This window comes from Panthera tigris, chromosome D4 (assembly GCF_018350195.1).
Source record: "Panthera tigris isolate Pti1 chromosome D4, P.tigris_Pti1_mat1.1, whole genome shotgun sequence".
Classification (NCBI taxonomy): Eukaryota; Metazoa; Chordata; class Mammalia; order Carnivora; family Felidae; genus Panthera; species Panthera tigris.
The window spans coordinates 77,905,753-77,977,841 of NC_056672.1; the positions used below are offsets into that span (position 1 = coordinate 77,905,753).

General features: G+C 39.6%; 1 long non-coding RNA gene across 3 annotated transcripts; it reads right to left on the minus strand.

Moving 5' to 3' along the window:
• Nucleotides 1-4,965: 4,965 nt before the first annotated feature.
• LOC122233135 lies at nt 4,966-59,707 on the minus strand. 3 transcript variants are annotated; one of them, XR_006210611.1, is made up of 6 exons: nt 59,526-59,707; nt 59,056-59,168; nt 50,025-50,135; nt 31,072-31,105; nt 16,453-16,751; nt 4,966-5,048 (listed from the first exon to the last, which is right to left on the minus strand). It is a non-coding gene; the product is annotated as an uncharacterized LOC122233135 (long non-coding RNA). The 3 variants fall into 3 exon arrangements; XR_006210610.1 differs by lacking the exon at nt 4,966-5,048 and adding an exon at nt 10,522-10,820; XR_006210612.1 differs by lacking the exons at nt 4,966-5,048; nt 50,025-50,135 and adding an exon at nt 10,522-10,820.
• Nucleotides 59,708-72,089: the final 12,382 nt, after the last annotated feature.

The window sequence follows — 72,089 nt, forward strand, 5'->3', positions numbered from 1 at the left end:
ATGTTGGGCAGCGATTAATGGTGACAGTTTTACGAGCACAGTGGTGCATAGGGATACAGACAAGGAGCTCCCCAGCCGCTCAGGAGGGACTTTTAAAGGCCATTAAATCAATGCTGTGATATTTTATGTTTCACTCCAACGGTCCTGGCTTCAGACGGGCCAATTCAGAGAGGGATCTGTGTATGCATGCGTGAAGCTTCTCTAGAATTACAGTGGAAAGCTTTGATAACAGGCTGGTTCTGCTTTGCCTTAAACACGGGGCTTGGAGAACTTCTCAGGTAAGGAGCCTTGTCTTACGCAGTTTTCCCAGTGGAGAGAGGTTGCCTTTTGTTCAGGGTTCCTGATCTCTATTTTTTTCTTTGGACACTTGAAGTATGTGGACGTCCAGAAAGCCAGGGGTGGCTTTGGTTGATATGGCTCTGAGACTTTCTCGACTACTGCTTTTATTTTTTATTTATTTATTTTTTTACATTTATTTATTTTTGAGAGACAGAGACAGAGCACGAGTGGGGAAGGGGCAGAGAGAGAATGAGATACAGAATCCAAAGCAGGCTCCAGGCTCTGAGTTGTCAGCACAGAGCCCGACATGGGGCTCGAACTCACAGACCGTGAGATCATGAGCTGAAGTTGGATGCTTAACTGACTGAGGCACCCAGACTTCCCCTCGACCACTGCTTTTAAACTGCAGCGGGAATGAAATTCCCCCACAGGAGAAACGGCTGATAACGCTCATGTTCTGCTTCCGTCCCAGGTCTAGAGCTCAGGAATCTGTTTTTATTTTTTTTTTTTTTAATTTTTTTTTTTTAACGTTTATTTATTTTTGAGACAGAGAGAGACAGAGCATGAATGGGGGAGGGGCAGAGAGAGAGGGAGACACAGAATCGGAAGCAGGCTCCAGGCTCCGAGCCATCAGCCCAGAGCCTGATGCAGGGCTCGAACCCACGGACCGTGAGATCATGACCTGAGCTGAAGTCGGAGGCTTAACCGACTGAGCCACCCAGGAGCCCCTCAGGAATCTGTTTTTAAGCCCAAGTAATTCTGATGCTGATGGTCTATGTAATTCACAGTGATCTGAGATATTTGCCTTCTAGGACAATGAGGGACTTGAAGTCCCCATAAGGAAAGGAGCTTGTCCGAATCTCCACTGAACCCCAACTTCTGGGGATGATGTAGTCATGACGTTTTTAATGGCTCACTGAGACAAACCATGACCAGACTTTCGGCAGAACTGTTAAGCTAAATACTTGGGGGCGGAGGGCAGGTGGCACGTTATGATCTTCGGTGCCTTCCTTGACTTGGAGGCTGATCCCACTCCTACCCTATGCTCAATTGTCTTTCAAAATAGAAGCTCTTTGTATGACCTCCCACTCCTCAAAACATGTGAAAGGGGACATTAAATGGTGCTTCCAGGAGTCTGAGTTCAAGGGTAAAGTTAGATTTGGAAACTACTAGGTTTCAAAACCAAATAAAATTTTTGTTTCTTCATATATACTCTGTTTACTTATAGCAGGGCTTATCAGGGTCTTTAATACATTCATGTCATTCAATTAATTTAACCTCAGAAATCTCACAAAACCCTAGGTAGGGAAACAACAAGGACTCTAGCATATTCAATGTTATAGTATTTTAATATTTATTACTTCTTGCAGTTATGACCACTCTCATGTGAGGGAAGGGTTGCTACTAGGACCTTCCCCAGTTAATGGATGAGGGAAGCTAAGGTACAGGGGGTTAAGTCACTTACCCAGAAGCACAGAACTCACACTCAGGTCTTCAGCCATGAAATCTAGGATTTTTTCCCACTGTCCTATGCACTGGGTTAGTGGAAAATTAAGGGGTTTTATTCAGGAAAGGGCACTTTCTATTTTGTTCTTCTCTCCAAATTACTTTGCACTTTTTTCCCCCTCCCAGACCCAGCTAGAACCCTGCAAACAAAAACGTGCCAGTTTCAACACCCCAGATGTGGAATCTGTGGATGAATAGGCTCACCACCTGCCTGCTCTCCACCCTTCACCACTGACTATGGATCCCATGCTTTCTTGATTGTCAATTAATATTTAACTTAAAAACAACACCAACACACACACACACACACACACACACACACACACACACACAAACAAGAGCATGGAAAGTGCATGATGACTTCAGTGCTCACATTTCGGTGACCATTGTGACACCTCAGAACAGAGGAAAGTTGGGAATGAAGGGACCCTTCTCAGTGACCAACCCAAGCCTCAGACCCTCCATTCCTGTGAGGCTGGCAGTCTCCCCCACTCCAAGTCCAGTCCAGTGAGAGTCAGATATGACCAAGAAACACAGTCCTTTTGGAACGTACCAGTGAGCAGCACCCAGGATCAAGCATGAGTTTCTGAAAGTATGTTGACAAGACACCAGCCACTTTGCGATAATGTGTGATGACGGATTGTCCCCTCCCCAGGTCTCTAACCATGGTGGCCTCCATGTTTCTGGCAGCCACACCACAAAATGGAGTTCCCAATTTTTTTTATTATAAACTTGTTTAGCATTTATTTTTGAGAGATAGAGAGAAACAGAGCGTAAGAGGGGAGGGGCAGAGAGAGAAGGAGACACAGAATCCGAAGCAGGCTCCAGGCTCCGAGCTGTCAGCACAGAGCCTGATGTGGGACCCGAGCCCACAATCCTCGATTGAGATCGTGACCTGAGCCGAAATCAGGGGCTTAACCGACTGAGCCACCCAGGCGCCCCTGGGGTTCCCAATTTTTTGTCTCCCGTGTACACGTATACCTCTGGCTGGTAGGCCTGAGTCAGAAGCATCATAACGTGGCAGTCTCTCTGGACCTAGATTCCCCATTTCTTTTTTATAGATTTCCATTTCCTTTCATTCTTGTATTTGTGTGAGTGCGTGTGCATTGTGTATACATGAGTGTGCATATATGTGTGCAAGTGTGTGCGTGTGCCCCCACTGAGTGCACTGACGAGGAGAGACGTTTACTAGTTCCTTAGTGCCACGTCGTAGACTCGTGTTCTCTCTATATAAACACATTTCTGCAAATGACAAATGCAGTCATTAATTATTCAAGACCACAGCTATCCTGGCATTCACCACTGGGAAGCCCTTGTAGAAGAAAGTAACAGACTTGCACAGGGGAAGCAGGACCCAGGGATGTTCCCAAACACCCCCCACAATCTTATCTTCCGTTTCTACATCAAAGGAAACCACTGAGCGCCAACATTACAGACTAGTGCTCGATAGCATCATGGTTTAGATGCCCCTTGTGATGAAGAGCTGGCCACCTCGGGAGAGTTCCCCACTACTGTTTCAGGTTCTCTGTAACAGCTTCTGTTGGTCCTCAGTGGCTCCGTAGAGCTTTAAGGAGCTAACCTGTCCCTTCTACCTAATAGCATTTCCTATCTTTCCTCGGCCCCCGGCAGGAAGAAAAAAATTAAGTTTTAGAACATTAATAAACAATACCACTTTTCCTTTACAATGATCAGAGCTTATTAAGAAATAAGATTCAAGAAACACAGCAGTGAAACTAAAACCTCCCCGATTTGTTAATGACAAAGCTTATGTGGAAGGTAAACCAGGTCAGCCGTCATTAAGGGCTTTATTTTACCTCACCTCTGAATTAAATTTACCCACCTGTTGTATGCAGCACTGGGTCACTGAGTGCTCCCCATGTCCTGACCCCAATCTGGGCAGAGACTGCCTCTGTAAACTATCCACTGGGAAAAGGCAGACGTGTAGGTCCTGCGGACAGGGGCCGGCTCTACAAAGAGGTAGCTCAGAAGGGGACGAGATGAGCGAAGCCAGTGTTTTCCTCTCAAACAGCAACCATGTAAGTGAATACTTATCCTCTGGGGAAGAGGGAAAGTAAAACCAGAGAGAAACAGTAAGTCTCTTTCCCCCCCTTTTTTTTTTGCAATGGGATAAGATTTCCCTCCCTCGGCAGATACTTGAGTTGTAGAGAAGAGGAACATCACTCCCCCTCCCTAGCGATTGATATCTCTTGTTGGGCTGGCCTCATTAACTCATAATCCTGGTTGACCTTCTCTGGAAGTCATTTGTGCTTCAAATTTCCATTTTGCTTGTGAGCCTGAGAATAGATAAAACTATGATGTCTAGGCAGAGCAGGGTCCAGTTGAGGAAACTGAGGTCCAGAGTGATTAAGTAGCTCCTTCAGGATCACACATCCGCACATCAGACCCCTGCCTCCTCCCCATCAGGGTTCTTTTTTTGCCACAGCACCTCTCTCTGCCATGCTGGCTCCCCAGGTGAGGACCATTAGCAGGGCAGACTATCGTTACAGTATTATCTGTCAAATGAAATAATGATTCTGAGATTCTGGCAGCCTGAGCCAGATGAAAACTGGCAGCCCCAGGAGGAGAGAGTATTTGACTCAGCACAGTCCCTTAATCCATCCTGTCTTCTACTTCCTCCTCGCACGGCACAGGGGGAGAGTGGTAATCTGTCTCTATTGCCTTGGCAAACAAGCAGATGTTGAAAGCAAGCTGAGAACTGACGACCAGAAAAGCAAAATGGGGGAGGAACCTGGATTCTAAAGGAAGATTTTGATTTGATCAAAGGGAGGAAAATGAGAACAAAGGGATAAAAATGAGACAAAATGGTTTAAAGAGGGGGAAAGTTTCACTGTGCCAGAGCCCGGGAATAAGAAAATAGAGAAAGGTGATCATCCCTCATTAATGGAATCCCATGCCTTGCACACCCTTGGCAGGTGACATCCATGAGAATCTTGTTCAATTGGCCTGGTTTTGCAGCCAATCGGAAGTGAAGCGCTCAACGTGATCTATTTTAAATGTATTGCAGCTGAATTATTTAATTTGAAATTTAGCTGGTGCCACAGGCACTGGAGCGGGAGCAAGAAGAATGAACAAAATTATTTCATTGGAAAACGGTTTAATTTTTAATTATGAGAGGGAGCACTTTGGGGGAATGAGGTGATTGGTCCATGAAAGCTCTGTCTCCTGGATTCATGTGGAGTCATGACAAGCACTTCAGTGTATTTAATTATCCTGTCCTGGTGTCTGTCCACTGATTCTGGGAACTAACAGGGAGAAGAGGCATAAACAGAATTATAATAATAACAATGATAATTGCAGCTCATGTTTGTGTGGAGGAAACTTCCATTGATTTGCTTGTTATAGATACCATAAGGTAACCTTGAAGTCTTTTTGTCTTTTTGTATGAAAAGAGGAAAGGATACAAAGCCCTCTGCAATAGTAGAAAGCACACCTGGGCTGGGAATGAAGAATACAGTATCCTATCTTTATTATTGCCACGGTAACTATAATCATGCAACCTTGAACAGGTCACTTTACCTCCCTATGTGTCTGGGGACTTTTGTGATCCCTTTCAACGTTAAAATGTGCCTCTCCTATGTGACTCTAAACCAGAATCTGTTCTCTGTAGATGAGGCTCTTTGGGAATCCAATTCATTCTACTAAATATCATTCTTATAATGCATCATTTAATAACTCTTTACTAAGCAGTACGTGGTCCATATGACCTCTCAGAGTCAGGCAGACTTGGATTTGAATTCAAGTTATGATAGTTCCTAGCCTGGTACTCCTGAGCATGTTAGTTGATTTCTCTGAGCCAAAATCTTCCCAAAATAGGGAGAATGGTAGTGTAGCTGACTCTTGAACAATGCAGGGGTGTGGGGTGTCAACACTCCATGCAGTTGAAAATCCACATGTAACTTTCGAGTCCCCCAAATTCAACCACTAAGTCTTCTGTGACCAGAAGCCTTACTAATAACATAAACAGTCAATGAATACCAATTTTGTATGTTCTATGCATTATATACTGTATTCTAATAATAAAATAGAGAAAAAAGTTATTAAGAAAATCATAAGGAAGAGAAAATATGTTTTTAGTACTGTACCGTATTTATTTTAAAAATTCATACAATCAACAAACTAAAAGACAACCTACTGAATGGGAGATGACATTTGCAAGTGACATATCCAACAAAGGTTCAGTATCTGAAAGGTATAAGGAACTTATACAACTCAACACCAAATCATCATCATCATCATCATCATCTAGTTAAAAAGCAGGCAGAAGACATGAATGGACATTTCTCCAAAGAACACATACAGTTGGACAACAGACACGTGAAAAGATGGTTAACATTACCAGTCATTAGGGAAATGCAAGTCAAAACCATAATGAGATATCACCTCACCCCTGTCAGAATGACGAAAATCAAAAACACAAGAAATAGCAAGTGTTGGTGAGGATGTGGAGTAAAAGGAGCCCTTGTGCACTGTTGGTAGGAATGCAAACTGGTGCAGCCACCAGTAAAACAGTATAGAGGTTCCTTAAAAAGTTAAAGATAGATTACCATATGAACCAATATTTCCACTACTGGGTATTTATGTAAAGGCTATAACACATTGATATATGCACTGCTATGTTTATTGCAGCATTATCTACAATAGCCAAATTATGGAAACAGCTCAAGTGTCCATCAATAGATGAATGATAAATAAATGGTGTGCACACACAAACACACACACACACATATGCACACACAATGGAATATTACTCAGCCATTAAACAGAATGAAATCTTGCTATTTGCAACAACATGGATGGATCTAGAGGACATAATACTAAGTGAAATAAATAAGAGAAAGACAAATGCCTTATGATTTTACTTACATGTGGAATTTAAGAAATAAAACAAATCAGGGGCACCTGGGTGGCTCAGTCAGTTAAGGATCCGACTTTGGCTCAGGTCATGATCTCACAGTTCAATTTGTGAGTTCGGGCCCCGTGTTGGGCTCTGTGCTGACAGCACAGAGCCTGGAGCCTGCTTCATTTCTGTATCTCCCTCTCTCTGCCCCTCCCCAACTCGCACTCTGTCTCTCTCACTTAAAAATAAACATGAAAAAACAAGTTTAAAAAAAAAAAGAAAAAGAAATAACACAAAGAAACAAAGAAAAGAAAAGAGCCAAACAAACAAACAGACTCTTAACAATAGACAACAAATCGATGGCTACCAGAGGGGAGATGGGTGGAAGGATGGGCAAAATAGGTGAAGGGGATTAAGAGTACACTAGTATACTTACCATGGGGCACCTGGGTGGCTCAGTCAGATGAGCATCCAGCTCTTGATTCCAACTCAAATCATGATCCCAGGGCCATGGGATCAAGCCCTGCATTGGGCTCCATGCTGACCATAGAGTATGCTTAAGATTCTCTCTCTCTCTCTCTCTCTCTCTCTCTGCCCCTCCTGTTTGTGTGCACACACATGCATGCTTGCTGTCTCTAATATATATATATATATATATATATATATATATATATATATATATATATAATATATACAATATATATATGTATATTATAAAAATATATATTAATATAAAAATTTTATAAGAAATATATATATATTCTTATGAAGAGCACTGAGTAATGTATAGGACTGATGAGTCACTATATTATACACCTTAAACTAATATAACATTGTATTTTAATTATTCTGGAATTAAACATGTGTTTAAAATATTTATAAGTGGATGTGTGCAATTCAAACTCCTGTTGTTTAAGGGTCAATTGTATTGCTTCAAGGTTTGTGGTAAAAATTAAATGATGTTGTCCATGTAAAGTACTTAAAAGTGAAGTTCAGTAAATACTAGTTTCATTTGTCATTGGCATCATCATCCCCATCACCATTATCATCATCGTCACCATCATCATCAGTAATATCATCACCATCATCATCACCATCCCCATCACCGTCATCACCATCACCATCACCATCATCATCCCCATCACCATCATCACCATCACCATTATCATCATCATCATCAGTAATATCATCACCATCACCATCATCATCCCCATTACCATTATCATAATCGTCACCACCATCATCAGTAATATCATCACCATCATCACCATCACCATCCCCATCACCGTCATCACCATCACCATCACCATCACCATCATCATCCCCATCACCATCATCACCATCACCATTATCATCACCATCATCAGTAATATCATCACCATCACTATCATCACCATCCCCATCACCGTCATCACCATCACCATTATCATCATCATCCCCATCACCATCATCACCATCATCAGTAATATCATCACCATCACCATCATCATCCCCATCACCATCATCACCATCACCATTATCATCATCATCATCAGTAATATCATCACCATCACCATCATCATCCCCATCACCATTATCATCATCGTCACCACCATCATCAGTAATATCATCACCATCATCACCATCATCATCACCATCACCATCATCATCATTGCCATCACCATCATTGTCATTATCATCAGTAATATCACCATGATCATCATCACCATCCCCATCACCGTCATCACCATCACCATTATCATCATCATCGCCATGACCATCATCACCATCATCAATAATATCATCACCATCATCACCATCACCATCACCATTATCATCATCATCGCCATCACCATCATCACCATCATCAGTAATATCATCACCATCACCATCATCATCACCATCACCATCATCGCCATCACCATCATCACTATCCTCATCAGTGATATCATCACCACCATCATCATCACCATCACCATCACCACCATCATCACTATCACCATCATAACATGCTAGGTTCTCTCATAGACATTGGGAAAATGGAGGTGAGTAAGATGTAGTTCCTATTACCAAAGGGACATTAATATTCTAAGGAAAATAGACACAAACTGTAAATGTTGTCATTCAGGTTTGAACAAGGGACTCTAAGATTATAGAAGAAGAACGGGAAACTGTGGCCCATGGAGATCACATGGCTTGCCCAAGAACATCCAATGTGTTATGCATAGTGCTGGAACAAGAAGCCCAGCATTCTGTCCTCATTGAAAATAAATACAACCTCCCCCCCCCAAAAAAAACCTTTATAAGAAGATATTTCAAGAAACTAAATGAAATTAACGTCCTGAGTCTAACCTCTGCAAATTGTCCAATAGTCTCTTCTATTTTCCCACACCTCGGGGACTATCAAACAAAGATTTTTACTATTTTCTATTCACAACTCAGTTTTAAATCAGTAACAAATGGTGCAAAACATGGTACATGTATATACATATGTGTAATCTCGTGTGAATGTGTAAGTACAAATATTCAGAAATGTGTGTCTGTAGGCACATGTAGCTGTATATAGCGATGCATACTTGATCCCTATGCACAAACATTAGTCTGTTTGTGGATAGCCCATGTGCATATCCATATGTGACCATGCATATATTTATACACAGGCATGCATGTGTTCAAACATACATCCACACAGATACATATGCACAGAGGGTGTTTTGACAACACTGTGAACAGCTCCAGCAGCAAACACCGTGGAGATTCCTATAATTTAATTCAGCAATTGTCAGTAAACTTTGATTCTCGTTCGGGAGGAGCTGGGATCTCCAGCTGCACTGGAGCCTTAGCTCTCAATCATCTTAAGTCAATTAAAACAATGCTTTAAAGCATCAGGCTTCTGCCTTAACTGCACATCTAAAATATAGAGTTTGTACTTCGTTCCAAGTAAATCAGACAGTCCTAGATCAAGAATAGAACTTGACAATGGGTCTCAAGTGCTATAACAACTTCAGGAGCATGCTTGAGATGCCCATCATTCATTCTCAGTCCCAGAGACTCTAAGTCCAGACCCAGGGGTCTATGTTTTACAAGCCTCATCGGGGACTTAGATGTGGTGGTTTGTGGAATATCTTTTGAGGAGGACTGCATTTGAGATGATCTAAGCCTCCTCATTTTGCAAATGTAGATAGAGATCCCAGATGGTGATGTGACTTTCCAAAGTTCTGCTGTTGTTAATGGCAAGATGGGATTTGCAACACAGACCTTGTGCCCATTTCTCAGCAGGTTTGTGTATGGTGTTATTATTTTACCTGTGCAAGTCCCTCATCTTCCAACAGGGTTTTAAGCTTCCCAGGGTAACCTCTTTCTCCTCATTCTCTCTTTCTATTTCTCCCCTCTCATTTCTATCCTTATCTCTATCTCTATCTCATCTCTATCTCCAGTATTTGAATACACATGATAAACCAAATGAAGAGAGCAAAACGTGGAGAAATGCATAAGAAAAATAGCTTGGTGGAAAAGGGGGTGGCCTGCGTCTGGAAGAGAGTGAATAGTTACTGAGTTTCTATTTTGTGACAGGCAGTTTGTTAGAGCTTTCTATCAGCTAGAACTACGATTGCCTGCAAGTAACCGGAAGCCTAACCAGAGGGCTAAAACTAATAGAAATTTATTTTCGTTGGTCAAATATGGATCCAGAGTAAGGACTTGACAGTATGGAGACTGGTAGCTGTATGTTAACAGGTCTGTTTGCCATTTCCTTGTCACCTCCTAGTCACAAGATGGTTGCTGCAGCTCCACCCATTGCATTTGAAATCAAGGCAAGAAGAAGGCTGGCTAGACATACCAGTTTCATTTTTCCTTTTTATTGAGGAACAAAAGTTTTCCTAGAAAATTTCATGAGATTATGTATAACCGGAGAAATATTTAGCTGAAAGATTGTTCTGAGAAGTAAAATGGCTTATTTGTTGTTAGCAAAGACGAAGAAGGATCGGCTTTGGGATATTTTGCATCTTCACACTTATATCATGATGGAGAAGGGAAGGAATAATCCATGTGATATAAAGACAAAACAGTCGGCCCTTCTTTGCCAATGTTTTGTAGGTGATGATGGGAAAATTGTGTTTTCATGCAGCAGGCAGCATTCCAAATTTACTTTACATACCAAGAACTGAGCAAATTTCCTTTACATACCAAGAACTAGGTGCTGTAAATATAAGATAGAAATAGACAAGATTCAAGCAATGGTTACACTTAAGGACCAACCATGGGAGCAACATTGAAATTCAATATAACATGTGCTATAATGGAAACAAAGTGTTCTATTTTTGCATGTCATTTGCATGCCCCTCTAAGCCTTGATTTGCTCTCCCTATGTCTTAGGACAAAGAACTAAACCCCACAAAGTTCAATATGATCAAAACTGGGACCACCTTACCAGACTCATCCCTTCTCATTCTGGGCACACATCCATCACAAGCTTTCTGTAATTACTGTAATGGGCCAAGCTTCTTCGTACCTCAGGCCCCTTGCACATGCCATTCCCTCTGTTTAGAATTATGTTTTACCCACCTCAACACACTTCACCTATCAATCTCTATTCATTCAATCTCAGCCCTCATATGATATCTAGCCCCTTTGACTAGACCATATCCCACCCTTCTAACACTCATAGTGCCCGTCACATTTTGCTAGTATATGCTTGTGTGACAGTTTGATTGATATATATTTCTTGCCCTATATTTTAGACTCCGTGAGGGAAGGGGCTATGTGTACTTGGATAACCATTTCACCTCCAGCACCTAGCACATAGTAGGTACTCAGTAAACATCTCTTAAATTGATGGACACATGAATGAGTAGAATGAAGCAATTTGATTGATATATATTTCTTGCCCTATATTTTAGACTCTGTGAGGGAAGGGGCTATGTGTACTTGGATAACCATTTCACCTCCAGCACCTAGCACATAGTAGGTACTCAGTAAACATCTCTTAAATTGATGGACACATGAATGAGTAGAATGAAGCCTCAAGTTCTATTTAGGCTCCATGAGGTCTATAGCATTTGAACTTGTCCTCCTCGATCCTTTATTTTACCACCTCTTAAATAGATAGGACACAGTGATGATCGCTCAGGGGTTTCCCAGCTTTATTTTTTACTGAGACCTACTCCTGAGCTCTGACTCCAACGCTGCCTTTCTATGTGACCCTGGGCAACACGCTTAACCACTCTCAGTCTCAGTCCCCTTCTCTGTGAAACCAGTAGAGATGATCTCTAAGGCTCCTTCCACACCTGAAACATCAGTGAGTTTTTGAAACTCCAGAAGGAACATGAAAACCACAGGATGAGAGCCGGAGGGATTCTGCTGAGTTGTGGGTTTTGCAGGTGTATCTCAGCAGGTTCCCGGGAGCCATTCTTGAAGGGACTCAGCGTGTTACCTGGACTAATTTATAAAGGAAATGAAAAGGAAATGGACTCGTTATAATGAACACCATTAATTCACCACTCCAGACTTCACTGTTTGAACAGCAAGTATCAAGCCATTCAATTGTCATCTGTCGATTGAATTCTGCTATTTTGCCTGTTGGAAATGACCGGCCAACACAACAGCGTGCAGACAACGACATGACTACTAATTAGCATATATATTGTTTGTCCTGGTATAAATTTATGGCAAACAGAAATATTTTACACTCCAGTAAAGTTAATAAATGAAGCTTTGGGCTATAAAAATTTCATGTTCCTTTGTGCAAAGGTCAATTATAAATAGTTAAGCACATATTCATTCAAAAGTGTGAGGCCTCGCAGCCAGGAGAATGAAATATATTCTGGTCAATTTATACTCTGGCTGGACTTGCCTCTCATTTTATAGCTTTGATGACATCCCTCTTTGCTGGTCCACAGTGGCTGGTTCCTAAAGAACTCCTCTGGCTAGAGAGACTGAATGAAATGAGTATGTACATGTTCCCAGGTCTGGTTTGACACCCACAGTGTATTCAACAAATGTTGGTTTAAACTGAAGGGGACAGCCCATGTGAGAGAAGGAGGAAGGGATCCAGAGCAACTCCTAAAACCCTTTGCTCATGGCAGGAACACTGGATAGATAGGGGTTCTGGTCCCAGTTCTGCTATGAATCCACTAAGACACCTTGGCAAAGTGACTTTCTCCTCTCCATGCCTTTTTTTTTTTCCTCTCCCAATGAAAAGAATGGATTGTATCGGTATTCCAGTAATCTATGGCTCCATAAAAATTACCCAAATGTAGGTTGGTTTGTTGTTTTTAAAACATTAATCATTTTCGTACATCTCGTGCTTTTGTGGTGAGGAAATGAGGCTGGGCTCCATAGCAGATCCTTCTCTTCTGTCTCAGTGGAGACCGTAGTATTTCCCTGGCAGACGGGCTGGTGTGGAGAGTGCAGGATACCTACTTTCATTTGTCTGGTGCCTTGGGAGTATGGCTAGAAGGCTGTGCTCTGCTGAGACTGCTGACTGGAGCACCTATGGGTGCACACCCTTCCAGCACGGCATTGGCAGGATAATCAGACTTGGCATATGGCACCTCAGGCTCTAAGAGAGTTTTCCAAGGGGCAGGAGGTGGAAGCTGACAGTTTCTTACAATCTGCACCCAGAAAACTGGCATGGCACCCTTTCTGCCACCTGCTACTGCAGAAAGCGATCGTAGGGACTACCCACATTCAAGTAGAGACAACATAGACCCTGCTTCTTGATGAGGGCAAGATCAAAGATCTTTCAGCCACCTTTAAGCTGCCACTATATCTAAGCTTTTGATTTTGCTCCATATTGAGAAGTGTTACATGGAAAAGGATTTGGTGGATAAGTACATTGAGAAAGTTGAACCACTGTTTTTAAACAACCAGACACCTCAGAGTCTTTTACTTATCCTTCATTCTGTCAACACTTACTGTTCACTTGTGAGGCTACAAAAAATGTAGCAGTGAACAAAATGGAGCTTGCCTTCTAGTGAGGAGGGGGAGTTAGGCAATGATAAAAGAAACACATAATGACTGGTCCTGGTAGGTATGTATTAGGAAAGCAGGCTGCAGTGACAGAATTTACATTTTCAGACGGGGCAATTAGAAGGGTTGAGAAAAGCATATGTCAGGAGGTAGCTGAATAGTTAGAATGGAAGCCATACAGAGAGTCTGCACCGTACCAACAGCAGGGTCCGAGGCCCTCGGGGTGGGTGGGTTATTGGCCGAAGTGGCTGGGATGGAGTGAAAGAGAACCTAAGAGCATAGTGTTGAGTCAGAGAAGTAGGCAGGGCCTTGGGGAGCCAGGAAAGACTTAGGAATTTATGGAAAGGGTAATGGAAAACAACTGGAGGTTCCTGGGTAGGGGTAGGATACAGTTTGACTTTCAAAAGAGCTCTCTGCCTGCTCTACAGAGAATAAACAATGAGGAGTAAACACGTAGAGGACTGGTTAAGAAGTCATTGCAGTATTCAAAGTGAGAGATGATGACGTTGGCACGACCAGTGATGGAGATGAGACTAGGAAGTAGGGGCACTGTCTCCTCAGATGGGTATATTTTAAAGATGGCTCCCAGGCCCTTGAGAAAGACATTTCTGGGTTATAAAACTTGCAACAGTCTGGGAGAAGATTTACATCTCAAAGGGACAGAGAAAGAATTTAAGACTGGAAGTTTTCTGAAGCAAACGCTCTACGAAAAGGCAGGTCGTGTTCAGGAAGAAACCTGTCGAAGGCTTAGTTAGACTAGGGGCAGTGTTAAGACTGCCTGCTCACTCTGTCATCTGATGCTTCCAGGTTCGGAAACTTTGGCACTTGAGATGGAATCTCAGCAGCCTGGGGCTGTTCTGCCACAGACTGCAAGACCCTGCACAATTACACTAAATTATCTTTGTCTCCACTTGTTAATTCTTCTACCTCAAAGCCTTTGCATGCTTCTTTTTTTTTTTTTTTTCCGGAAAGGATCTTCTACCAGATCTTGGGGTGTCTGACCTCCTTATTTCCTGCCAGTCTTCAGTCTTAGTGAGGCCTACCCTGACCACTGTATTTAAAGCAGCAACTGTCCCTCTGCTGTCCTCTCTCCCCTTTATCCCTTATGTACTATTTCATTTATTTATTACATTTCTTGTTTATGATCTGTCTCCTTCTGCTGGAATGGCAGCTTTATGGGCCCTATAATGTAGCCCGTCATAGAATTACTTATGATAGGAAGAAATTTAAAATTAAAAACACTGTAAGGGACAACATTAGAGGAAGCGTCAAGGAAGCTGACGCCTCTACTCAGAGGAATAGTATGCAGTCACTTAAATTATGTTTATAAAGAGAATCTATCAGGAAAGCATACATATAGAGAGGATAGTTTAAAAGGTTCACGTAAGTGCTATCTTGTAAACACCAAAATTTAAAAAAATAACTATGAATAGAAAAAAAACATTGGGAGGAAATGTGTCATGGCATTCATAGAGATTTTCTTTAGATGATATTATATCTATACTTATATATGTATATTTATATCTAGATAAAAAGATGCCTATCTATATTTATATAGATATTTAATGTTTTATTCTTTTCTTAACTTTAATGTTTTTTTAATTTTTAATATTTTTTAAATTTATTTTTGGGATGGAGACAGAGCATGAGTGGGGGAGGGGCCGAGAGAGGGAGACACAGAATCGGAAGCAGGCTCCAGGCTCCGAGCTGTCAGCACGGAGCCCGACGTGGGGCTCAAACTGGTGAACCACGAGATTGTGACCTGAGCTGAAGTCAGACACTTAACTGACTGAGCCACCCAAGTGCCCCTAATGATTTGCAACTTTTAAATAATGAGCAGGTTTGTTTTTAGTATGGAAACGTAGAACATTTAAAAAATTAAAGACTCTATAAGACTCTTAAGATTATAAACTTCTGGTCCCAAATTTGGGACACATCCATGTCATCCAAACTGCCTTGGTGCTTATAATGGGCCATGTCTTAAAATTTTTTAACTGATTTATTTATTTTGAGAGACAGAGAGAGCCCAAGCAGGGGAGGAGCAGAGAGAGGGAGAGAGAGAGAAAAAACCAAGCAGGCTCCATGCTATCAGCATGGAGCCCGATACGGGGCTCGAACTCAAGGACGGTGAGATCGTGACCTGAGCAGAAACCAAGGTCGAATGGCTAACCTACCGAGCCACCAGGCACCCCTAATGGGCCACGTCTTGATGTGTATGAGGTATTGAGAACAGAGAAAGCTGAAGCCTATCTTTTGAAAAACTCCCATGGAGCAGTTTGGGGACAGAAGCATGCCCACAGGGTGCTTTGGGGACCCCGCATACCACAGAGAGGAGCTGGGTACGCAATGCAGCAGGTATTATCAATATTAGCCCAGTAACTAGGCAACTAAAAGATTTGTAAAGAAAGCACAGCATCACGCGATATGCAGGGATGTGTTTTAAGGAGACACGGTGGGGATTAACAGCCCTGTGATTCATGGAAACAGCAATTTGTCACTGGCGCTATCTGCAGCCGGTAGGGGACAAAGGTAAAGACAATGCAGAACTGTGCCAAGGAGCTGAGTGATAAGCACAGACGGGCAAAGCACCAGCATGACTTTGCTTTAATTATTCTGAGCCTTCCTCTAAGCAAAGTCTGGGGGCATTGTTGTCCCACTTTTCTTTGTTTTCCTGTTTGTTTTTAAACACTGAAGTCAGTTTTTCTAGGCTGTCTCCTTGGACCAAAGGGAAGACTCTTGTTTTATTGCATACCTACTAGGTCCAGCCATTAGCTACAGTGGTATCTTTTAAACCTCTCTGTTACCAGCAGCATGGGCATTATTATTATTCTTATTTCAGACGTGAGTAAATTAAGACTTACCAGAGGTGATGGTGCACTTTTGTTACAAGATTATACATTAGTAGCTGTAGGCTCTTTGTATACAATTCCTGGCTACCCAGCCTTCCTCAATGTCCGCATCTACATTGCCAATTAAGTTATACTTGTGTATTGAGTGTTTCCTCTGGAGCTGGGTTCAGAGAGACCTCTAAACCTGTTGCTCAGAGTTGGAGAATTACAGACGATTGCAAAAGGAACCACAGCATTTGGTGTTGGGTCTGTCAGTTGTCCAGGCTGCACACTGATGTGATAAGTTCACAGGCTTCTCAGCGTTCGATTTTCTAGCAAAATGGAAAATGCAATTACAGTATTCCATAAAATATCGTTGTTGGTTCAAATATAATTAAGCATCTTATTAAATCACTATTTTACCAAGTGGGATGCAGAGACTCTCCAGGGCTTCCTTAGAGAAAAACAGAGGCTGCTCTGAAAGGGGCGGGGGGCGGGGCAGTACATCTCCAGGGAGTTATAGTTAATAACCAGAGTTCTTAGGAGAAAGTGCTGCAAGGCGACTCCCTTATAGGGCAGACTCTCTTATTAAGAGTTTAATGGTAAAGTTGACTGAAGCTGACTCTTTCCATTACAATAGCTTTGGAATTTATTTCCTGGGGATCCACTTTCACTGCTTGACGTTAAGGGAGTTGGCTGCAGGGAGAAGATCCAGGAGGTGAAACACCACTTGGGGAGATACTTACCTTGTCAAGGAGAATAAAAGAAGCCTCCATTAGAAAGAACCTTAAGGACTGAGCATTTACTGTGCACCTACTATGCTCCAGGCACTGGGTAAGGATATTGTCCATTTTATTTAGAGAGAAAGAAGATGAGCTATTAAGGTCCACGAACAGACTCACATGTCACTGAGCTTCTTTTCTGTGCCAGGCACTGTGCAAAGGTACCGATCAGGCAGTTTCTCACTGATTGCCACGACAGCCTGAAGAGGCATTTAGCAGGTGAGGAACCAGATCACAAAGAGATTAACAAATTGCCTGTGCCACATGACTAGTAAATAGGAGATATGCTATTGATTTCCAGAATCTTCATCTTTGGCCACTGTTTTAATTGGCAGCTAAGAAAACTGAAGCTCAGACACTAAAGAACTTATTCTACACTAGAAAACACCTCATGCAACATTACAAGTTTAAGGGAAGACGAAGCTCATTTCAAAACCTAGTGCTGTTCTAGGATTGTAGGCAATTTACTTTGCCTTTCTGAGGCTCTCGCCAACGTTACTGACACAACAGTAGTCGTTAGAATCATGCAAAGGACTTGCTGAAAAGTCCAGATGGCTTGGTTCCACCCCCAGGGTTGTTGATTCAGTGTGTCTGGGTGGGCCAGAGCACTTGCATTTCTAGCAAGTTCCCGTATGACACCGATGCTGCAGACTGGGGACTCCACCTGGACAAACCCCACTCTGCCATACTCAGAATTCAAACTCTGGTTGTCCCTGGACTTAAAGACAGACTTGGCTGTAGTATCCGGGACATTGATGTTGGAGACTTGGTCTGATCCTTCCTTCTTCATTGCCTGGTTGTGTGGTCTTAGGCAAACTTACTGGTTCTTCTGAGCCTCATACTGCTTCCTTTGTCACCACGCTGCTGATGAGGATTATAGGGAGTGTTGTATTGGAAAGTATCTAGCCTATGATCTAGCCAAAATATTCAATAGATACCGATTGTCAACATTAGAAAATTATCAAGATTATTTCCATGGTGCATGGCTTCAGACTTTCTTTACTTTTTTATTCACTAAATATACCAAGCGCTGCAACATTTCTTGCAATATTTTCATTTCTTCAGTCTCTGTATTCCTAATTACCAAAATATGCTGTAGGTCCACTGTAAACCATACAGAGCAAACCCTGCACCTACACCTCCCATCATTATTGCTGGAGAAATATTACATATGTAGTTTTAGTTCAGAAGTCATGATTCACAGAATCCCCTAGAAGACAAGGTACTAAGTGTTTTTGAATCTTAGTTTCTGTAACCATCAAGGACCAGGAATCACCAGGGAGGAAGCCCAGAGATAAAAGTCAAGTTGGAAGATGGGTAAGTCCTTAATGCCAGAGGGACTGTGTCTCAAATTGAGAAGCTTCTCACCCTCTTCCATTAAAAAGGCATTGCTAGTGAATCTACATTAATAACTGTTGACCAAACCAGTTAGAAAGTCTATTGGATTAAAAAATATCCTTTAGTAGTTAAGATAAAACCTTACCTCTCCCAGCCCGCTCAACCCCAAGCAGAAGCCACTAAATTCTACATTCTACATTCTACAGAAGCCACTACTACATTCTTTCTGTCCCATCTTTTGTTCAAGTTGAAAATCAGTCCATCTGGTTCACCTTGAATCTTGAGCTGCATATTTTTAGCAGCATAAGAAACTATGTTGCCAGCATTGCTGGGGAAAAGGCAGAGCCCACGGTGTTCTCTAGCCAGGAGGAGGGCAGGAGGCTCAGAGGAGCTGAGTGCCTGAAGCTTGGATGGTTCACCAGCCTCGATTCTTAACTAAGGAGCATGCTGGCTGGTGCCATGACCGAAGGACCATGGGCCAGGAGTTAGAATTTCCAAACAGGAACTCTGATCTCAGGCCACCAATTCTTTAATGATCAAGATCAGTGTGGGAAGAAGTTTCAGAGTAATAAAGAGGGCTCTCATGTACTATTATTATAATTAATACCAAGCAGTATCTGTTAAGGAATGGACATGTCATGTAGTAGGAATTATAATAGTTAACACTCATATATGCTTGCTGTGTGCCGCTCATTGTTCTAAGTGTTCTACCTTTGTTGGCTCATTTTATTATCATAACATTTCATAGATGAGAAAAACAAAAAACAAGGAACTGAAAGGTTGATGAACTACCAGGTGCTGTGTCATTAATTATCCTACGATTTCGAGGGAAGGGTATTCTTGAAACCCTAATTTAGCAGATGAAAAAAAATGAAGGTGACTTCCCTGAGATCACACAGCTTGCTTGAGACAGAGCTGATAGATTCTGAGCCCACAGAGTAGAAATCTTTGCTAGATTAGTCTGAAGGTTTCCCAGAGGGGATGAGGCTTGATAGAGCTTTGAAAGACGGAACAAACCATATTGAAGAGTGTATCTTGTTAAGATTCAGGAAGCCCAAGTTTGGAGGAAGGTTTTCAGGATGGCCCACAGTCCCTGTGCTGGTTAGATGTCCAGGGTTATCAGAAAGGCCAGGTGTTAAAATGGATAGAAACTCTGTCTGGAATACCCTTCCTATGACAGATCCATATAACAAACTCCTGTCATCTCCCGAGCCCTCCCATCAAGGGTCATCACTCTCAGAGGCCATATCTTGCTCTCCTTCAGTCTTTGGGGAAGATTTTTTCTCTTTTTCATTTGCCCCCATGATTTCTTTACTTACTGCCCTGCAGATCCTTAATAGGAAGCCCTATCTTCTTCACTAAAGTGAGGAGAGCAGAGTCTTGCCTCATTGGTGTCCTCGACCCTGTAGCTAGCAGGGACAGTCACACAACCAACACTCGGTAAGTGTTTAATTAATTGTATGAGTGGACTTTTCTCACCCAGGCAACATTTGCCTCTCCTAATGTAAAAGATGGCTAGACCATTAATTGCACAAACATTTATTGGGGTGCTCTGAGCAGGACGCTGTGGCAAATGGGGGATACATGTGTGCACATGACAGAATAGATATAATTTAATAGAGGACACAGCCAACGAGCAACTTATGTTTTTTAACCATTTGCATCCCCCCAAAATTCATATGTTAAAATACGAACCCTCAAGGTGATGGTAGTAGGAGGTGGGGGCCTTCGGGAGGTGATTAAGACAGGAAGACAGAGCCCTCATGAGTGAGACCCATGCTCTTATAAAATAGGACTGACAGAGTTCCCTTGTCTTCCTGCCATGTGAAGTGACATTAGAAATAACAGCCATCTAGGGAGCGGGTTGTCACCAGACACCAAATCTGTGAAGGCCATAACCTTGGATTTTCCAGCCTCCAGCATTGTGATGAATAAATAAATTAATTAATTTATAAACCACCCAGTGTTTTAGTTACAGCAGTCCAAATAGACTAAGACATCCATATTTCCACTGAATCATTCATCAAAAATCATAAGCATTTATTCTATGGCATGGACCGTGCAAGGTACTGAAGATAATCTTCAACGAGATCTAATCCCTGCCCTTAAAATGCTTACACCCTAGCCAAATCCCCAATCATAATCAATGAACATAGCCCTGGGATTTTAGCTACAAATATAGAACTAGCAATTGAAGCAATCTTGCCTGTTATGGCTGCAGCCTGGCTTGCAGAATTTCCTCACAGCTCCCTCTTTCCTCCTGGGAAAAGAGGACCGTGGTTCCCAGGACACCACGCAGCAGTGACATTTCCTCTGGCTATTAATCGGCACCTTGCCGATGAATCTGCAGCAGCACCGTGGGGACAGGGGTGTGGAGGAGGCCTCAGATGCTATTTACTGTCTCTCCAGAGAAAGTCTCTGACCTCAATTTCATTTCTTGTTTTTATTGACCCATTTCATGCTAGTGGAGTGAATTTCAAAGCCCTTTAGGGACAAATCAGCTTCTCTTGTCCTTGTTAAGTGGACATACTCCATGCGGTCATGGCTGGACACAGCCTTATCATTGGAAAGATAAGTTCTGCAGTGCTTGATTTGGCTGCAGTTACCCAGAGTGTGTCTAAGTCCTCAGAAATCAGGCTCTAGTGGCTGCATTTCATGAGCAGAACCTAGGATGGGTTCCATATTCTGAGCCTAGTTTGAAACAGGAGGAGGGCAGACAGAATGATTCTGTCCCTAAATTCAAGTATACTCATGTTTCCCCAGGGAGACACCCCCACTGAAGGAAGACTGTAGAAAGGAATTGCACAGGACCGAAAGACAGAACGAAAAGTAGAAAGAAAGAGGCAGTAACAGAGGAGGAGATAGAAGACCTGGGGCGTTGTGATTAAGCAGAGAAGATTCCCAGGAGGAAGAGGCGGGACATTAAAATGAGCAAATTGGATGGATGCATCAGTTAAGGTGGACTGTTTCACTGTAGTAACAATCAACTCTGAAATCTCAGTGGCTTAAATCAACAAGAACTTATTTCCCATTTAAGCCGCATGTCTATTGTGTGTCAGAAGTATGTTGTGGCCATTGCTGTCTTTCAAGAATCCAGGTGACAGAACAGGCAGCCTCACAACCACGGCTGGTCATTGTGTCAAGGGGAAACTGAGTTCAGAAGGGTCTCACACTAGCAGTTAAATGCTCTAATAGCAACACACATAACTTTTGTCCATCCTACATTGGATGACCTAGTCACATGGCCCCACTCTCCCAAAAGGGGCCAGAACCACGTGCTCAGGAGTCAGAGAGCACTAACGTCTACCCCAGGGGAGCCGGGAATTGAAGGAAAGCCCTCAAAGGCGTTTATGCCAGTATATTGTTTCAGAAGTGGACAGGTCTCCAAACACTCTCTGATTAAGATTCCAGTCCTGGTAGGAGCGTGACCCGCGCTTCCTTCCAGTTGAAGAGGAAACCGGCAACAAAGCCTAGGAAGGAACAGTAAGTTCAAACAGATAATGTTTAATGAGCTACCATTCTACTCTTTCATTTCTGTTTTTCTGTGCAAGTTTGAATGCCAGCTACACCTTTTGCTAACTCTGTGACTTGAAGACTTTCTCACTCTATGCCATAGATTCTTTACTTTATAAAAATAGGGATAACCAAATTACCAAATCCCCAACCATTTGTGCATATTAAATAAGTTAATACAGGGCTTAAGACAGGTCCTGACACATAGTAATAAGTATCCCATGGTGTTAACCATTCTTCTTAACAACTCAATGCAGTGGGCTATGTGTTATGTTTAATGGGTTGGGAATCGAAACCTGGGGAGATTTAGAATAGTCAAGATCACGTACGTTGTCAGTGGTGAAGCCAAGGTTCACATTCAGGCACGTTGATTCCGGAGGATGAAGTTTATATTCCACATCAAAATTATCATCCCCTCAGTTGATCCCCTCAATAGCCCTGTGGGCTAGAGTCAACAATATTTTTCCTATCACCAACCCTCTTTCTACTATTATGGTCATCACTACAACTTCCAGACATCATTCACAGAGTGCCCATACCTGCCTTCCATAAATCATGTCTAAGCCTTGCAACACTTCCCTGAAGATCGGGATGGATATCCGTTTTTATACAGCAGTAAACTGAGCCTCAAAGAAGTTAAATAGTGTATCAGTCATCTAGGGCTGTCATAGCAAAGTTCCATACACTGGGTGCTTTAAATAATAGAAATCTGTTTTCTTAGTCTTTCTTCCTGGAAGCTGGAAGTTGGAGACGGGTTGGCAGGGTTAGTTTTTATCTATCTATCTATCTATCTATCTATCTATCTATCTATCTATCTATTTACCTATAGAAAGAGAGAGAGAGCCGGTGAGGGGCAGAGAGAGAGAGGAAGAGAAAGAACCCTAGGAAGGATCCATGGCATCATTGCTGAGCTTGACCTGGGGGCTCGATCCCATGAACCATGAGATTATGACCTGAGCCAAAATCAAGAGTCGGACACTCAACCATGTGAGCCACCCAGGCACCCCTGGGTTGGTTTCTTCTATGGCTCTGTTCTTGAGTTGCACATGGCGGTCCTCCCCCTGCGGCTTCACATCATCATCCCGCTATGTGCGTCTGTGTTCTAATCTCCTCCGTAATGACACCAGTCATGTTGAATTAAGGCCTACCCGTATGAATTCATTTTACCTTAATCACCTCTTTAAAGGCCACATCTCCAAATACAGTCACAGTCTGAGGTATGAGGGGCGGGAGTTCAACATATGAATTTTGAGGGAACACAGTTCAGCCTATAACAAGTGGCCTGCATCCAGATGGAACATGGATTTAAACGTAAGATGTTCTGATTCCAAAACTACATCATGGCTTCCACCTTCAAGCCATTAGTACAGCCCTACTACATGCTCAGCATGGTCCCTGGTGTTTTCCCTTCCTTTTAAACATACAGTCCTCAGAGGAAGTGTTGGTTCTTTTGGATAGATGAGAAAATCGGGGTTCAAGGTAGAGGGGAATTTCTCCCAGTCTGGTCACCCTCGATCACCTTGAGATGTGTTCAGATCTTCTCTGACTCCTGACTAAGAGAAACTTTCTCTTGTAGCTTACTCCTTTGGAGAGGAGGCAGTCTTTTTAAAATGATGCCACATCCATTCTATCACCAATAGTTAGCATTTTTTAAAAATTTTTTTTAACGTTTTTATTTATTTTTGAGACAGAGAGAGACAGAGCATGAATGGGGGAGGGTCAGAGAGAGGGAGACACAGAATCTGAAACAGGCTCCAGGCTCTGAGCTGTCATCACAGATCCCGACGCGGGGCTCCAACTCACGAACCGTGAGATCATGACCTGAGCCAAAGTCGGCCGCTTAACCGACTGAGCCACCCAGGCGCCCCAATAGTTAGCATTTTTAAAGTACTACTACGTGCGGTTACGAAGATAGGCACTTACCACACGGAAACCTTAGACACAACGCCAGTTTTCTAGGAAATTGCAACCGAGATGAAAGGACAAGTAATAGGCAGTAAAACATAAATACCACTCGATATTCAGTGAGAGGCTCTGTCAGTAAATCCTGTGAAAATCCAGGGGAAGACAGAAGTACTATAGCCTGCGTACTCAGGGAACACTTTTTGCCAGTGTTTAAGGAATGCATTTGGAGGTTGGAGGGGTTCAAATGCCGGCAGCAACAAAGATGGAGGTTTGTGAGTTGTGTTCGTGAGATGATTTCTGGTCATACTCTGGCTTACGTATGAATGGTTCACCATTGTCTTCAAGGTGAAATCTCAGTGTACATGTTGCATCCGCCCTAGCTTATGCTTCAGCTTTATTGTCCGCCATCTCTGCACTGCGCAACCTTGGAGTAAGAGCCTCGCGTGCCTTTCCTTTCCTGCCTCTGGTCCTTCACCTGTGGACGGACACTGGGGCGTCGAGGTAGGTGCCCGGTTCTCCGTCAGGCAGGTCTGAATTCTGGCCCTGCCCCTTACTAACCAGTGGGACATTCGACAGGTTATTTAACTTCTCACTTTCCTCCCCCATAAAGTAAGAAGAGTAATAACCTCCTGGCAGGGCAGGTGTGAAGATTTAATGGAATGAAGTCTATAAAGCACCCTGGTTACTGCCTACTCTATCATGCATACTCGGGAATGGTAGTTATCATCATAATAATGATGTTTTTCTTGGGCCAGCAACTCACGACTACTGCTTCTTAGCCTAAACAATTCCCACAGCACCTTTTCATATTTATACCTTAGCGTTGTGTTACCGCATCATCTTACTTACAGAGAGAGGCAGAGCAATGTTTAGGGGCTCGGTCCTGGCATCTGCCTGCTTACCATTTATTAACTGTGCAACTTTGGGCCAGTTACTTGGCCTCTCTGTGTCTCAGTTTTCTTACGTAAAGTGGAGATCAAGGCATTGTCTCTTCCACAGAGACAGTTTGAAGATTGGATGAGTTTGCATCACAGGGCCCAGAATTTAGTACATACTCAATAAATGGTAGGTATTGTGACCTCCACTGCAGAAAGGAGGAAAGAAACTAAGGAATTTGACCAAAGTTGGATGACAAACGGGACAAGAACTTTTAGCATCAGAATTTTGAGTCAGATGGCTCCACAGTCTGTGCTCTTAATCACCAGGCGTTTGGCTTCCCCCATGAATAAGAAACACGTCCACCTCCAAGTCCTTCCTCACTGTCATTATCAGATCCACATACTTGACAGCTCCTCAGGCCGTGCGACAATCAGACTGGAGATACAGGACAAGCTGCCTCCCACAGTCATTCACTTTAGAGAGAACTCTGCATCGATCCCACCCCACTCCCTTTATCTGCCCTCAGCTCGTCCAACTTTTGCACACGAAAACGGAAGGCTCCGAGATAAAGCAACATGTGCAGAGTCCCACAGAAGACAAATGATCGAGGCCGAAATACAGATCACATCTAGGTGATTGTGTATTTTGGGGCTCCTGCTAATTGTCCTGGCCAGTGTTAGGCGCTGGTGTTGGAGACTGGGACGTGTGTGTTTCATCGTGTTAGGAACTGGACCATGATTCCATGGCACATAGTGGGCACTCAGTGAACATTTATCGAATGAATGAATTCATACACCTATCTACTCATCTCTCTCTCCCTCCCTCTCTCCATTTCTCTATCTACCTACCTAACAAAGCCCCTGCCTCATCGAATGGGGGAGAAAGAAATAAAAGCCACTACTTCCTATATGTTGCATCAGGAGCTGTGATAAGAGTGGGTGCTAAAGGCACCAAGAAAAGCTGTCATGACTAGCAAAATGGTACATTCTGCTCCGCCCAAGGTACCTTCCTGCCCACACCAGCACACCAGAAAAAAGTCACGATTACAGTGAAAGCTTATATAATGCCATAGTTTTGCTTTTAGCAAGCAGCAACAATCGTGAAAAGAACTTTAAATACAAATGAAACAAAGAATGGAAGAAATCAAGTTGCCTTCTCCAATATGGAAAAGTAGTACTTTTAATTCTTTTTTTTTTTTTTTTTTGCTCTTTTAGGAAAACAGTGTGGTTCCGCATGAAGACCAGAATCTGTAGTACAAAATAAACACTGTTCTTTTTTTTTTTCAAGTTTATTTATTTTTGAGAGAGAGAGGGCAAGCAGGGGAGTGGGCAGAGAGGGAGGGAGAGAGAGAGAGAGAGAGAGAAAGAGAGAGAGAGAGAATCCTAAGCAGGCTCTGCACTGTCGGCACAGAGCCTGGTGTCAGGCTCCATCCCACAAATTGTGAGATCATGACCTGAGCCAAAATCAGAAGTCAGACACTTAACCACTGAGCCACCCAGGTGCCCCTAAACACTGCTGTTTCTTAATGAGCTGAATCTTAGAGTCCCTAATATTTTTCTCTTGGCCAAAAGGTCTTACTAGGTACCTAAACAAGCTTGACCTCTTTTCTATTTTCTTTGTTAATTTTGGGTTTCTCAGCTCTTCTTGTTGCTTTCTCTCTTATTTACCAATAGCTTTTCTATTGCTTGTTTTGATCTGGTTTGGTTAACTTTTAAGTTGTATCAATGTTTTTAATGAATCGTGCGAGTGTGTGTACTCCATAGATGTCTGGTAAGTAGAAAGCCTCTAGGTACAACAAGGAAAACATTACTTCATCTGTACGTCATGTGTTCAAAATAACATACTGGGGCTTCCTCGATGTTTTCCTCACTTTCATTTCTGCACCTTCAGAGTCACCAAGGCTTGTTACTTCTACACCCTAACCCTACACACCCTACACACTCAACCCTCTCTGGCCAACCTTAACAACTGCCTTTTTGCAAGCTGTCACCAGTGCATGGACCATCGCAAAGGCATCTGAAGTATCCGATCTCCATTTGCTCTTAAGCAATGCCCTTCATCCCCGAAAATGTTGCCAGAGGGATGCTTCTGAAACCCAGATCTGATCGTGCTCTCTGCTAATTCAGTGGTTTTCCATCTGTTGGAAGATTCAGTCTCCTTGCATGACACGATGGACTGACCTAGCTTGACCTGGCTTTTGCTTATGTCTCCAAGTTTGCCTCTAACCCAGACCAACGAAAAAGTAGAGATATAGTAACTCGACTTTCAATGTCTGTCCATTCTCTGCAAAAGGGCTTAAATCCCCTTGTCCTTTTTCCATACTGTCTCTCTTGCCTGCTTGAAGAGTCTTCACAGTTTTTGAATACCTATTGTCTGTTTTTTTTTTAACTGCAAAACTCAAACATCAACTTCATCCCTACAAAGAGCATTTGTAACCCCCTTCATTTTAATACTAGAATAAGTATTTTATGGGTGCTGTTATCTTTACACAGATTGCATTGAAATATTATTGCTCTCCTTTTTATTGTAAAGTAATATATGCACCTTCTAAAAATCTTAAGAAAATATAGATACAGAATGGAATAATTAAAATCATGCATAATTTGGTCACTCTGATGCAACTCTTGTTAACATTTTGGTGGACTCTACCTCTAGTCTTCTCTCCAAACATATGTAAGTGTTTATTTTGCAAAAATATGGTCATACTATCCATATTGTTTTATCACCGGCTTTTTGAAATCAAAGGGGATGTTGTAAAAATCACCTTCTGTCTTTAAAGTTATTTCCTGACATCACTGTCAATGCTGAAAAGTATTTCCTTGGATGAATAAAATAATTTTCTATTACTGGAACTACAGTTATGTCTAAAAGTTTTTATTACAAACAAGGCAATTTCTCTCTTTATAGCCAAATCTTTGAGTGTGATCATGATTATTTCTGTTTGATAAATTCAGCAGGAGTAATTTCTCGATCAACAAGGATATACAAGTTTAAGCCTTTTGATACACATTTTTAAATTGTCTTTCAAAAACATGCTATTAACTGGTACTCCCAAAAGCAATATATGTCCATTTCCTCACAAAGGTAATATAAATATATGATATTTAATAGCAATTGAATAAGCAAAAAGTATGACTTGTCTTAATATAATCCCTCTGTGAGGTATAATATACTTTCTTTGCATACTCAACTCATATATATATATGTTTCTTTTGTGATTTTCTTAATTGGGTCCTCTGATTCACTTTCAACTGCAATGTTTATCTCTTTTTTTCATTGGTTTTATATATCATCCTTTGTCTGTCATGTATGCCTCACAAAAATTTTTATCTCTTTTTGCTGTCTGCCTTTGAATTTGAAAATGATTTATGCTACAATTCATCCAATCCCCATTGATTTGAAATGCTACCACTGTTATATATTGATTCATATATATGCTCAGATCAGTCTATGAACATTTAAAAATAATACATCAACCTGTTCCTCTACCACTATTCTATTTTTAAGTTAACTTTGGTTCATATCAATATTATTTTTATGTTATTATTATTATTAACACCATTACTGTCATAGCTACTATTTCTTGATCATGACTCACATATTTCAGCATGCAATGCTTAATACTTTTACAAACTATATCTGATTTATTCTTTCAAACAGCTCTGTGAAATAGGTACAATTATTATATACATGTTTCAGCTAAGGAAACCGAAACATATTTATTATCTAGTAGAACTGAGATTAAAACTCGAGTTGTCCTGACACCAGGCCTACAAACTGAAATTCAGAGCAATACTTTCTCTTTACTCATTTTCAAAGCATTTTTCTGCCTATTCTCACATGACTTACTCTTGGAGATAAACTTTAAAATAACTTTATTAACCGTTTAAAGCCAGTCTTTGAATCTATTTAGACTTTTTATTGTGGTATAGCATACATATGTACATGAACCATAAGTGAACAGATATGTGCAACCCACACCCAGACCAAGAAATTTATCAGCGCATCAGAGGCCCCATGGTGTCCTTTTCCACTTGTTACTACCCCCCACAGGTAAGCCCTGTCCTGACTTCAACATCACACATTAGTTTTACTCAGTTTTGGGTTTTAAAGGAACACATGCATTATGTTCCTTTATGTTTATGTTATCAAGGGTCTTTTCATGTTCCTTTTGGCTATATGTAGATCTTCTATTATGAAACATCTTTAATTTTTTAATTTTTTATTTGTCTGAGTTGAAGCGTCCTTTATTGTTATACTAGCATTTATTGAAAATACTCTGTCTCTGTTGAATCACCTTGGAAACTTTCTCTAAAATCAATTAAGTATATAAAAACAGAGGTCTGTTTCTAAACCCTTTCTCCTGTTCCTTGGCCTATAAGTCTTTTATTTTGCTAATATCGCACTGCCTTGATTATTTCAAGCTATGTAGTAAGTCTGTTACATAAACGTTCACTTGTCTCTTTACTTTCAAAAATTGTTTTAATTATTCTAGGTCCCCTGTACTTCCACATACATTTTAGAGCTAGCTTGTCAATTTCTAAAACAAAATGACTGGGATTCTGATTGGGGTTGCAATGAACTCATGGGTCACTATGGGAAGAGTATTGAATCCTATTGTCCACGAAACTGGTATATGTCTCTATTTACTTAGGTTTTCTGTAAATTCTCTCAGTATACACAAGCCTGACATATCCATTTTACTATGCTTTTACATCTGTGTATACTCAGGGGACTTCCTCAAAAAGTAGCTCTTTTGGAGGCACCTGAGTGGTTCAGTCAGTTAAGCATCCGACTCTGGGTTTTCGCTCAGGTCAAGATCTCACTGTTCATGAGTTTGAGCCCTGTATGGGGGGGCTCCATGCTGTCAATGCAGGACTTGCTTGGGATTCTCTCTCCCTCTCTCTGCCCCTCCCCCCCCCCCACACACTCACTCATTCTCTTTCTTTCTCTCAAAATAAATAAACTTTTTTTTTTAAAGTAGCTCTTTTTCATTGTATTTCTGGTGCCTTTGAAAACTGAGTCACTAGTGAGTATCTTTCTGTTTTATGCTTTCCTTTGGTCACCTTTTTTAACAGCCAGATAACTTTTAATTGAATGCTACCATGTTATTTTCCTCCAGAGATGTTTACCCTGTCCTTTGGTGGAAAATAGACTGATGGTGGATCACCTTAATCTGACTAGAAACAGGGTTGATATGAAGCAGAGTTTCAGTTCTTACAAAGTATCATCTACCTCTGGTTAAGCACACTCCTTAATTCAAGCTCTCCATGGATTCCCAACTGAGATCCTTGGGTATTTAATAAGTTCCCCTGCCCACAGCTTCACACCCTTCTGTGGTTTCTCATCTCCAATTTTTATCTTGTCAGCTCTGAGAGATTTAAAGACAACTGTTCTACACTCAAAAGTTTTATGCCTTGCTTACTATTCCCCTGACCTCTACAATTGAAGAATTTAGCAAATGCCTCAAGGAGAAACCAACAATTATGCTCATTTCAGTGAACTATCCTTTTCGTTAGAATTTTGGCTCCCTAGGTATTGGCTGCATTGGCAGTCACAAAAGCATTTTTTTCTTCTTCTTAGATTTATGAGTTCACCAACAGTTCTGTTGAATACTTAACCACTCAGGAATGGGCACCAGGCTCCATGTTCCAATAATTAGCAAATGCCCTAAGGAATAATGTGGGTGCGTGCTGTAAGTGAGCTACCCTCTCCATGATTCTCTTCACTCTGATTCTTGGAATTTCAGCCTCATTTCCCTCAGTAGTTCGTTGTCTTGTGTCTTTTTAAAAATTATTTAAAATTTTCTTCTCCTCCTTCTTCTTCTTTTCCTATTTTGTTCTTTGTGGGAGACTGGTCTTATACACAAGCTACTGCATCACAGCCGGAGAGAAATTCTTTTTGTATGTGATTTGCCTTTCAAGACGTTTGACCATTTTATTTATATCATCAGATTTATTGGCTTGAAGTAGTTCATATTATTCACTTATTATTTTTCAATGTTTGTAATGTCTAAATGATGCCTTCTTTTGTTCCTGATATTGGTAATTAGGGCATTCTCTCTTTCTTCTTGATCAGTCAAGCTAGAAGTTTTTCAGTTTTGTAGACTTCCAAAAACAAAACAAAACAAAACAAACTCCAAAAACAAACAAGCTTTTGGCTGCAGTGATTTACTGTATTTGTTCAGTTTTTAAACATTTGATTACCACTCTGTTATTTCTTTATTTCTACTTACCTTAAGCTTACTTTTCTTCTCTTCCTTTAACTTCCTAAAGAAGAAGATTAGATAAGTGTTTTTAGACTTTTCCTGTAAATTAATAAACAATTTAAAGGTATAAAATTCTCTATAGGTGCTGATTTTTGATATATGACCTGCAATACCTATCTATATCTATCTATACCTATATCTACATCTGTACCTATATCTTACACAGCTATGTTACACTCAACAATACTCATGGAATAAAGTTTGCTTTAAATAGCCATATGTCTTTTGATATGTTCTGTTTTCATGTATATTTGAATTCAAAATAATTTCAATTTTTTGTGTAATTTCTTTCATCCATTGGTTGTTCAGAAGTGTGTTATTTAAATTTCCAAATATGTAACTTCCAGATTTTTTTCTGTTGTTTTATCTCGAATATAATTATGATAAAAACATGTTTTGTATAAACTTATTATTTTAAATTTATTGAGACTCCTATGGTCTAAACAATTACCTGTGTTCGTGAATGTTCCATGTATGCTGGAAGAGAGTGTAATCTCTTGTTGGGGATGGAATATTCTAGAAACATCAAGTAAGTTCAATTAATCAGTAATGTTCAATTAGTTTAGTAGTAATTTCTTCCATATGCTTGGTGAATTTCTTTCTGTTTGTTCTATCAGTTAATGAGAGACAACTATTGAAATCTCAGATATAGAAGGAGCCAAGATGCTTCCCTTCACATGGAAGTTTTGTGTGTGTCTCTCATTTGTGAAATATAGCCAGACCAACACTAAACCGTCCACACCTAGAAAACTGATCTGAGGATTAACACAACAACCTGCACAACCTGAAACACAGAATTCAGCAGGTACACAGCACGGAGAGGTGAACTTGGGGGAGAGAGAAGCCACGGAGCGCTGGGAGGTGCTCTTGCGTGTGGAAAGAGGACAGAGACAATGGCGAGAATACGGGAAAAGCACCACTCCCCAAAAGCAGCTGGAGAGAAAGTGGAAAATTGGAAACAGCCACAGGGACTAAACTAAAAAGGGAGAAAGAAGAAAGGAGAGGGGTTAAATTCCATTAAGACTGTAAACAAGGGGAGCGCAGAGTCTGCAGTTCTGCAGCTCGATAACTGGTGGTGCTCTGGTGGGAAGGGCAAATCCCCAGGAGCTGAATGGGATCTGGGAGGGTCTTGGGCCACACGGGGAGAAGCGGCTCCACTGCTGGAAGGACATTTGGTAGAGACTGTTGTGGCCACCTGGTCCCAGCAGACCCCAGAGAACAGCCACATTCACTGGTGCTGGAACAAGGTCCTTAAGGGTGAAGTCTGGTGCCAGACGTGTGTTGTGATTTTGTGATTTTCCATAATCCCAAAACACTGCTGCTATACTATCTCATGAACTTTTCCTGGGGCAGGCTGGCCCTGGCTGCAGTCTCTGGGCATGGGCAGCAGCATAGTCCTGCAAACGTTCTTGGGTGCGGCCGGCATTTGGCCATTGCTTGGTGAGACCCTCTGCAGAGGGGCGGAACGGGTCAAAGCCGCAGTCCCTCAGAAGTAAGGGGCCGGGGAAAACAGCCGTATCTGAGATAAAAGTCAGGAGAGAGGTACTAACTGGGGCTTGATCATGGACAGTGTAAAAGCAGAGAGTGGACTAAAGCTGAAGACAAAGGACAGGTGCACAATTGCTGATGGGAGAGAACAGAGTTCCAATACTAGAGACTGGGTAGCTGAATGACGCCATTTTCGCTACTCCTGCACATGAGCATTTGCACCTACAAGCGCCACAACAATCCACCCCAGTAGGCTAGTAGCGCCATCTAGTGGAGAAGGGAGCCGTTACACTAAGCCCCGCCCAACTGGGCCAACCTTGCTCTTCAAGAACAGAAGTCTCACCGCCTGCTTAGTTTATGGACTATAAAGTGCTTCATAGTCTGACTTCTATGTGAAAATGAAGTAATTTCAGTCCTATTTCAGTCTGTTAGCAGGTCCATCTATTCAATTTTCTTTCTTTTTTTTCTCTTTTTTTTCTTTTCTTTTTCTTGAATAAAGAGAAAAAAATCATTTTTATTTTCAATTTTTATTAAAAATATTTTTACTTTTTTTACTATATTTTTTACTGTTGTGTAAATTTTTTCAAATTCTATTTTACTTCCATCATTTTATTTTAGTCTACTTCAGTGTATTCATTTTTTCAAATTTTGAAAGGATTTCCTTTTTTTCTTTTTTCTTTTTCATTTCTTTTCTTTCTCTTGAATACAGAAAGAAAAAAGTCATCTTTATTTTTAATTTTTATTAAAAATATTTTTCTTTAATTTTTTTCTACTATATTTTTTACTTTTGTGTAAATTTTTTCAAATTCTAGTTTACTTCCATCATTTCATTTTAGTCTACTTCAGTGTATTCATTTTTTCAAATTTTCAAACAATTTCCTTTCTTTTTCTTCTTTCCCCTTTTTTCTCTAATCTGTCAAGCCACTTTCACCACCCAAACAAAAACACACCTAGGATCTAGTGTCATTTATCCGATTGTTGTGTGTGTGTGTGTGTGTGTGTTTAATTTTTTGATTTTAATATTTTTTAATTTTAATTTTTTTAATTTTAATTTTAATTTTTCTACCTCATTAATTCCTTTTCTCCCTTCAAAATTACAAAATGAAGGAATTCACCCCAAAAGAAAGAGCAGGAAGAAACGACAGCCAGGGACTTAACCAATACAGATACAAGCAAGATGTCTGAACCAGAATTTAGAATGACGATAATAAGAATACTAGCTGGAGTCGAAAATAGATTAGAATCCCTTTCTGTGGAGATAAAAGAAGTAAATATGAGTCAGGATGAAATAAAAAATGCTATAACTGAGCTGCAATCAGGAATGGATGCTGCCATGGCAAGGATGGATGAGGCAGAACAGAGAATCAGTGATATAGAGGACAAACTTATGGAGAATAATGAAGCAGAAAAAAAGAGCGAGACTAAGGCAAAAGAGCACTATTTAAGAATTAGAGAAGTCAGTGGCTCATTAAAAGGAACATCAGAATCATAGGGATCCCAGAAGAGGAAGAGAGAGAAATAGGGGTAGAAGGGTTATGTGAGCAGGTCATAGTGGTAAACTTTACTAACCTGGGGAAAGACACAGACATAAAAATCCAGGAAGCACAGAGGTCTATTAGGTTCAACAAAAACTGACCATCAACAAGGCATATCATAATAAAATTCACAAAATACTCAGGCAAGGAGAGAATCATGAAAGCAGCAAGGGGAAAAAAAGTCCTTAACCTACAAGGGAAGACAGATCAGGTTTGCAGCAGACCTAGCCACAGAAACTTGGCAGGCCAGAAAGAAGTGGCAGGGTATATTCAATGTGCTGAATCAGAAAAATATGCAGCCAAGAATTCTTTATCCAGCAAGGCTGTCATTAAAAATAGAAGGAGAGATAAAAAGTTTCCCAGACAAACAAATATTAAAGGAGTTTGTGACCACTAAACCAGCCCTGCAAGAAATTTTAAGGGGGACTCTCTGAGGGGAGAAAAGATTAAAATACAAATAAATAAATAAATAAATAAATACCAAATGTGACAAAGATTAGAAAGGACCAGAGAACACCACCAGAAACTCCAACTCTACAAGCAACATAATGGCAATAAATTCATATCTTTCAGTACTTACTCTAAATGTCAATGGACTCAATGCTCCAATCAAAAGACATAGGGTAACAGAATGGATAAGAAAACAAGATCCATCTATATGCTCTTTACAAGAGACCCACTTTAGACCTAAAGACACCTTCAGATTGAAAGTAAGGGATGGAGAACCATCTATCATGCTAATGGTCAACAAAAGAAAGCTAGAGTAGGCCTACTTATATAAGACAATCTAGACTTTAAAATAGACTGTATCAAGAAATGCAGAAGGGTATTATATCATAAGTAAGGGGTCTATCCACCAAGAAGACCTAACAATTGTAAACATTTATGCACCAAATGTGAAGCACCCAAATATATAAATCAATTAATCATAAATATAAAGAAACTCATTGATGGTAATACCATAATAGTAGGAGACTTCAACATCCCACTCACAGCAATGGGCAGATCATGTAATCAAAAAATCCACAAGGAAACAATGGCTTTGAATGACACACTGGGCCAGGTGGACTTAACAGATATATTCAGAACATTTCTCCTAAAGCAGCAGAATATACATTCTTCTTGAGTGCACATGGAACGTTCTGCAGAACAGACCACATAGTGGGACACAAATCAGCCCTCAGCAAGTACAAAAAGACCAAGATCATCCCGTGCATATTTTCAGACCACAATGCTATGAAATTCGAAATCAACCACAAGAAAAAATTTGGAAACATAAAAATACATGGAGACTGAAGAACATCCTACTAAAGAATGAATGGGCCAACCAAAAAGTTAAAGAGGAAATTAACAAGTATATGGAATCCAATGAAAATGATAACACCACAACCCAAACCTGTGGGGTGCAGCAAAGGTGGTCATAAGAGGAAAGTATATAGCAATCCAGGCCTTCCTAAAGAAGGAAGAAGGATCTCAGATACACAACCTAACCTTATGCCTTAAAGAGCTGGAAAAAGAACAACAAATAAAAATCCAAACCAGCAGAAGACAGGAAATAATAAAGATTAGAGCAGAAATTAATGCTATTGAAACCAAAAAAACAGTAGAACAGATCAATGAAACCAGAAGCTGGTTCTTTGAAAGAATTACCTAAATTGATAAACCACTAGCCAGTTTGATCAAAAAGAAAAAGGAAAGGACTCAAATAAATAAAGTCAAGAATGAAGGAGGAGAGATCACAACCAACACAACAGAAATAAAAACAATGATAAGAGAATATTATGAGCAATTATATGCCAATAAAATGGGCAATCTGGAAGAAATGGACAAATTCCTAGAAATATATATACTACCAAAACTGAAACAGGAAGAAATGGAAAATTTGAACAGACCCATGACCAGTAAGGAAATCGAATTAGTAGTTAAAAATCTCCCAATATTAGTAATCAAAAATCTCCCAAAAAATAAGACTCCAGGGCCAGATGGCTTTCCAGGGGAATTCTACCAAACATTTAAGGAAGAGTTAACACCTATAGTATTGAAGCTTTTCCAAAAAATAGAAATGGAAGGAATACTTCCAAACTCATTCTATGAAGCCAGCATTACCTTGATTCCAAAACCAGATAGAGACCCCACTAAAAAGGAGACCAATTTCCCTGATGAACATGGATGCAAAAATCCTCAACAAGATATTAGCCAACTGGCTTCAACAATACATTAAAAACATTATTCACCATGACCAAGTGGGATTTATACCTGGGATGCAGGACTGGTTCAATATCTGCAAAACAATTAACGTGATTCATCACATCAATAAAAGAAAGGATAAGAACTATATGATCCTCTCAATAGATGCAGAGAAAGCATTTGACAAAATACAACATCCTTTCTTGGTAAAAACCCTCAAGAAAGTAGGGATAGAAGGATCATACCTCAAGATCATAAAAGCCATATATGAACGACCCAACGCTAATATCATCCCCAATGGGGAAAACTGAGAGCTTTCCCCCTAAGGTCAAGAACAAGACAGGGATGTCCACTCTCGCCACTGTTATTCAACATAGTATTGGAAGTCTTAGCCTCTGTAATCAGACAACACAAAGAAATAAAAGGCATCCAAATTGGCCAAGAGGAGGTCAGACTCTCACTCTTCATAGATGACATGATACCCTATATGGAAAACCCTAAACAATCCACCAAAAAACTGCTAGAACTGATTCATGAATTCAACAAAGTGCAGGATATAAAATCCATGCACAGAAATCAGTTGCATCCCTATACATCAACAATGAAGCAACAGAAAGAGAAATCAAGGAACCAGTCCCATTTACAGTTGCTCCAAAAACCATAAAATACCTAGGAATAAATCTAACCAAAGAGGTGAAAAATCTATATACTGAAAACTATAGAAATCTTATGAAAGAAATTGAAGAAGACACAAAAAAATGGAAAAAGATTTCATGCTCCTGGATACAAAGAACAAATATTGTTAAAATGTCAACACTACCCAAAGCAATCTACATATTCAATGCAATCCCTATCAAAATAACACCAGCATTCTTCACAGAGCTAGAACAAATAATCCTAAAATTTGTATGGAACCAGAGAAGACCCCGAATAGCCAAAGCAATTTTGAAAAAGAAAACCAAAGCAGGATGCATCACAATCCCAGACTTCAAGCTACACTACAAAGCTGTAATCATCAAGACAGTGTGGTACTGGCACAAGAACAGACACTCAGATCAATGGAACAGAATAGAGAACCCAGAAATGGACCCACAAATGTATGGCCAACTAATCTTTGACAAAGCAGGAAAGAATATCCAATGGAATAAAGACAGTCTCCAGCAAGTAATGCTGGGAAAACTGGACAGTGACATGCAGAAGAATGAACCTGGACCACTTTCTTATGCCATACACAAAAATAAACTCAAAATGGATGAAAGACCTAAATGTAAGACAGGAAGCCATCAAAATCCTTGAGGAGAAAGCAGGCAAAAAACTCTTTGATCTTGGCTGCAACAACAGATTTCTCCTTGATTTGTCTTTCTGTTACTTCTAACTCAACACGTCTCCAGAGGCAAGGCAAACAAAAGCAAAAATGAACTACTGGGATTTCATCAAAATAAAAAACTTCTGCACAGCAAAGGAAACAATCAGCAAAACTAAAAGGCAACCGACAGAGTGGGAGAAGATATTTGCAAATGACATTTCAGATAAAGGGTTAGTGTCCAAAATCTATAAAGAACTTATCAAACTCAACCCCCAAAAAACAAATAATCCAGTAAAGAAATGGACAAAAGACATGAATAGACACTTCTCCAAAGAAGACATCCAGATGGCCAATCGACACATGAAAAAATGCTCAAATCACTCATCATCGGGAAAATACAAACCAAAACCACAATGAGATACCACCTCACACCTGTCAGAATGGCTAACATTAACATCTCAGGCAACAACAGATGTTGGCGAGGTTGCAGAGAAAGAGATCTCTTTTGCATTCTTGGTGGGAATGCAAGCTGGTGCAGCCACTCTGGAAAACAGTATGGAGGTTCCTCAAAAAATTAAAAATAGAACTACCCTACGACCCAGTAATGGCACCACTAGGCATTTATCCATGGGATAGAGGTGTGCTGTTTCGAAGGGACACATGCACCTCCATGTTTATAGCAGCACTATCCACAATAGCCAAAGTATGGAAAGAGCCCAAATGTCCATCGATGGGTGAATGGATAAAGAAGATGTGGTATATGTATATACAATGGAGTATTACTTGGCAATCAAAAAGAATGAAATCTTGCCATTTACAATGACGTGGATGGAACTGGAGGGTATTATGCTAAGTGAAATTAGTCTGTCAGAGAAAGACAAATATCATATGACTTCACTCATATGAGGACTTTAAGAGACAGAAGAGATGAACATAAGGGAAGGGAAACAAAAATGATATAAAAATAGGGAGGGGACAAGCATAAGACACTCATAAATATGGAGAAAAAACAGAGGGTTACTGGAGGGGAAGTGGGAGGGGCAATGGGCTAAATGGGTAAGGGTCATTAAGGAATCTACTCCTGAAATCATTGTTGCACTATATGCTAACTAATTTGGATGTAAATTAAAAAAAAATAAAATTAAAAACAAAAGAAATCTCAGATATAATGTTTGTCTATTTCTCCTTTAAAGTTTGCCAGTTTTTGCTTCATGCAATTTGTAGTCTTTTTGTTAAACATCTATAAATAATATCTTTTTATATTTTTATTGTAGTCCTTTCATTGTTATAAAGTATCTCTCCTTTTCTCTAGAAATATATTTGTTTTAATGTCTACTTTGATAGTAATATAACTACTATAGATTTCTTACACTTACTGCATGCAAGATTCCTATCTCTGTAAATTTAATTACCACTTATTTGTGTCTTTGTATTTAAAGAGTATCTCTTGTAGACAGCATATAGTTGAATCTCACATTTGTATTGAATTTGGCAATCTAGGTTTTGATTGGAATATTTAATTCATTTACACTTAATGTAATTATTAAAATAGTTGGAATTAGGTCTAACAGTTTTATTATTTGTTTTCAAGTATTCCTTGTTTTGTTCTTCATCCCTTTTTGTTAAGCAAATATTTTCTAGTATACCATTTGAAATCCACAACCGAATTTTGGCTACATTTCCTTTCATTTTTATTCTTGCTTGATCTAGAAATTACAATATATCTATTTAAATGATCACAATCTACTTAAAATTAACACTGGATTTCTTCTGGCTAAAACAAAAAATAGATTATTCCGGCCACAATACATTTCTGATTACCCCCTTCTATCCTATGGAGTCTTTTGCCATATATGTTGCCATATGAATAGATAGGTAAATCAATAGAGATAATACCTGTGTTACCTATAAAACCTATCCATATACCTAAATTATCTATAACACCTATCTGTAGCTCTCTATACACATATCTACATCTATATCTATATACTTACACAGGTATGTTACACTCAACAATGCTTATGATACAATTTTTGCCTTAAATAGCCATGTATCTTTAAAGGAATCAAGTATGATGACCGTGGAGATGCATTGATTTATCTCCTTTAAAACTACACGCTGAGGGGAGCATAGTTAACTGACACCTCCCAGTGATGTTCCCATGAACACTGAGGTCATGCCTCCCCCAGGCTTCTCATAACCAGTGACTGAGCAAGCCAGAAAAATGAGTGCTGGTGCATTTCTGCCCAAGGTGGGATTACTCTGACAGGCAGCCTGGCTGAAATTTTCTCAGAAATGTACTGCGGGCCGAGCTTTTTCAATCCATCTTTTGTTAATGTAATTATTATGTTACATTTCCATCCATCTTTTGTTCTCTTTATTCATAGATGCTGGAGCTGCACTATAGTCTCAAGGCTCTCTGCCTACTCAACTTCTCTCCTTATTAATTCTTCATAAACATTTCCTTAAAATAATCGATCACATCTAAACCCATCGAGGTATCTAACTCTTGGATGACTTAAACTGCCATAAGAAGAAAAATATATATAGACATACTTTTACCATTTCCAGCGTTCTTCATTCCTTCCTGTATACACAAGTCACTATCTGATATAATTTCTTTTCAACCTGGAAGATTTCTCCTAACATTTCCTTAAATTGTGTACGACAGCAATGAATTCTGTCAGTTTTTGTTTATCTGAGAGTGTCTTTATAACATCTTTTTTTTTTCTTTCAACACTTTATATATTTGAATCCAATATCTTCTGCCTTTCATTGTTTCTGATGATAATTCAGCTGTTAATCACCATTGTGTCTCTGCTTGTAATGTGTTGTTTTTATTTTTCCTGCTTGCAATTTTTCTTTTTTTTTGACTTTTAGTATTTTTACTGTGATTTACTTACATGTTTCATTTTGTTTAGTTTTGTTTTTCATCTGTATACTTCTTGGGGGTTGTTGAGATCCCTGGATCTGTAAATTAATGTGTTTTCTTCTACAGTTGGGGGAAATTTTGACCATTATATCTTCAACTATTTTTCTGCCCCATTCTGTCTTCTCATTCTGGGAGTTCATTTGTTGGACTGCTCAATACTGACCATAGGTCTCTGAGGCTTTTTACATATTTTTCCATGTTTCTCTTCTCTGATATTTTGATTAGACACTTTCTATTGATCTTTCTTCACATTTACTGATTCTTTCTTCTGCCATCTCAAATCTATCATCAAGCCTATTTAATGATTTATGTTTTCATCTTAGGTGTTGTATTTTCAGATCTAGATTTTTTAAAAATTCCTTTTCATAGTTTTGATTTCTCTATTCACTCATTAATACATTTCCTTTTAATTCTTCAAATTTATTTCCTTTTTAAAAAAATTAATGTTTATTTTTGAGAGAGAGACACAGAGCACGAGCAAGAGAGGGGCAGAGAGAGAGAGGGAGACACACAATCAGAATCAGGCTCCAGGCTCTGAGCTATCAGCACAGAGCCTGATGGCAGGGCTCAAACCCACGGACCACAAGATCATGACCTCAGCTGAAGTCGAACGCTTATCAGACTGAGCCACCCAGGAGCCCCAAACTTATTTCCCCTTAAATCTTTGAATGCATTTATATTAGTCGTGCTGATGATTTTGCCTGCAACAATCCAGAAGGTGAATGCACTCAGTCAGTTTCCATTGACTGGGTTTTATGGCTTTGTTTTCTTACATATTGCTCATACTTTTTGGGTTTTTGCATTTTTGGTAATTTTTGGTTGAAAAGTTGGTTATAGGGATTGTGGAATCTGTCGTGTTCTTCTGAGTATTGTCAGTTTGAATCCACACTTAACTTGGCTGTTGTCACACTGAGTGCTCTCTCCCTGTGGTTGCAGCAACTCTTATCTTTTTTCAGGGTCTTTGGCCTCAGGCTATTGCTTTTTTAGACACGGAGCTCCTTAGTGGTCAGCGGAAGTTTGGGGCAGACTTCATACCTAGCTTTTTAGGGGCTCAGTGCTTTCTGTGGTTTTCATGAGTTAAGGCTTCTCCCTTACTTTTCTGCTTCCTGAAACAGTTTTCATTCATGCCTCTAACACGTCCAGCAGAGAAGGCTTCCACTTTCCTACAACTGGAGCTCCGTATGGGCCGTGCAGCACTGGTAGGTAAGAAAGCCGTGGCATCACAGTTCTTTTGTGGCTCAGTGGCAGTCTCTAGGTATAACCTCTTCCCCCATTCTGAGCTGCTGTGTACTGTTTTGTAGTGTCTCCAAATGGTGGTGGTTGTTCATTTAGTCCAGTTTTTATCATTATGATCTAAGAAATCACCTGTCCTCATCATGTGGCTATTACTGGCAGTCATGGTCCTGATTTATTTATTTTTTAAAGTTTATTTATTCTGAGAGAGAGAGGAGAATCCCAGAGAGACTCCGCACTGCTAGCGTGGAGCCTGATGCAGGGCTGGACCTCATAAACCATGAAATCATGACCTAAGCCAAATCAAGAGTCTGACCCTCAACCAACGGAGCCACCCAGGTGCCCCATTCGGTACTGATTGAATAGCATTTTCTTCATGCTGGTTTCCATTTCTAAGTGTAGATAAAATTATATACTATATTTCTCACATTTTGGAATAAGTATAGTTTTTTTTTTTTAATTTTTTTTCAACGTTTTTTATTTATTTTTGGGACAGAGAGAGACAGAGCATGAACGGGGGAGGGGCAGAGAGAGAGGGAGACACAGAATCGGAAACAGGCTCCAGGCTCCGAGCCATCAGCCCAGAGCCTGACGCGGGGCTCGAACTCACGGACCGCGAGATCGTGACCTGGCTGAAGTCGGACGCTCAACCGACTGCGCCACCCAGGCGCCCCAGGAATAAGTATAGTTTTTATTACAAGTTCATAAAATATATTAAAAAGCATCCCTCCATTTTTAGGCACTTAGGGAGTCTAGAAGTTACATAGGAACTGCGTTTCTTAAAGATTTAGAAATCTTTCCATTAAAAAGTCTGAGCTCTGCACTGTCTCTATATTACTTGGATGATTTGCACATTTCGCCTATGATCACTATGCGTTTCAGACTTTGAACATATGCTTCCATCAACCTTGATAATTTGTATTTATTTAGAGAATAATGTTCTAGATATTTTAGAGTATATTGGCAAAGAGTTCCACATCGCATTATTTCAGCCATTTAAATGGCTCCTCTCTATCCAGAGTTATAAGTTCTTTCTGTTTCCTGGCATGGCATCGAGTTTCCCTTGTTTTCTATTACTCTCATTTAAGGTGGCTATTTATAGATCAGCCCTGTTCTTTAGGCTCTGAGCACCTTGAAGTCAGGAATTAGGCTTTGCTCACCTGTGTCTAAGCCACCAGCTACAGTGCCTTTCACACTGAAGAACTTAACTGTGTGCTCAAGTGAACTGCACAGACTTTGGGTTATTTATGGAGAAACTATCCATTAAGCTGAAATCCAAGAGTTTATTTTACGAATGGCAAAGCGAGAAGAGAGTCGACTTGTCCAAGTTTACACAGCAAATTGGTGGCAGAGCAGACGTCTTCCCAACAAACCATGCCGTCTTGCTAAAATGGATTGAACCTAAGACAGCCTCAATTACCATCTGTCCTGCACATATATATTAAAGTAAAATATGTACTGATTCCAAAGCAAGTTCAAGCTCTAAAATTGTGAAAGTCTTTGCATGAGTATTCTGCTTCGTCAGATCTGTTTTGGTTATTAATGACATCTAAATTAGGGCCTCTTGTTCGTGGTGTTGTGTCATCCCAGGAACATGTCAATGTGTGATGGATGTGGCTAATTTAGCGATTCTTTGCAACTTTATAGAGAATCATCCTGCCAGTTTTTGGCAAGAAGGCTTGCTTTATTAAACTTGGAATCCACCATCCAGGATAAATAATGTCTATGTCTGTCCCATTTTAGGTATGTGTTGCAATCGAAGGTAATACATAAGCTGTCTTTTTTTCCCTGTCTCTCTCTCAGCCATATCTGTTTGTTTTTATACAAAAATAAACAGATATTAAAGAAACGATTAGACTAGAAGTCAGCAGACCTGGGTTCTTGCCCAAACTCGGCCATGAAGTTGCTGATGACTTGTAGGGATCACAGATTCCTTATCTTTAAATGAAGCACTTAAATAAGTACACAAAATCCAAACATACCTCAGAGGTGCTTTAGAGGGCTCTACTTAATGGATGAGGCCAGAAAAGCTTTCAGAAGCCTTATCTTTGCCTAACCCCAGAAAATAAAAGGGAAGCCCATTTTTTTTTTTGAGGGAAGCTTTTGCTTTAGAATCTGCCATTAATCAGAAAGTCAAAAATAGCATCCCTGTTGCAACAGAAGCCATCTCCCAAACATGTCACAAGGGAGCTACAACAAAAATGTTTTAAGTGTCCAAATGACTGAGAAATCACTTTCAACACTTTTAAGATTGTGGCTATCAGGAAGCATAAGATAAAGCTGTATAGGGGAGACGGCATTTGAGATGGTCCTTGAGGAGCAAACAAGATTTTTTTTAATGTTTATTTATTTTTGAGAGAGAGAGAGAGAGAGGGTGAGCAGGGGAGGGGCAGAGAGAGAAAGGTGGACAGAGGATCGGAAGCAGGCTCTGTGCTGACAGCAGAGAGCCCGATGCAGGGCTTGAACTCAGGAACCGTGAAATCATGACGTAGGCTGAAATCAGACGCTTAATTGACTGAGCCACCCAGGCACCCCAGGAGCAAGTAAGATTTTTTACATCCTTTTATTAGTCCATTAACTTTTCTAACGTTTCATTTATTCACTATGTACACATTGAGATCTTACTGTGTACCCGGCACGATGCTATTGTATGCACTGGTGGGAATTATGGAGCTTACAGTCTACAGAAGACATAGCTATGAATCAAATAATTACGTATGTATGTTATTACAAATAACTATAGCCGTTATGTAATAAGAAAAGTACAGTGTGAGTTGACAGAACTCGGTGGGGATGGTGAAGGATGATCGGGGAAGCCTTACTGCCTTCGTGAAGCGATACCTGGGCTGACATCTGCATTAACTGGGTTAAGGGGTGGGGGGGGGGAAGTGAGGGAGAGGAAGGGTCCTGAAGAGAGAGGGAGCGTGGCTCCCTTATGGAATGGAAACGAGGTCAGTGAGGCTGGAGCTGAGAGTCAAGAGGGGACGCAGGAAAAGGATAGAAAAGGATATTCTGCACTAAGAAAACAGATCTAGAAAAGAGCATCCCTTGTCCTGAGAATTAGCGGTAATTGCATTTGGTACGGGCTTTCCATACCTGAGGAGGAAAAGTGGAAGTTTTTGAAGGAAAAGTAGGTTGAGTTTGTATTGCAGGGAGGTTGAGTTGACAAGTTAAATAATCTGGGCTAAGGTACTCTGTGTTAAAGAGAGACTCAGAAAAGTTATTGACCTTGGAGCCTGCTTTCATAACATTTGTTGCCAGATGAGGAGATTAAAAAAAAAAAAAAAAGGAAAGGATTTAAGAAAAAAAGTCACTTGTAAGGGCTACGATGTGCACGGACAGCTGGATAACTATCTGCACTGATATTACCACACATTTCGTGGGTCCTTTTATGTGGCTACTTGCAAAATGTGTGAGGAATGGAAGCCTTGACTCGCCCTTTTCATCACTGATGCCGTTTGTTGTTGCTTTCTGCCTTTTTTTCTTCCTTGAGGTGTCACCCCAGCAGTACAAAATGACATAGGGAAAAATAAAAGCATCTCTTTTTCATAGTTGGGTTATAGTAACAGATGGTCATGTTCGCTCGGCAAAGACAAATAGCTCAAGTGATAAACACCGCAGGTTTGAGAGGTGGAGGAGAAAGGTTTTTGCCAGGATCCCCATTCGTAGCTGGCTCTGGAAAGACAGCAATCTGCTTTCACAGGTTCCAGCCCCCACCAAGGAGGGGCAGTGGAATTCCAGTGCTGGAAGGAAGGTGGCACCAAAAGAGAGGGGAGGAGGCTGCTGGGATACACGTTTCATCACCCCGCGGAAGGAGGGTTCCCGCTCACCCCCACTCAGCTTCTCCGTCTAATCTCCCACCAAGTCCTGTCAGGTGCATTTCCTAAGTTTCTGTCTGTCTCTCCCCTCTTCCACCATTTATTCGGGCCTCCGTTATCTCTTGCCTATGTTACTTCTTTAAAAAAAAATTTTTTTTTTAAATTTTCCCGATTCTTTATTGTCTTGATTTCAGTACTGAAATGTTCAAGACAATATCCACAGGATTTAAGTAAGCACAAGATAAACCGCTAAACCTAAATTATATATTTTTCTAAATCCGTTCTAAAGACAATACTTCTTGTTCAGCTTTATTGAGGTATAATTGGCAAAATTGCAAGATAATTAAATGTACATTGTGATGATTTGATATACCTATGCATTGTGAAAGATCCCCCCATTTATTAGCACAGCCATCACCTCGCATATTTACCTTTTTTGTGTGTGAGCACATTTAAGTTCTACTGAGCACATTTCAATATGCAACACAATTATCCACTATAGCCATACATTTTATACATTAGATATTCAGACCTCATTCATCTTATACCCGTACCCTTTTACCTCTCTATTTCTCCAACCTCCAGCCCCTGGCAACAACTTTCTACTACATTCTACTGTTTCTGTGAATTTTACTCATTTTTTTCTAGATTCCATGTGTAACTGATACCACGCAGTTTTGACCTTTCTCTGTCTGGCTTATTTCACTTATCATCCATGCCCTCAAATTCCATCCATGTTGTTGCAGATGGCAGGATTTCCTTATTTCTCATGACTGGATAATACTCCATTATGACGAATATTCCATATGATATGTGTTCATATATATATATACATATATATATATATGCAGTTATATATATCATACAGTTATATATATATATATATATATATATATATATATATATATATATATATCATACATTCTTTATCCATTTGTCCATATCTTCTTTATCCATTGCTTAGGTTTTTCCATATCGTAGCTATTGTGAAAAATGCAATGAACGTGGCAGTCAGATATCTCTTCAGTATTTTGTTTTCGTTTCCTTTGGGTATATACCCACAGGTGGGAATCCTGGGTCATGTCTATGTTATACCAATAGCCTCCCAATACTTCCCTCCCCTTTGCAACTTCTGCCTTCCTTTCTGATAACTATGTTGCTGGCAGCAACATCTTTCTAAAACACAAATCTCATTTGAAACCCAATGAAAGATCCCTGTTGCATTCAGTCTACAAACTAAGTTCCGAAATTCAGCATGAATAATCTCCAGGAATCAGCCCCTTCCTAGTGTGGAACTTCATCGCTGCTTGTAAAAGACAGGTGGATTCTAAAAGAGGGTAGTTGGTTAATTATTCAAAGCTGTGGAAGCAAGCTCAAAGTGAGGCTCACAGGGAGGAAATGCTCAATAGGGTTTTGATAGGTGAGCAGGGGCAAGGAAAGTTACTCCAGTAAGAGCAAACCAGAAGGAGAAAGCATAGGGCTTGGATAATTTAGAACTTCATGAAAACATCAGTTTTTGAACAGAAGTATGTGCATGTGTGATTTCCACCTGTGTGATTTCATCATTAATAATTGTAATGTTATAATTATTTGTTATGTGACAATTTCTCCCTTACTTGGGGGCTTCCTGGGGAAAATAGGCATTCTTCATTCATCATCATTTATCCACAGAGACCCTTATGAGTTCCCTGAGCAACAATGCTAGTAGCTAATGTTTATGGAGAGTTGTTACAAGCCACGAATTGTGTTAAGGCCTCCTTTCAATGACAGCATAGGAGGAGTCTTTTTGATTCCAAGCTGCTCATCAAATGGCATATGATCCATTTGCTGATTCAAAAATAATGGGGACATCAGATTGTGTCCTTAAAGCATTGACTGTTGAGGATTTGAGATGGAAGAGACAATTAGGAGATGAACGAAAGAGTCATATGAATGCTATCCAAGACATTCAGTCTAACTTAAGAGTATTGATCAAATATCTGCTGCGTACCCAACCTTGGACTAAGCAATTAACCAAGTGTTTGTTTCAATACAGGTGTTCCACCTTATTCAAAGCCAGCTTTTCCAATCTGTAAATGAAAATATATTAGTATTTTGATCATCGTGTTTTAATCCCATGCACATAAAAAATCACAGCAGGGGCTCAATGCCATGCTAAGTTCTGTGTCCAATGCCGACCGAGCATGTAGCATAAGAGAGGGCATGGACTGGGAATCAGGAGGGTCCCAGCCCCTATTCTGCTCCTTTCTTACTGTGTGAGCTTGGGTTAGACTCTCCCCACCTTTGTATCTTGGTTTCACCATCTTAAAGTTGAGAGAAATGATCTGGATGGTCTCTCTTGTCTCTTCCACTTTGATACAATCTATGGCTCTATGGCTCCCTCCTCAGAAGTTTCTCTACAAATGCTGTTTTCTTTGCCTCAAATTGAAGCGACTTCCCTCCTAGCCTTGCAGGTAAAAATATCAAGAGAAGCGGCCAGTGGCATCAGGGACTTCTCTCCATAAGATAATTATAAGACTTTTTTTGGAGGGTAAGATATATTCCTAACACCAAGAGATAGGCCTGCAAAGAGTCTGTTTCCAGGCTCCGTGTTATTCTGTTGCCACATAATATCAGGCAAGGTGCTGGAGAAGTTAGAGAAGACGCCCTGAAGTCACAATATCTGAAATCAGCGGCACCTGGATGGCTCAGTCTGTTGAGTGTCCAGCTCCTGATTTTGGTTCAGGTCATGACTCCAGGGTCGTGGGATTGAGCCCCAAGATGAGCCCCATGTCAGGCTCTGCACTCTGTGTGGAGCCTGCTTGAGATTTTCCCTTTCTCCTTCTGCTCCTCTCCCTGCACTTTTTCTCTCTCTCTCTAATTTTCTTTTAATGTTTTGTTTATTTTTTGAGAGAGAGAGAGAGAGAGTGAGTGGGGGAGTGGCAGAGAGAGAGAGGAAGACAGAGGATCTGAACAGGTCTCCCTGCTGACAGGCTGATAGCAGCAAACCTGATGTGGGGCTTGAACCCAAGAACCATGAGATCATGACCTGAGCCGAAGTCGGACACTCAGCCGACTGAGCCACCCAAGTGCCCATCTATCTCTCTCTCTAAAAGCAAAACAAAGCAAAACAAAACAACCCACAATGTCTGAAATCACATCCCAGCTCTGCCAGTGGTGTGCCCTGGGATGAGAAGCTCACTCTCTCTAGGTGTCATTTCTCTCAACCTCAGAATTGAGACAATGGTACATACAGCATAAGCTGAGTTTTGAGTAAATACATATATAGTGTTTAGAATAGTTTTGGCATATAGTGAAAGCTCCTTAAATATTGTTCTACTGTTACTATTGTGCATATCATTAATCAAAGGGCTACCTCATTTAACAAAAAAGAAAATCAAGACCCAGGGAGGTGATATGAAATTATGACATTTTGATGGTCACAAGAGCAATCCCTTCACTAATATATATATACTATATTATATACATGCATATATAATAACAGTAACAGAAACTGATATTTGTGTAACATGATAGATTTGCAAGTGTCATCAGATAGGAACTCCTTTTCCTACTTTGCAAGACAAAACCCAGACCTGGAGTGATTAAGTGACTTGCCCAAGGTTGCACAAATAATTCAGAGCAAAGCTGGGATATGAACCTGGATAATTTAATGCCAAAGCCTCTCCCCATTCCATTAAATTCACCCCATCCCTTGTGCCTTCCTAAACTCTTGGCACCTCAGTTCCATAAGAAAGATTCGGAAGGTTTGGAGATGAGAATGTAGCAAGGTCATTGTATGTGTCAGAGTATCTGTTCGTCTGCATATCAGTCATCCATCTTCCAGTTACTCCCAGTGGATAAGGGTGGGCAGTGAGGGGGTGCTACGCCCTGACTGGGCTTGACTTTGCAGAAGAACATGCCTCCTTTCTCTCTCCAGAGTCTTGCTGGAGTCTGCCTCCCCAAGTGCTCCTTTGAGCCCATAGGGGAACCTTGAAGTTTCCTTTGAAATTCTGAGTCCCATACCCCCAAGCAGATGTGCAAGGACGTTTGCTCACTTAATGGCCTGTTCAAGACGTTTGAGGATCCGCACTATCTCCCTATCAGCCTCTCTGAAACATGCATTATCCATCCGTCCTTGAAGCAGGTCCCCCGGTGCAGTGATTAAAACAGTCCTGTGTTGGATAAACCCGATGCAATTTTCCAAAAGTCATCATCTCGGCATTTCCCCCGCCACAGCAGAGCACCTCGCCTCCAATTTCTGGGCTTGCTCATTTGTTTTCCTTCAGACAATCTTGGAGACACTCTTTCGAGTGACCTCTGCTAAGGGAAGGGAACAGTACACTCTTATCCTGACATTATGCAGACGCAGTGACAAATTGGTCTATTTTTTATGCTTGACAGAAATGGGGGGGGGGAACAGGAGAAACATATTAACTCACCATATCTTTGGCCACTGGTTGATAGAGTTTGGAAAAGACTTGTTTCTTCTTTCTTTTTTCTTAAGTTTCCCTCCTTATGTCTGGTCTCATTGGTTCTTCTTTTAATTAGTCCTGGAATGTCACAATACTTCCAAAGTAAGCTGCAATCTTAGATTTTTGAAGGTAATGTGATCAGAACAAATTTGTGATTACTCTCTTAAACTGGCTGCTTCTTACCTTGCTCCCTACCCACTCTTAAGACACAGTTACTGTCCAAGTTATCTGTGATTCAAATGCTGGATTCCATTTTTCTCCACCCTCTTTTCCATTTCTTGTGTCATTAACTTTTATTGATTCTTCCTCAGAAATATATGTTTTTGTTGATCTCTCTTTGCATTTCTACTGTGTGCTCCTCGTGTGGGTCTATGAGGGGGTGACTCTCTTGCATCGGTGTTTGTATAATTTTTGTGATCTCAATCACATTATCTTGATCACTGCATATCATCTGTTGTTTTGCATTGAATTGTAATGAAGGTAAAGCATGGTCGCTCTACTCATCCTTCCTCACCCAGGTGGGTGTGGTGTTGGTTGGTGTTCTTTCCTGAAAGGTACAGTCACTCAGGGCGCCATTGTCCACGATGTTTCTCAAACCAGAAAGCAACAAAAAGAATGAACTATAGACGGGAGGCGTGATGAAGATTTATCTTTTGTATTCTTGATCATGGAGAGGTCAAGGTGGCTGGAAGATAATTCTATGAGGTGAATTGTATGCTGGAATTGTACACTTAAAAATAGATCAGGACATAGAGGGAGAAAACAGGAAAGTGGCCTGCTAAATCATTCCTTCCTCTGGGCTGTCTTTCTTCCTTATTCCATCTACTGTTACCGGACCCATCTTTCCATACTCTTATTAACTCCTTACTCATCTCTCTCCCTACGTAAGACTATGAGCTCCTCATGAAAAAAAGAATTCTGCCTTTTCTAATCAATGTACCCTTAGCCCCTAGCAGAGTTCTCAGTTTCTCTTAATAGATACTTAAAACTTTTTAATTGAGTTGAATTGTGACAGCCTTTGGGATCAGAGAATTTATAACAACTTTCATTTGAAAATATCACTTTGTTGAGGTGCCTGAGTAGCTTAATCAGTTAAGCGTCCGACTCTTGATTTTGGCTCAGGTCGTGATCTCATGATTCATGGCTTCAAGCCCTGTGTCAGGCTCTGGACTGACAGTGAGGACCCTGCTTGGGATTCTCCCTCTCTCTCTCTCTCTCTGTCTCTCTGTCTCGGACCCTCCCCCCCATCACATGCTTGCTCTCTTTCTTGGTCTGTCTCAAAATAAATAAACTTTAAAATTAAACAGAAAATATCACTTTGTTTTTCTCCTGTGTTTATTTTCCTTTTGTTCTTGTTTGGCATTAAATTTTTTTGTGTATGTTTAATCCTAACAGGTCTAAGCTCTATCATGAAAATTGAAGAAAAGAGAACTGCCTAATACTGGTAGGCCAGGATATTAAATTGGAGAAATATATTGCTTGGAAACTATTGAATTCCAAGCAAGAGAATCCATAAAAGAAGGCAAAACTCCTGGAAAAGTGTGAGATCACTTGTTCAGAGTTTTCGCTTGTATAATCATGTTTGCAGGTAAAAAAAAGAAAAACTCTGATATAAACTGACATATACAAAAATGGTATTTATTATTTCACAGCATGAAATTCAAGAATTGAGATAGATTTGAGGGTGAATAGATTCAACGTCTTCAAGAACCTGAGTTATTTCCATCTCTCTTCTCTGCTGTCTTCAAAAGATACACTTTATCCTCAGACTCATTGTTCTAAAGTTCACAAGATAGTGGCCGACAGAAAATGGGGTGTTGTACTTCCTTATTTACATCTAGTAGGAAAACAAGATTCCTGACTTTGAAATCTATTCTTCCCTTTAGCCAATTAAGTAGGTATGTGGACCCCAAGATGAATAATAGGCACCAACAGGATGTGATACACTCACAGGCTTTTGGCTGGATTCCTGAAACCATCAATGGCAAAAAGGGAAGAATTACCAGGATTGGCTTAGACCAAAGTTTCTCAACCATTGCACTATTGACATTCTAGGACCAGATAATTCCTTGTCCTGAAAATGCTATCCTGTGTATTGAAGGAGCAGCATCCCTGGGTCACTAGATGTCAGTAGCATCCCTCCCCAGTTGTGACAAACAAAAATATCTCCACACGTTGCTATATGTTCCCTTGGAGATAAAGTCGCTTCCAGGTTAAGAACCACTGACTTAGACCAATTGACTTAGACTTAGACCAGTTGACTAGAATATTTGAAAATCAGCCACAATCTCAGCCATAATTAACCATTCCTCTTTTCACAGATTTCCTCCTGTGAGAAATAAGCCTTTGAAGCTGTATTTTTATTTTAAAATAAATGGTTCACTTAAAAGATCTGTATCGTGGGATGCCCATGCACAATCTAACTGGTCTCTGATGTTTGCTTCTAAAGTCAGAGAGTAGAATCTGCAATGGCTACCTGCCACCCAGCTCCCTACTTTTACTTAACATTAATTATGCCACTCTCCAGTATGGTACCTCCTCGATATCCAAATGGGAAAGGTGCTATCTGTGGAGGGCAACCTACTTCAGGGTAGTTGATGTTACTATAAGTGACAGAGACAGAGACAAAAGTAGAGATAGAGACAGAGACACAAAGAGAGAGAGAGAGACAGAGAAATGAGAGGGGAAAACATGTGAAGTGTGGTAGCAAGCTGCGTTCTCCACACTCCTGGAATAGTTACCATTTGGTTGGCTTCCATTCTGTGGACAGGCATTGTGCTGAATGCTCACTTTGCATTATATCATTTAATGCACAATGATACGAGTGATTTATGCATGTGCATAACAATTTTACAAGTGAGGAAACTGAAGCCAAGAGGTATTTTATGCTTGCCCAAGGTCAGAAACTCTTGCATTTGTGCAGCGAGTATAACATAGAAACACAATTTGAACCCAGTCCTCTGCCACTGTAAACTCGTTTTAGTCCAACGTCTGCCAATATCTCTGTCATTCTCCATTTATGAGCTCAAACCTTCTAGGACTCTGTCATTCACGAGGACAGGGATACTGGACACAGGAAGAAAGAGGAGTGTGTGTGGGGAGGGTCGGGGGGAGAGGCTCTGAAAGGAAAGGGAGGTTATTAGATGAAAGTCTGAATCTGCCTTACAGACTTGTCCCCACCAGGCTGCCTTCTGACTCATGTGATAAATCCTGCTCCCTCAAGTTGCTTTCTTCAGCCACAGCTGCACACAACACAGTAATCACCATCAGAGGGGTCATCTCCAAATTGCGAAGGACAGCACAGCAGAGGAAATTATAACAGATAACACACACCGCCTGTATATATCTGTCATGCAGACAAGAGCTGCATGTAGAATTCTAGCCCCATCCCCTATAGTTCTCCACTGTCTTCCATTTCTTTTGCAATTACAATGGTTTGAACCACATTTTTCAAAAGTCTCCCAACTGGTCTCTCTGCTTTTTCTCTTCCCCCTTCAATACATTTTCCTTAATTGGATTAATTTTTTTCCCCGGAACACCTAACATTTCATTTCTCTACTACCAAAAATGAACAAACAAACCAATAAAGAACTATGATAAAAAGAAATCAAGTCATGATTTTTCAGTTCTTTGTGGCAACGTCCCTGGCACAGTATCCCTATCCTTCTATGATCTGGTCTGTTTAGATCTCATTGCTCTCTGTCAGCCCTACCAGATTCCACCGCACTGAGCCTCTGCATTTTACATGTTGGGACTGTGCCCCGCTGCCCTTGCCCAGGCTACTTCCTGCTTAGAAGGCTGTCTGTTAACTCTGTCCAGTTCGCCCTATTTTGGCAATCCTACTTTCTTCTCCAGCATTAATCTGAGAGGCCATTATCATTTTTGGGGCAACCAAAAGGAGGATCAAAAATGTAAGAAATAAGATCCATGTCACGAAGTTTGTAGGTTGTAGAGCAGGGGACTGAAATCCACGTCTTCTGACCTTCGAATTCTTCGTTTCGTGTCATAATAGTCACTATTTTCACCATTCAATCCAAGCCTGAATATGCATAGCCAAAACTGCACCCAGCCCCTTCTCCCAGCTGCCTTATCTCCAGACTTCAGCTGCTAATATCAGGCCAGCCCATTTAAGAGCATTATCAACAAGCCTTCTCTCCTGCTTCCTTTGTCCTAAACTCAAAGGAACCATCTCCATGAGATTAATTCCAAAACTGCTATAGCATTTGTAGAGACGATGCCATCTCCAGTTATATTAATTGCCTATTTGGGAAACCCGCCCTGTGTCTGTTTCATATGGCATGCCATTTGGTGTTTATGACCATCATACTGGAGTTAACAGCATATGGGGAGCTCACCCACTCTGAATACTAAGCTTATCCAATCCTTCTCTCAGAACCGACATGAGAAATAACTAATAAAAATGATTATAATAATAGAGGGTCATATAAATGCCAAATGCAAAAGCTATTCTTCATTCTAAAGTTTCTTAATATCTTTTCTCTACCAACATCATAAAAGTAGGGAGGGGGAAGACAAGATATTATACATAAATAATTAGAAGTGTTTCCTTAAGCTTTATTTCAAATCCTTCCATTAAGGGTTAAGATTCAATTGTAGGGTCAACTGGAAGGTGAGGCAAAGTTTTAAGGATAATTGAAGTAGAAATTGTGTGACCTTTGCAAAGACCTCTCTGTGTATTTATGCATTTTTCTCCAACCAGCAATAATAATAATATAAAAAGATACAAGAATAACACTTAACTAAATCAGATGCAGATGGCTGTTTTATCAAGCAGAGGCAATTTTTATCATTTTAAAAGCTTTTGTTTTTGTAAAGGAAAGAAAATGGGCCATGTTCCCTGGCTTTTTTTTTTAAGAGAGGAAAAAGCATATGTTTTTTAATTTGAAATGGAGTATTAATGGTGTTATCTCCCGAGAATTGCTGCGCTAGAGTGAATTGTAGAAAATGCATTTACTTGCAAGCTTTCTGGTAAATTCTTCTCTGACTTACAGAGTTAGTGGCATATTATATCAGCCTACCTTTCCAAGACTATACTGTACACACACCCTGAGAGTCAATTTCCTGAGCCTCTTTTACTAGATCATCTTGTTTCCTTTGTTTATATTATTGATTTAGGGAAAATCATTTGGTGAATATTGAGTGTTCACCTAAATGAGAAGGTGGTAATATGCGGCAAGTAGACAGAGAGGGATATAATATGACTGGGATAATAAAACCTTGTATCTGCACTGCAATTTGTGGCTTGCATTATCCTATTTGAACCTCACGATACCTCTGAGAGTTATGGGGACAGACTATCATCCCAATTTTATAGATTGGAAGTGAGAGCATGGAGAGATTAAGTGGCCCCCTTCCTGTGTGCAGCTGGTAATTGAACCAGGACTACAACCTTCATGAGTCAATCTCATGTTCCCTCTTCTACACAAAGCTGCCTCTCAATTAGCAACCACCCCAATCATTCAGGAACATTTAGGGAGCACCTACTGTTTACTTGCATTAGAGTTGAAACAGTGACAGACATAATGGTGTTTTTAGGTACTGTCCCAGTGCACAGGTGTGTACCATTGGCTCAAAAAGCAAAAGTGAGACGTAGGAACTATTCTGTGAGTAAGATATGATAAGTACGTAAGTATGAACAATTGCAAAACCAATATTGGCTGGTCATGTGGGAGGCCTTACTTGGAAATGAGTAGAAAATTAAGGATGACATTAGCTAACACTTATGGAGCAGTTACCATGTGTCACTTGAGTTGTAACTTCTTTCATTTGTTGGGCAAATATTTTAGTTTTTACCCAGTGAAGGTATTTTGGACACTTACAGGAAAGAAATTCTAGTTCTGGCACTTTTAATTAATGACCAGGAACATGTGACTTCACCTCTTTGGGTCTCGTTTTATTCATCTGAAAGAATGTTTAGAAAAAGTGCCCAATTTTTAAGGTTTATGTACATAGTGTGTAAAATAAAATAAAATAAAATAAATAAAATAAAATAAAATAAAATAAAATAAAATAAAATAAAATAAAATATTGCCAAATAATAATGGCCCTGCAATAATTTGGGGGTTTTGGTAATACAGTTATTTTCATTATTAGTACTCTGTGATAAGAGCTGGAGATACAGAAATGAATATGAAAATGCCTCTCGCCTTAAGAAACTTCATCTAGTAAGAGAGATTCCCACATCCTTCCTTCTGTCTCCCTTCCTTCCTTCTTTCCTTCCTCTGTTCTTCCTTCTTTCTATATTCTTTTTCCATTTGTTATTCCTTCCTTTCTTCCTTCCCTCACTATTTACTGAGTGCCTCCTTCGTGTCAGACAAAGCACTAGGTCCTTGCTTTTTCAAGAACATATTAGGCATTGATCAAGCCCTGAAGGTGATTTCAGTATAGAGGAGAAATAATTCACAATAAGAATTATGACAAAGGGTGCACCAAGATACCAGGGGAACATAGTTCAGCAGCAAGAACGTTTGAGAAAGTTATAGAAAGCTCCTCCCAAGATAGGAGAATTACACTGGATCCTAAAATACAATTGGGAATTGGCCAAATAAATGAACATTTGTTACTTTGCTAGGTCTGAACAGTGTTATTCTTCTAGGAGGCCGGAGCCTAGACCAACTGCATGTTTCCCAGGTTCCTACAGCCACTAATCCACCAAGCAGGATTACTCTGACTCCAAACTTCCTTCACCTAATCTAAATGTTGTTTGTTTGTTTTTTGGCATCTTACACGTCAGCTTTTCTAGCTGTAAGATCACAAGAATAGTCTAGTGTTTTAAGGTGATGTTTCATCTTGAATATTAAAAACTTTTGGGGAGCCTGGGTGGCTCAGTCAGTTGAGTATCCAACTCTTGATTTCAGCTCAGGTCATGATCCCAGGGTCATAGGATTGAGCCCTATGTCAGGCTCCATAGTGAGCATGGAGCCTGCTTAAGATTCTTTCTCTCTCTCTCTCTCTCTCTCTCTCTCTCTCTCTCTCCACAACACCCCCCCCCCCCCCCACCGCTCTCCCCACCACTTTCTCTCTTTCTCTAAAATAAAACAAAAAAACTTTCATAGATGTTAGAGCAGTGGCCAGCAGGTGTCTATTTGGGGTCTCTTAACTATTTGTATCCTTTCCTTGGGGATTGCATTTTATCCCAAGGCTTCAAAGATCACTGAAAACTCCCAAATGTAGGTACTCAGTCACAAATTCTCTCTAGTTTGGGAATCATCTATTAAACTCCATAAATAAATTTGAATATCTAGTAGATGTCCAAAATCAAAATGTTGATTTTTCCCCATCAATCCCTTGTCATCCCCTAATCAATTAATGGGGTCAACATTTGCCTGGTGGCTCAGCTTAGGAATCTTCACTTCTACTTTCTGGTGCCATCTAACATCAAGTCTTACTGCCCTCCAAAATAGCCTGTACTCTAATGAAACAATGCAGATCAAGGCACCACATATTTATGGCTGTTATAACTATTAGGTAAGAAGTTAATGGGGGAACTTCATAGAGAATGAGTCAGATCAATGGTACCCTAATACACCAATCAACCTTAGTGTCACTGAAGAGTGACCACTAGAACTTGTGTCCCCTGGGATGCAACAGGAAGTCCCAGTCACCATCTATTAACCTGAATGTAATCAAATGTCTAGATATAGCTTTCAAATCTTAGGAAGTACAGGGGATAGAGGAACATGTATGATTACACCATGAATATATAATCAGACAACTACAGAATGTGGGAATGTCTGTGTGACAAAAACCTTACTTTAGAAAAAGATAAAAATAATGCCAATTTTATGTAAGAGATGGAAGAGTTTTCTTTTAGTAGTAATTCAGTCAAAACCAATCTGTACTACAAAATACAGCTTGGTGGTTCCTTGCAGGGAATGAAGGGTCATGCAGTTCGAAGTTATCTGGCTCATATCTGGCTCAAAATTATCTGGCTCATATATGGGTATGCAAAATTTATTGAGCTGTACATTTAGGATTTGCATAAAAGGATTTGCATACTTAAAAACATTTCAATTATTTTATAAAAACAGGGAGAGAAAACTATTATAGATTAAGGTGGATTTAAGAGACAAATCAGCCTAATTCAATGTGCAGATCTCGTTTGGATTCTGATTTTGGGAAAATAACTTGTAAAACACACACATTTTTTGATACAATGGGGAAATACTGAACATGGGTTAGACATTAGATGACAATAAGAACCTTGTAATGTTGTCATGTGTGCTAACAGTAATATAGTAACAAAATAGCAATGAGAAGATGGAGAAAAAGAGGAAGAAATAGTCATGATCTGTTAGAGATAGTTCCTGAATTAATTGCTGGTAAACATAAGATGTGTGATATTTGCTTCATAAGATTCTAGGGCAAGAGCAAAACAAAACTATAGTTCATGAGTTAAATCCAACTTCTGCCTGTTTTTGTCATAAAGTTTTATTAGAACTCACCCATCCACATTCATTTACATATTGTCTAAGGATGTTTTGGCATCACAAGGGCAGAACTGAATAATTGTAATAGTAATTTCTGCCTTCAAGACTGAAAATATTTACTATATGGCCTTTATAGAAAAAGTTTGCCAACCCCTGCAGTAAGAAGAGAGTGAGAAAAAAAAAGAAAGGAAGGAAGCAAGGAAGGAAGGAAGGAAGGAAGGAAAAGAGGCAGGAGGGAAGGAAGAAGGAAAGAAAAAGTGTAGGAGAAAAAAGGAAAGAGAGAGAAGCATAGAATGTTGATAAACTGTGTGATGACTACATACAAATTTATTTTTCTGATCTCTCTACTTTTACAAACATTTGAAGAATTCCATCATATATATATATCATATATGACTATATATGACATGTATATGACTATATTATGATATATATGACTATATATAAGATATATATCTTAAGATAAGATACATATAAGATAAGATATATATCTTAAATGTAGATATCATATATATAATATATATATCTTAAATGCAGACATGTCTTACCATAATTCAAACCATCACGATCACCTCGAATTCTTCAATGGCTTCCAACTGTACTTCCAGCATCCTCTCTTGTCCTCCTACCCTCTTCTCACTAGCCTTAAACCAAGATATCCCTTTAAAATTTAAATTGAATCATGTCACCGTGGATTAAAATCTCCAATGGAAACCCTAAAGTCTTTGAAAAAATTCCACCCTTTGGTCTATAACATGACCGTAAGTGAACTGGCATCCCCCTATCTCATAGGCTTCATTTTCTAACACTCTCTGCAATAGCCTCTTCTTAGTATTTGTGGTAAAGTCCAAACCTATCCCCAAATCAGGGCCTACTACATGCTATTTTACCTGGAAACACTCTTATTTGTCTCTTGTCTCTTTGACTTCTTCCATCATACAAGTTTCATTGGAGAAGCCTTCTACCTTATTAAAATACCCATCGACCCCCTCCCTAACTAATTTGAATTCTCTATTACCTTGCAGTGTTTTATTTTCTTCAGAGCATTTACTCGTGGCCTTGTGTTTTTTTTTCCACTAGAAAGTAAGACTACACATAAATGGAAACTAACCTCTCTTATTCCTTACTTCATTTTCAGTCCTTAAAATAGAAGCAGAGCAGAGGAGTGGAAAGTAAAAAGAAAAGAAAGAAAGAAAGAAACAATAAGCAGGAGCTACCATATTTAAAATAAGTATACAGAGATATTCTAGAAGAATTCTAAAACATAAAGATCTCTGTGAGGTCAAAGAAGCAGAATGCTGATAGTTATAAGAGAGCTCTATAGAGCTAAAGTCCAAGAAGAATGAAAAAAGTAGCAGTTCACCATGATTCAGTTCACCAGGCTCTTATGGAACCCTTACCGGATAAAAGGTGTGATATGATATTAGGAATTAGGGGTATAGAAATGTCTAATGCAAATTCCTTTATACTCAGTGACAATATTGGTGAGGTTAATAATAGGCTTACCTGCTAACCAGTATTGATCATTTCCCATATTCTGGACCCTCTTCTAAGGACTCCACATATATTTTCCCATTGGCATTTTTTCTCACAACAACACTATGAAGTAAGTTCTATTCGTCTTCAATTAAAAAAAAAAAAAAAAAAAGGAAATTGAAATTCAAGGCAACAGTGACTCAGAGCCAGTGGGCAAAATACTTGTAGACAGCGACCGATGTAAAAGACAGTGTTAGTGAAGTATTTGCTAAATCCCTCTGTAGGATTGAAAGAATAGGAATGATTTATCAGGACATGTCAGGGAAGGCCTCATAGATGAAGCAGGCAGCATTTGGTCTGGGCCTGCTGGGATGAGAAAGGTACTGCTACCTGGAGACTGGGGTAATGGAAGGCCATGAGTACATTACAGAGATGTCAAAACGCAGTTGAGTGCTTAACTGCTGGAGCTATAGAATCTGCTAGTGCTCAAAGTTGGGATCCCATCGTGATATGTACCAGTTCTACGACCCTATAAGCAAGGTCTTAGCCCCAGTTCCCCATCGGGCTGTATTAAGAATTAAGTAAACCTTGCATGTGAAGCCCAGTACCTGGTGCATGGGAATCACTGATTTTTTTTTTTCCAGCTGTTACTCCTTCCAACTTGGGAACAGTAAGTATAGTAAGCATATCACCAAAGAAGTCTGGTGTGATAGAAGTCTGTAAAAAGTAATATGAGATCAGTTCATTGTAAGTGGTGAATGCGAAAAGCTTGGACCCTGTTTCAGATTCACATAAAGGGGAATGAGTGCACAGGGGAGGAGATCCTAGGAAGCTGTGGTTCTAAGATGAACTCAAAAGGGCACCTCAAAGTGTTAAATCTTATTTTTTATCATTATTATTAAGTAAAGTTCGCGGCTAAATAAAACAAAACCTCATTAAGAGTCAAAAAGCTCCCTGACAGAGGTCTTCTGTAGAAGTTCTCAAAATAATGGTGATATTTTTAGAAAGAGCACCCTCCAATTTATTTTTGGAAATATCACTCAAGCAACAATGGGGAGAATGGATGAAGGGAGGTGAAACTTGGGTCAGGGGGTCATTTTGAATGTTTTTGGAATCAAGCAAGTAGTGAACCCCTGAACAAGGAGTTGCAGACAGTTTTAGAAGACGAGGGCAAATGGACAAACACTGGGTCAAAAAGAAAAAAAATATATATACATATATATATATGGCAGAACCAAAACTGAAAATTAGAAAAATAAAATTCAGACACTGGTTTTGATAAAAATTAATCCAGAATTTCCAAAAGTTAATGAAGGTATCCAAAACAACCCTTAGGGCAACTGGATTTACTCCAGAAGACCTGCACATCATTCAGGGCCTAAAGTTGGTGACATTGGTGGCAAGTCTGAGAATGTTAAGACCTATCCCAGGGTGCTGTTGGTGACTTTGCTGCAATATATCTTATGCAGCTAAGAAGACAGAAAAATAGGCATTAGAATGTCAGAGTCAAATATCAGAGACCGGCATTCAGGAAAGGTGATGGGGGGTAACCAATTAAGACTTCCTCCATAGTACATCATATTCTTTTATATCACAGCAGAAAAGTCTGTCTCTGAAGCTTCATAATCCTGTGTTTTCTGTGGAAGCATTTACGGAAACAATTCTTCCCAACAGACCGCGCTGAGTACCACTGTGCAAATGACTGTAGGCCACCGTAGGCCATGTGGGTGATTTCAAGAACAAAGTCCCGGCCTCTTACCTACATGGTTTCTAGCCCTGAATTGTCCAATATGATAACTACTAGACACGTCCAAATCCAAATTGAGATGTGCTATAAATGTAAAAGTCACTCCAGAATTCACAGATGTACAATGAAAAAAACAAAGGAAGTATCTTATTAATGTTTTTATTTGCAGTGCATTGAAATAATAGTGTATTGGATATATTGAGTTAAAATATACTGTTAAAATTGATTTATCCTATTTCTTGTTTACTTTTCTAATGTGGCTACTTGAAAAACATTGCACCTGGCTTTCATTTGTGGCTCATTATATTTCTATTGGATGGTGCTGCTCTAGACTCTGGCCAATTAGACTTCCCGCTGCCCCCTAGTGTAATTGGCATTTCAATGGCTTCATGTCTCACCCCATGCTCATTTGTCAAAACCTACCTATTCCTGAAACCCATGTGAAAGGACATTGCTTCAATTTATTATTTTCTGAAGTCTCTAACTACATATGATATTCTTGAACTTCTCTCTTGAACTTCTAGAGGAATTTATTTGTCCTTATAATGTATTTATCATAGCTCTTTATGTTTTTGTTCTAATTTATTTTACCAGAATATAAATTCTTTGAAGGCAATCATGTATATAACACATTTTTATGACCCACAGAGACTAGCACAGTGCTTAAGTTTTCTTTCTTCTGAATTTAAGTCATTCAAGAACCCTATAATCTATTATGGAGTCGTGATGCTTCCTGGATCCCAGAAATTCTGATGCATAAAGGGAAGAAACTTATCCCTTTGTTTCTGCTTTTGTGATATGATAGCTACTAATGTAGACTGTCAGCAGCTTTGTACGGCATGGGAGGGGGGAGGGAAGGATGGGAAAAAAAGAGTTCCTAAGAATAGGGAAGCTTAGACTTGGAACAGAGAGACTTGGAACTTCTCTAAAAGAAAAGCTAACAAAATGTGTATCCATGTACAAAACATGAGAGACAGAGACAGATGGACAAAGGTCAAAAAATGCTGATTTGTTGTTTTTGCTAGGGAATAGCACACAGTCCAATTGGTCATATTTCAGATGTACTACTCAAAGTAGGCTAACTCCTGTAACATGTAACCTTCAACTTTCAGTGGCTTGATGAAATAAAAGCCTAACATTATTTTTCCTGTACAGTACAATCCAATGTGGAGAATCAGAAGTTGAAGGGATGCTTGCTTTACATAGTCATTCAAGGTCCTAGACTCCCTTCATTTTGTGTCTTCTCCCTCTGTTAGGTCACAGGAGAACTTGCCATCCAGCTAGTGCAAGAGGAAAAAGAGAGATTGGGAAGTTTATTAATGGGTCAGTTCTGGAAGTGTCATGTGTAACTTTTATTTACATCTTATTGAACCAAACCTAGTCATGTGGCCACATCCCACTTTAAAGGAAGGGTAGGAAATGCAGCCTAGATGTGGGTTAAAGAGGAGATCAAGTGTGTCGGTCAATACTGGAGTCTCCAGCGCAACAGAGCCCATGTAGGATAGGGCTTTGATCATTTGTTCTTTCATTCATTCCTTTAAGACAGGATTTCTCAACCTTGACATTCTTGAGCTGGACAACCCTTTGCTATACAGGGTTATTCTCTGCCTTGTAGGAAATTAACCAGCATCTGGGCCTCTACCTTAATGTGCCAGCACCACTGCCTCCCACCCCAGTCACGTCAATAAAAAATGTCTTCAAATATTTCCATTTGCCCTGGGGGTAGTGCTGGAGGGGATCACCCCTGGTTTGATGTCATATTCCTTTATTCAGTATTTTTCGAATGTCATGAAATATCTCCTATTTGTTAGGGTGGTAGAATTACAGAATTCTTTATTTAATGACATCAGGAGGTTTTTGGTTGTCGTTTTTTTTTTCCTTCCTGATCCTTTATACACAGCTGTCCCTCAAGCATCACAGCAGGGAGAAACCAACTGTAGACAACAGGTCTAATCTCAATTTTCAGCCCATTTATTTGCCTGCATGTAATATTTATCTCCACTTTCATGTCTCTGGATCTCCTGTCTCATATTCAATCACTGGCCTCTAGATTATCTTCTATTTTTAAATCCCTTTAGTCATCTCATCCTGGAATATTGAGTTCACCTTCTCACAACTCTTAAATCTACATGCTTAGTCCAAGATAATCTTTCTCCTATTCTCTAACAGAGAACAGGAATCGTACAGGAACTAAAAGCATCATACGTACACCAAGTACGTAAAAAAAAAAAAAAAAAATGGCACTCATGTTGTCATTTCCACATCCTGTGCCCTTGGTAGACATTGCTAATCAGCCTTGATACTCTTCCCCGCTGAGCCTGGAGTCCGCCACTGAATCCAGGAAGTATTTGAAACAGTCACTATTGATTGAACAGGGTTGTAACAAGAGATTAAAATGATTCGGTCTCTGAGTTCTGGTCCCACTCCTTCATTTCAGAGAAAAGGAAACTGAGAACCAGATTATGAAATGGATTGCTCAGGCCACATAGAATTTTGACATTTTGGCCTTTTGTTTCTTCTCTTGTTCCTGTGGTAAGAATTAACAACGAGGCTTGCCCAAGTCCTGTGGAAATGAAGCCTTGAAAAAGGTTGCTAAAAGCAGGACAGTTGCTTAGGAGTGTGTTAGGATGAACTTGAGCTCAAGCAGATTCTTTTTTCTCTGCTTTTTTGAACAACGAAGTACACTCTAGTATATTGAGCAGAGATTGGAGGGGTATAATTACCCCCACCACGCTGGTTTTTTAAGAGATCAAAGAAAAAAGAAGATTCTGAATACTAACTAAATGCCTGAATTTAAAATTCAAGAAAAATGCCACATGAAAATAGGGTTAACTGCAGGAGAATTTGCCAAGGGTGAATGTGATATGTATATTTGAATGATAGGATTTGAGATTCAATGTTAGGCAGAGTCTTTTTATGGAAAAAAAAACCATCAGTGTCTGGTGGGAAATCAGAGGCTGTTTATGCTTTATCATTTGTATACGATAAAGTACATTGGGAAGAAAAATTGACCCTGGTTCATTTTCTCATCTGGGTTTTATTTCTCTACTTTCAGCTTTCCTGGCCAAGGCTCATACCATCCATGTTTATGTGAAATGGGCCAGTGCGCCCATCTTGCCTTTCGATAATTATAGGTCTCCCCAGGAAAATGGCTTTACAGAGGGATTTTATACAGGTTTTAAAGATTTTATTATGAAGGATTCAGCTCTTCCACAATTATTAGTTTTAAAAGGTGCTTTGTAGCCGCTGCTGGTAGAACGGATATTGATCCCTTTACAATGGGAAGCCTAACTCTCATATACCCACGTGAGTGCTGTACTTTGGTATCTTTTAAACTGATATAAGAATGCAGTGAAGCAAAATGATCATTTTCCTTGTTGGAAGGCCTTGTATCGCCACTAATGATGACAGAATAAACTTAGACCCGTGGGCAATAGTAACCACAAATTTCACTTTGGTTTTAGCAGTTACACTGGAGGCTGTAATGAACTTCACACAGTTGCATGGCGTTTGCTCAAGAGGCAATTGCTAAACTTGTTAAATAGACAACATTCTAAGTATCTTTTCACTCAGTCGTCTCCTCTCCATCATCTCTGCCTTAGCTTCCACCTCCTTTGGTGACTCAGCTTCCCAGTGGTTATCTCTTTGGCTTGTTTGCTTCCCTGTTGTAATTATTTAGTGCCAGGATCTCCCTTGCTATAGGAGTGAATCCAAACTGTACCATATGTATTCCAAACCCCTGGCACTCTGGTTCATATATACTTTGTGTCTTAACTTTCTCTCACATGAACCTCATGAACCAGGCTAACAAATTAACAAACATAGCATATCTCATTTGGCAGAATAAAACAATTTATGGTGTGTATTTCAATGCAGCTATATGGTCCAAAAAATGGCATGGAAGTTTTAGAGCCAGCCTGATTATATCTATATCTATATCTATATCTATATCTATATCTATCTACATCTATATTTTTAATTTTTTTGTTTCTTCACTTGGTAAATGGCCTTGAGAAAATCATTTAACTTATTAGAATCATACGTCCTAAAATGAGCATAACGGTGAAGAGAAACAGATGTAAGGGGCCAGACGCAGTGGCTGGCGTATCACTGCTATGCCATTAAAAAAGGGAACTATATTTCCTGGACAGTGCTGGAGCCCAGGCAAAGGTAGGGGGGATGCCACAGGGCTGGAAGAGTATCGGCAGAAGGTAGGGGCTTAGGCTGGAGGTGATGGAGACCACTGAAGATTTTTGAACACCAGAGCAACATGGTCAGAGAAATACATGGTCAGGTGGGTCTGAAAGACAGGATAGGGGAGGGACAAGATGGAGATTTGGAGACCAGTTAGAGGCTGTTATAATAATCCAGGTAAGAGTTAACAAGGGGACTGAGGTGTTTATCATGGAAATAAAAGAAAAGTCCAGATGTGAGAAAGACTGCAGCTGTTCTAAGGGAATGAACATTTAGTCAATTATTACTATGTGGGGAACACTGTACTTTTTGTTAATTATTGCTGTGTTCTGGCTTGTAAGCCCAGTAATTATTTTGATGTTTAGACAAGAAAAGTTTCTCTCATCCAAAGCAAATTTTGTTAGCAAATATGGTCAGGTGACTTTTCTATGGCCACCCTACAGTCGATGTTGGAACCAAGATTAGAATGTAGATTGGTTCAAAAAATAGAACTACCCTATGATCCAGCAATCAAACTACTGAGTATTTAACTCAACAAATACAAAAACACCAATTCAAAGGGATATACACACCCCTACATTTATTGCAGCATTATTTCCAATAGCCAAACTATTACTCAGCCATAAAAAAGTATGAAATCTTAACCATTTGCAATGACATGGCAAGAGCTATAAAATATAATGCTGAGTGAAGTAAATAATTCAGAGGAAGACAAATGCCATACGATTTCATTTATATGTGGAATTTAAGAAACAAAACAAATGAGCAAAGGAAAAATAAAAGAGAGAGAGATACAGACCAAGAAACAGACTCTTTAACTATAGAGAACAAACTGATGATCCCATCACCAGAGGGGAGGTGGGTGTGGGAATGAGTGAAATAGGGGATGAGGATTAAAGAGGGCACTTGTAATGATGAAAAAATAAAATAAAATAAAATAAAATAAAATAAAATAAAATAAAATAAAATAAAATAAAATAAAATAATAAAATAATTGAAAAAATATAGGTTGACCTGGATCCAAAGTTTATGTACTTTCCATGTGTGTGTTCTATCACGCTGCCTTCTGGAAAGGCATGTGCTAGGGTACTTTGCTTTGCTAGGGAAGGTGTGATGAGAGCATAAAGTTCATGGAGGAAAGTGATGAGAGATGAAGCCATACATATAGACAAGGATTAGGTCCCAGGAAGCCTAGTGTGCCAGATGGTGGAGTCAGACCCTGTGGGTAATGTGGAATGCTTAAAGAGTTTGTGAAGTTAAGAAACAAGAACATGGGAAAGAATGGAGGCAGGGAGATAGGTTAGGGATTCTTACAAAAATTCAGGCAAGAAAACTAAGGAAACTTGAACTCAGTCAAGGCGGTGGGAGTGGAAGTGTATTTATTGATATAGAAGATATTGGCTATGTATTACCAATGAGTAAAAACAAGTTTCTAAATAATGTGAATCCCACTTTGCATTCCAAGATAAATAGATATGTCTGTATCTTTATATGGATCTTGCTTGCTCTCTCTCTCCCTCTGTGTGTGTTGGGGGAGGGGGTTGTCTGTCTGTCTGTCTCTGTAATGTCTTCATAGATATTCCTGGAGTGAGAGGGTGACTGGCATTTTTTCCTGCTCTTTTTGATTCTAGTTAATACATTTTAAGTAATTCCTATATCAGGAACTATGCTAAAAGCTTTATGGCCCTTTGCTTATTTAATAACTATAATAGATGAGGTGGATACTAATATGAAATCAAGTTTTATGGAAAATAAGCAGTTTGCCTAGAACGTAGTTGCTTTGTTGAATGAATGAATACAGACTGTGTGTATTTTAGTGGTAGGGGGAGAACCCCCAAAATACCAGCATGCGTCTGTGGATTGATCTTTTAACCATTACATAATATTTTATAATTCATCTATCAGTTTATTTGAGCCAAAATACAGCTTGAACAACATGGGTCCATTTACATGTGGATTTTTTCCCAATAAATACATTATAGTACTCTAAATGTATTTTTTCTTCCTTGTGATTTTCTAAGAAACATTTTCTTTTCTCAAGCTTACGCTATTGTTTTTTTTTAAGAATTTTTTTAAGGGGTATTTATTTTTCACAGAGAGAGAGACACTGAGCGCAAGCAGGGGAAGGGCAGAGAGACAGGGAGACACAGAATCTGAAGCAGACTCTGGGCTCTGAACTGTCAGCATAGAACCCAACGTAGCACTTGAACTCACAGATGGTTAGATCATGACCTGAGTTGGATGCTGAAGTTGGGTGCTTAACTGACTGAGCCACCCAGGCGCCCCTTGAGCTTACTTTATTATAAGAAGGTAGCATATAATACAGATAACATGTGTGTTAATTGACTGTTGATGTTGTTGGTAAATCTTCTGGTCAACAATAGTCTATTAGTAAAGTTTTGGGGGAGTCGAAAGTTATATGTGGATTTTCTATTGTGTGGGGTTTGGAGGCCCCCACCCCATACTGTGCAGGAGTCAACTGTAAAATACATTGTATGTACTTGAAAGCTGATTTAATAAGGTATAAAGTAATTGTTACAGGGCGCCTGGGTGGCTCAGTCGGTTAAGTGTCTGACTTCAACCCAGGTCATGATCTCACGGTAGGTGAGTTCTAGTCCCACGTCGGGCTCTGTGCTGTCAGCTAGGAGCCTGGAACCTGCTTCAGATTCTGTGTCTCCCTCTCTCTCTCTCTCTCTCTCTCTCTCTCTCTGCCCCTCTCTTGCTTGCATTCACTCTCTCTCTCTCAAAAATAAATATAAATAAACATTAAAAAATTTTTGAAAAATATGTTACAAATAATATAGTTATCCAGCTCTCACTCATTCATAGAAAAAATGACCATTTTGTCTATTTTTAAACTTTTATTATAAAAGAAATGCATGCATACAGTAAAAATATAAATCATTTAAATAATAAAATAATAAAAAAAGAGTCTCCCTTAAAAGTCAGCTTCACATTTACACACCAAAGAATACCACTGTGGATTGCTTATATGTGTGTATGCGTGTATGACTCTTTCCAGAAATGTTGCAAGCACAAGCAAGCATATGTATATATCCTTTATTTAATTTGTTAAAAACAGATGAGGTCATACTATACACACTGTTTGAAACATTGATCTTGTTTTTCTCTAAATGTGGATTAAAGATCCTTCTGTAATTGCACATAAGAACGTCCTCAATCTTTCTGTAGACTGTAAAAAACAAAACAAATGAATAAACACAAAGCAGAAACAGACCCATAAACACAGAGAACAAACTCGTGGTTGCCAGAGGGATGGGGAGTGAGGGGGGGATGGGCAAAATGGGTAAAGGGGAGTAGGAGATACAGGCTTCCAGTTATGGAATGAAGTCATGGAGATAAAGGTACAGCATAGGGAATATTGTCAATGGTATTGTAATAGCATCATATGGTGACTGATGGTAGCTACACTCCTGGTGAGCACAGCATAACCTACAGACGTGTCCAATCACTGTGCTATACACCTGAAACTAATGCAACACTGTGTATCAGCTGTGCTTCAATTAAAAAAATAAAGTCTCAGTTTTTTAAATGGAATAAAGAATTGCATGAGTATACCTTACTTAATTTGATTCATCTTTTATGGACATTAGAAAAGTTCTTACATATACATGACCAACAGTATCTAGGGATAAATTATTAGAAATTAAATTGCTGGCTAAAAGAAGCTGTACATATTTAATTTTAATTGAGGTGGCCAAATTGACTCTCTCTCTCTATATATGTATATATCTATATCTATCTCTATCTATCTATGTCTATATATCTCTCTCTATATATAGAGATAGATAGATATATATATCTATAGATATATATATATATAGAGAGAGAGAGAGAGAGATCTAGATAGATCTCTCTCTATATAGAGAGAGAGATAGATAGAGATAGATAGATAGAGATAGATATAGATATAGATATATCAGAAAATATATATATATCCACAATTTATATATATCGGCAATATATGTATATATATGTATATATGGAAATATATATGCTGATATATACATATATATGTATACATCAGTGGTACATGATAAAGTCTTTTTCCCCTTATACTTACTTGCTAACACATTTGCTCTTTGGCAAAATGATAAATAAAAATGGTGTCTACTTATTATTTAAATTTTTTTCCTTTAATTATGAGAAATTTTGGCAATCTTATATACATGTTCACTGGCTATTTGTGTGTGTCTGTGCATGACTGAAATTTTCTATGAACGACGTTTTTATGTCCTTTCCAGCTTCTCATTGGGCAATAGTTATTTTTTTCTTACTGAATGGTAATGGTTCCTTAAATATTAAGGGGATTAACTATTTTCCCTGTGTTGCATATAAAATTCTCATGACTTACGTTTGTATTTTGGCTATGTCTCTAAATGTTACACAAAGTATTTATGTATGTATAGTTAATAGTCTATATGTTGGTAGTTTGTGGTTTTAGGCCAAGTATATTAAGACCGTCCCAACTCAAGACTTTCTTTGATATTTTTCTCGTTATGTTTTCCACTTCATCTTGGATCTTTGCTCCATCTAGAATTTATTTTGGTGTGAAAAAAAGATGGGGGATTTAGCTTCTACTGTGCTACTCACTCTAAATGGCTAGCCTGTTGTCCCAGAAAATCTATTTAATAAGCCATCTTTCCCTCACATTTGAAACACTGTAATAATGCATTTGTTCAATGTACATTTGAGCCCATTTGGAAAATTTTTATTATGTTCCATTAATTTGTTAGTATTTTCTTGCTACAATGGCACATAGTTTTTACTACTATTTCCTTGTAATACATTTTAGTATCTGATGGGACTTGGCCCCTCTCATGTTCTCATGTTCTCTTGTTCAAAATGGTTCTTGCAATTTCCTCATGCTTATTTTCCAGATGGATTTTGCAATGACATATTCAAGTTCTAAGGTGAAATATTATATTAATATATTTGTTGGGGTTACCATGAATATTTAGATTAATATAATTGACTTTTTAAGCCATTTACACCTTCTTGTACAAGAATAAAGTAGGTGTTTTTATTCACTATTGTATTCTTTTATGGTTATCAGTAGAGTTTTACAGGCTTTTTTTTTTTTCATACATGCCTTGTACATATCTTATGTTTATTTCTAGGAAATTAATCCTTATTATTACTTTTATAAATGAGATATGTTCATATGTTAAATTTATATTAATATAATATATAAGCATTATTGAATTTCGTATTAACAATTCTAACCAATTATCTTATGATCCTCTTCTAATAATTTAAGTCATTTCTCTTTTTTTACTGATAGAGTCATTTCATTTGATGATAATTTTCTATTTTTCCTTTTATATAATTTTCTTTTCTAAAAAAATTTTTTAATGTTTTTTAATTTATTTTGAGACAGAGAGAGACAGAGCATGAGCAGGGGAGGGGCAGAGAGAGGGAAACACAGAATCTGAAGCAGGCTCTAGGCTCTGAACTGTCAGCACAGAGCCTGAGTGGGGCTTGAACTCACGGACTGTGAGATCATGACCTGAGCTGAAGTCGGATGCCCCAACCAACTGAACCACCCAGGCGCCACTATAATTTTCTTTTCTAAATGCAATGGCTAATACAACCAGAGCAATATTAAATAATAGATGACATGGTATGTCCCTTCCTTGTTCTTTATTATAATGAAAAAGCTTTCATTATTTCAAAATATTAACATTTTGTTTGACATAGGGCTAAGGGAGTATCTATCTATTTCATACTTTATTAAGTACCAAAAAAAATCAGGTATAGACAAATCTGATCATTTTTCTGTTTTGGTATTTATTGAGATAACCGCATGCTGAGTGTTCCCCTTGATTTAGGAAAATATTGACTACTATTAAGTCACACTTAATCTTGAATAGTTCTTTCCTTCCTAGGTGAAGAAAAAATCTATTTGGTTATAATGTGTTAATGTGTTAATTCATGTGAAGATGGACTCTATTTGCTAGGAGTTTAGGGTTTTAAAATCAGTATTCAGAGGGGTGCCTTAGTGGCTCAGCTGGTTAAGCCGCCGACTTGGGCTCAGGTATGATCTCGTGGTCCGTGAGCTCGAGCCCCGCATTGGGCTCTGGCTGACAGCTCAGAGCCTGGAGCCCGCTTTGGATTCTGTGTCTCCCTTCCCCACTCGTGCTC